The following is a 72089-nucleotide window of genomic DNA, read 5'->3' on the forward strand; positions in this document are numbered from 1 at the left end:
AGTTCTGTGAGCCATGTCCATAAATCTCTCTGGATCAGGTACCCACTGGTTGCCATTTGAAACTTGCTGCCTGTTGTAGTACTAATTTCCACCATTCTCCTGATAATTAAATGCTGCCACCTAACTTCTATTTCTGGATCATATCATCCACAATTATAGAAGGTGTTCTTCTTTAACACTGTCACCTTCAAAGACCCCACCTACAGAGGACAGTCACTGCTAAGCTATTCAGCAATGTTGGTAAATGAAGCAAATCCTTCCAGGAAACACAGTAAACTGGGATTTCATCTTATGTATCATGTTCACTCAGGCATATCCACTTCTCTGTGGTTTTTATTACTTTTTGAATAGTTTATAACACCAGTTATCATATCCCTATTTAATATGGGTCATCAGTCTTCATGTTTCCAAAAACCACCTCATCAGTGTATTAACTGATTCCAAGGGTCCTTCTCAGGGGATTAGGTCTGAGTCATGGAAAAGAGCTGCCATTAAGTCTATTATTATATTTCACTTCCCTGGTCCAGCACCATCAGGATTTACTTCCAGGCATATTCTGCCAGTTCCTACAGTATTTACTAGCTGGGTGCTTCCATTCTTTGTTGACATTAAATCTCTCTCCTCCCTTAGCATGCCCAAGAATTTCTCCAGTGGGGCCTTTTTGAGATTTGACACTCCTTCTAGTGCCTAGGAAGTGAAATGAAGTCAGGTTCTGAGAAGGAAAGCATTATAAGGCACCAGCACCTCCTTCATTTGAAACCTCTGTGTGGTCATCAAGTAAGAGAGTCCCTATCCTCTAACACGTGGAAGTGGCTCTCTTTCACAGTCCCTAGGGATTGAGGGTAATCTGGTATTCAAAATTCTCAGATGCATCAACTCTCATGTCCCCACCTCAGGGCTTGGGGTCCCACTTCTCTTCTCCAACAGGGCCCTGACATTAGCATAGAAGACTTGACTGAGATGAGAAATCAGCCTTCTCCTTAGCTCTGCCACTCTTATAATTAAGTCACATAGCTAATCTTTTTAATTTTTTTTATTGTTTATTTTGAAACAGAGAGCCTGAACACAAGTAAGGGAGGGGCAGAGAGGGACAGAGAATTTCAAGCAGGCTCCCTGCTTTCAGTGCAAAACGTGATGCAGGGCTCAATCTCATGAACCATGAGATCATGATCTGAGCTGAAATCATGAGTCAGATGCTTAACCAATTTAGCCATCCATGCACCCCACATTGCTAATCTTAAATCATATTTGTTCTCTAGTTTTTTTCTTTGCTTTCAGTTGGTATTTAATTGGGGCACCTGGGTGGTTCAATCAGTTCAGCATCCAACTCTTGGTTTCAGCCCAGATCATATGATCTCACAGTTCATGGGTTTAAGATCCACATTGGGCTCCACACTGGCAGTGTGGAGCCTGCTTGGGATTCTGTCTCTCTCTCTCTCTCTCTCTCTCTCTCTCTCTGCCCCTGCCCTGCTCACTACCCCTCTCCTCCCTCCCTCCCCCCTCTCAAAAATAATAAATAAATGTTAAATAAATAAATAAATTGGTACTTAATTGACCTAAGTCTGTCATTCTCTTCAGTAAATCACTGGTGCTCACCAATAACCACCCAGTTCCACAGTCCTAATACTTAACTCTCTTCCTCATTGGTCTGAAATGCCAGAGAAATTACATAGGGTGGTACATTTCTTTTCACCTTTATCACATCACATTCACCATGGGTGAAAGTCTTAACTCCTGCATTACTACAACCTGCTAGACCCTAGGACCTTTCCTAGACTATGCTTCTAACTATCAGTCCTGGTAGCAACTGTCCTAGACAGAGTTCTCAAAAGGCAGAGCCTTTATTGGGCAGAGCCCTCATAACCTGTACAATAGCCCAGTGGGCTATAAATATATAAAAGTGTGTCTATGTTCATTAGGTCTGAAAATTAAAATCCAATGAGATGTCACATGTTTCACATGCATTTGAAAAAAAATGTGTATTCTGCGGTTGTTAGGTATAAGTTTCTAATAGGTCCAGTTGATATTCACATCTATATCCTTTCTCACTTGCTTTTTGCTAATTCTATCAATTACTGAGAAAGGAGTGTCAAAATCCTCAATTATGATTTGGTACTTTTTTATTTCTCTTTATTTCTGTCATTTTTGTTTCATATAATTCGAAGTTTTATTATTAGATGCATACATATTTAAGATTATAATGTAGGGGCGCTTGGGTGGTTCAGGTGGTTAAGCATCTGACTCTTGGTTTCAGCTCAGGTCATGATCTCACTGTTAGTGAGCTGGAGCCCTGCATTGGGATTCTCTTTCTCCCTCTCTCTCTCTCTTCCCCTCCCTTGCTCACTCTCTTAAAATAAATAAATGAAAACTTTAAAAAATGTATTTAAAAAAAAAAGATTGCAATGCATTTTTAGTGAATTGAACCTTTTATCATTATGAAATGTTTTTCTTTGGCAATATTCATTGTCTCAAAATTTACTTTGTGTGATATTAATTGATTAGTCATGTTTCCATAATATACCTTGTTTCATTAAAGCATAGGTTTCAGTAATGCATATTTAGGTGATAAATTTATTAGGAGAAGCAGGTAACTTGGTAACTGAAAACTTAAGGCATTAGCTTTACTTGGGAGAGGTGGGGTGTTAAGCAAGGGTGACAAATTGGAACATAGCACTTAGGATGTTTTTCTGTCACTAGAAGATTCTATTTTTTTCTCCTGGGTAGTGCTAACACAGGTATCTGCTTTGTAATAATTCACTAAGCATGTAACTATGGGGTGCCTGGGTGGCTCAGTTGGTTAAGCATCTGACTCTTGATCTCTGCTCAGGTCATGATCTCACAGTTTGTGAGTTCAAGCCCTGCATCAGGCTCTGTGCTGAGAGTGTGGAGCCTGCTTCAGATTCTCTCTCCCTCCCTCTCTGCTCCTCCCCTGCTCTTTCTGTCTCTCTCTCTGTCTCTCTCTCTCAAAATAAATAAACTTAAAATAACAATAATAATTCACTAAGCATATAATTATAAATGGTACATTTCTATATGCTTTATAATTCACAATGAAAAAATCAAAAGCAAAAAAGAATGTTACGTCATGCATACAAAGAATATTTAAAAAAATTAGCCACATGCTTTGTTACAAAGGAAATTTCAATAAATATCAAAACTGATATTATTCAGATTGTGTTTTCTTACCAACACACAATCATATTCAAAATCAACCATAAAAAGTAATTTTTAAGAACCCACGTGAATAGAACGTATAATTCAAGTAATGGATTACAAACCATAGCATTAAATAAATCTCTTTGAAGCTACACTGTTATAAAAAAATTTAATAATCTGGGGCAAAAGGGCAACTCTTCGTCATAATAAAATTCCAATAAATAAATGTAGAAAGAATCATGGTAACAGAAAATCACTCTTTGGCAAATACTCAAATAATTTTTGCAGGCAATAATTATCCATCCATGGATGCTAAAATTGCTGTATAGAAGTATGACAAGAAAGAGACTATCCTTTACTTATTTCTCTATCCCATCTCAAATTATTCCTTCTGTAAGATATGAATTAATTACAAAGGGGAAAATATAACTTTATTGTGGGGAGTCCTGGCATATCCCACCTTAAGGACTTGTGTTTGTTTGCCTGTTAATACCCAAATTATTTTCCGGGGTATATTTCTCATTTAACTTGTTTTCTTTAGTGTTATTAAGGATGTTGGAGGACAAACCTATTTAATCTGCCGATACTTACGTGCATTGTTGGAACATGGTTTGTATTAAGACTGAATTTAGCCATCCAAAATTTCTTTTTTTGTACTAAACTGAATAATGATATGTTGCCTGCCTAAAACTAAGCAATAATTTATTGTCCTCTTAAAATACAGATAACGTTTACCTAAAACAGATCTTAAATCCATTTGCATTTCCAAAGCATTTTGAGAATTCCGTTTGGCAGCAAAGTTTAAATCAAGGAATAAATATACACGGCTTTTTCTTAATATAGTAAATCACTTTTAACCTCTTCCTTCAGTGATGTGGGATATTGCAGTAAAATGCTGAGATCACCTCGGTGTGTTCCCCAAATACCCAGCTTCCTGGCCAGGCACACTGCCTGAGGGTTCAATAAGTAGGTTAATTCTTCCTTCAGGGTTGGCCTGAGGGTTAAAGTTCCTGATGAACCAAGTAGACCGTGCATACGGAAAGAAGGTGGGTAGATAAAGTGTATGAGAATGCTTGGGGAGAAAACCACTCATGTGCAGCTGAGGTCACAAGATGATCTTTATTCTATTTCACCTATTTCATCTATTTCTGTTTTCTTGTTCACTCTTTGTTTTTGGCTTCTTTTACAGCCCTATTAGAACCAAGTTCTTTCCACATCTGACAAATGATTATTATGAAAACATCTTCCAGTATCTTCACACAGCTGTTACAGTGTAAGTTTTAGATCCTATTCTTTTTGCATTTTCATTTATCCAAATCTGTTTCCTATTTTACATTTTTATCAATTATGAATAAGATGAATTAAGAAGAGAAAATAATGATGTGGAAAAGTTTAGTTTTACTTGATTAATTTTTTCTATGACATTTCTAATAGTAATAGTAATGATGGTCTCCTTATATGCCGGTATTTTATGTACTTTTTTGTGTTAGCCATTTCCCCCATTTTGAACAGACTTTACATTTTCCTAGAGGAAAAAAAGCAGACTCCCTGAATTTAAGTAATTTGCCAAAAGTCATGCAGCCAGTAATCCACAGAGTAAGAGTTAACAGCTACAAAATAGTTTCAACTGAAGTCTCTCTGGCTGCTAAGCCAAAACTTTTTTTCCCCCCCATTCCAATATTTCAGTCTGGGAATCCTAAAAGGTTGGAGTGTCCCCAGATGTCAGCTTATGACAAATGTTTCATTCTTTCAGCACATTGACTGAGTGCTTCTGTGTGGGATGCTATTCTAGGTGTTTGAAATACATTATGGAGGAAGAAAACTGTTGTGGCCCTAATGAGCTTACATTCTCATAGGGACAGAGGATATAGACAATGAACAAAGAAGTAAAATATATATGTTAGAAGGTAAAAGTGCTATGAAAAAAAAAGAAAATTATGACAGTTTTGAATTGTGCTTTCATCTTACTGATTATAAATATTTAATGTAATAATATCATGAATAATCTTAGTGACCTCCTATAACAAAATATTCAGTAATTTCAGAACAGTTATTTAGATTTGTGTTTTCTCTCACATTTTTGGCTAGTGAATGCAAAGAAATGTCATGGTGCAATTCAAAAGTGAGGTTGTCATAATGGTTCAAAAAGAGTGGACTCATAACATAACATGGCAGTAAAGGCACCATGAATCCAAAAGAACATGCATTGCAGCAGTGGGTTCCATGTTGAATTTGTATCACTGTTGTTTGACACAGTCCCTATCTGTGTACCTCCTTGAAATAATTCTAGGGTGTTCAATACCTTGTTCTAAATCCCGTCAGATTACTTGTGTAGGTTTAAATTACATGACTATTTAAATATATTCTCGAATAAAAGATTACAGTGTTAGCAGCTACACCTTACTAAGATAGGCACTCAAAGATTTTTATAAACAAGAGTTTTTAAAGTATAAATCTGATCATACTGTACTATCAAACAAAGCCTTTAAATTGTGAGGAAAATTGGGGCTTCTGGGTGGCTCAGTTGGTTAAGCGTCTGACTTCGGCTCAGGTAATGATCTCAAGGCTTTGAGTTGGACGGGCTCTGTGCTGGCAGCTCTGTGCCTGGAGCCTGCTTTGGAGTCAGTGTCTCCCTCCTTCTGCCTCTTCCCCAGCACTCACACTCACTCACTCTCTCTCTCTCAAAAATAAACATTAAAAAAAAATTTTAATTGTGAAAAAAATTAAGGTTTAGCTTATATATGGTAAAGTACAGATATATTTGGTGTGAGACTCAGTGAGTATTAGGGCCATTTTATACAGCATACTTATGTGAAAAGGCAGTGTCCACATTAGTAACATTAAAATTTAAAAATACAGGGGCGCCTGGGTGGCTCAGTCGGTTAAGCTCAGCTCAGGTTGATCTCGTGGTCTGTGAGTTCGAGCCCCGCATCGGGTTCTGGGCTGATGGCTCAGAGCCTGGAGCCTGCTTTCAATTCTGTGTCTCCCTCTCTTTCTGCCCCTCCCCCTTTCATGCTCTGTCTCTCTCTGTGTCAAAAATAAATAAATGTTAAGAAATAAAAAATTTTAAAAATTTAAAAATACAGAAACACATTAAATATAGAACCAGACCTGAAGAAACATCACCCTATATTAAACCCCAAATTAACAACTTAGTTTTAATGAAACAAAATTATTGTCAAATTGTGTTTGAATAGTATTGGTTTTTTAATTGTTTTTAATTTATAAATTTTAGTTTTATAGTTATAGGAGCTTAAGAAAATGCATTATATCTAATTTTATGATATTATGTTTGTACATATTTAAGTAATATAACCTTAAGATTCTGTGATATTTTATTTTAAAAGGTTTGCACATTTCTTCATTTGAGAAACACTGCACTATGCAGCATTCTCTTAAATAGAACTATTTGATAAACAGTGAGTCTATTTGAGCACCTTTCATGCACCAGCCAAACTCTGTTTCCTTGACTGTGAAGTTACCGTATAATAGGGTGTTATCCTCTATAAAAAATATAATCTATATCCCTCTAGTTCCCATTTGTAATGCTGTCAGCAAGTAGTGGTCATTCAGGTTTGGGATCATATTCAAACTATGTTGTCATTTCAAGAATTACAGTTTGGTTGGGAAATTTTTACATGTGGTAACTCTTCCTATATATATCTTTATAGAAATTCTAATCATTCTATCCTTCACTATGTTTTCATGTTAACATTTTTATAATTCTAAATTCCTGAATTTCTGAATTTAGATTATTAAGAGACTTGATTGAAGTAGAATTAACTTTGTAATCATAAATTATACTCAATAAGTAATCCATGTTTCCCAGGCCAGTTTGAGGGAATATTTGGGGCAGTGAGTTAAACCACATGTTTATATCATGGCAACTTCAATTCAGTATTAGATATGCCTATTAAGAATGTCTTATGCCACTCTACTGTGAATATAATTAAAGCCATTGAAATATATGCTTTAAATGGGTGAGTTCTATGTGAATTAAATCTCAACAAAGCTGTTAAAAAAAAATTACAACCTTTCAACAGTCTATTTTCACTTACCATCTTTTCCTGTGTAATATTATTTTCATGTGTAGTACATCTATATGCATTAACCCAACATTGCATTATTATGTTTACCTTAGTCATATTATTTTAAATATTAAGAAAAGGAAAATGTATTCCCCTTTATATTAACCCAGGTATTTACTATTTCTGGCTCTTATAATTTCTTCCTATAGATATGTTACCATCTAAGTTTCCTTAACCTGAAGAATTTCCTTTAGAATGTTTTTTTTAAGTTTATTTATTTTAAGAGAGAGAAAGTTTGTGTGTGTGTGTGTGTGTGTGTGTGTGTGTGCGCGCGCGCGTGCACGTGAGCAGGGGACGGGCAGAGAGAGAGGGAGAGAATCCCAAGTAGGCTCCACCCTGTCAGCTCACAACCTGACACAGGGCTGTATCTCATGAACCGAGAGGTCATGACCTGAGCCAAAATCCAGGGTCAGCCACCCAGACGTCCCTACAATTTCTTATAGTGCTGCTCTGCTGACAAGAGATTCTCTCAATTTTTGTTTTTCTGAAAAATGTATTTATTTTGCTTTTATTTTTTAAGAAAAATTTTCCCAGATACAGAATTCTAATTTGACAGTTCCCATTCTCTCAGCACTTTAAAGATCCTGTTCCATTCTCTCCTACCTCCCATCATTTCTGATGAGAATTCAGTTGTAATTTATATCATTTCCTCCTTGTTTGTAATGGGTTTTCCCCCACTGGCTGCTTTTCTCTTTTTGTGTTTTCTATCATTTGATGAATATGTGGCTAAGCATGGTTTTCTAAGTATTTATCTTAACAGGTATTCATTGATCTTCTTGGATCTGTAAGTTTACATTTATTTAGCAGTTTAGGAAAAATCTATCCATTATTTTATGAAAGGTATTTTCTGACTCATTTTCTCTCTCTGAGAATACAGCTGAATATAACTTCAATCACTTAAATATGGTCCCACATATCCCTGAGCTTTTGTTCTATTTTTTCAAATATATTTTTCTCATCTTCAGATTGAATATTTTCTATGATCTATCTTCAAATTTACTGTTTTCTTTATTTGACTATCTGTGATCTGTTGTTCTTATCCAGTAAATTTTTAATTTTTGATATTATGTTTCATTTCTAAAATTTCTACTTGTTTCTTTTTTTTGATGGTTTGTATTTTTCTATTGAGATTCTCCAACTATTCATTAATTGTAACCATATTTTTCCTTTAATCCCTTAAACATCTACTTTTTAAATTTTTTTCCTCTTTTTTTCTTAATTTAAATCCACATTACTTAATATACGGTATAATGATGTTTTTAGGAATAGGATTTAGTGATTCATCACTTACATATAACACCCAGTACTCATTCCAGTAAGTGCCCTACTTAATGCCCATCACCCATTTAGCTTACCACCCCCAACACCCCTCCAGCAACCTTCAGCTATCTGTATTTAAGAGTATTTTGTGGTTCCCTCCATCTCTCTTTTTATCTTATTTTTCCTTCCCTTCCCCTATGTTCATCTGTTTTATTTCTTAAACTCCACTTATGAGTGAAATTGTAAGGTAATTATCTTTCTCTGATTGACTTATTTCACTTAGCATAATACATTCTAGTTTCATCCATGTTGTTGGAAATGGCAAGATTTCATTCTTTTTGATTGCTGAGTAATATTCCATTGCGCATATATATATATATATATATATATATATATATCCCATCTTCTTTATCCAGTTGATAGACATTTGGACTTTTACCATAATTTGGCTATTGTTGATAGTGCTGCTGTAAACATTGTGTTGCATGTGCCCCTTTGAATCAGCATTGTTGTATCCTTTGGATAAATACCTAGTAGTGCAATTGCTGGGTCATAGGGTAGTTCTATTTTTAATTTTTTGAGGAACCTCCATACCGTTCCAGAGTGGCTGCACCAGTTTGCATTCCCACCAGCAGTGCAAAAGTGTTCCCTTTTCCCCACATCCTTGCCAACATCTGTTGTTTTCTGAGTTGTTAATTTTAGCCATACTGACAGTTGTGAAGTGGTATTTCATTGTGGTTTTGGTTTGTATTTTCCTGATGATGTGTGATGTTGAGCATCTTTTCATGTGTCTGTTAGCCATCTGAATATCTTCTTTGGAAAAGTGTCTGTTCCTGTCTTCTGCCCATTTTTTCCCTGGATTATTTGTTTTTTGGGAGTTAAGTTGGTTTGTTCTTTATAGATTTGAGTACTAACCCTTTATCCAATATGTCATTTTGCAAATATCGTCTCCAATTCTATTGGTTACTTCTTATTTTTGTTGATGGTTTCCTTCTCTGTGCAAAAGCTTGTTATCTTAATGAGGCCCTTTGCTTTTGTTTCCCTTGCCTCCTGAGACATGTCTAGTAAGAAGTTGCTACAACTGAGGTCAGAGAGGTTGTTGCCTGTTTTCTCCTCTAGGATTTCTCCTCTAGGATTTTGAGGTCAAAGAGGTTGTTGCCTGTTTTCTCCTCTTGTCTTATGTTTAAGTCATTCATCTATTTTGAGTTTATTTTTGTGTATGGTATAAGAAAGTGGTCCAAGTTCATTATTGTGCACGTAGCTGTCCAGTTTTCCCAGCACCATTTGCTGAAGAGACCGTCTTTTTTCCAATGGGTATTCTTTCCTGCTTTGTCAAAGATTAGTTGTCCATATATTTGTGGGTCCATTTCTGGATTCTCTGTTCTGTTACATTGATCTATGTGTCTGTTTTTGTGCCAATACCATACTGTCTTGATGATTACAGCTTTGTAATACAGCTTGAAGTCCAGAATTGTGATGCCACCAGCTTGGGTTTCTTTTTCACCATTACTTTGGCTATTTGGGGTCTTTTCTGGTTTCATACAAATTTTAGAATTGTTTTTTCTAGCTCTGTCAAGATTGCTGGGGTTATTTTGCGAAGGATTGCATTTAAATGTGTAGATTGCTTTGGGAAGTATAGACATTTTAACAATATTTTTTCTTCCAATCCATGAACGTGGAATGTTTTGCCATTTCTTTGTGTCTCCCTCCATTTCTTTCATAAGGTTTCTGTAGTTTTCAGCATACGTATCTTTCACCTCTTTGGTTAGGTTTATTCCTAAGTGTTTTATGATTTTTGGTGCAATTATAAATGGGATCAATTCCTTGATTTTACTTTCTGCTGCTTCATTACTGGTATATATAAGTGCAATGAACTCCTGTACATTGATTTTATATCCTGCAACTTTGCTGAATTCATGGATCAGTTCTAGCAGTTTTTTGGTGGAGTCTTTCAGGTTTGCCACATAAGGTATCATGTCATCTATGAAGAGTGAAAGTTTGACTTCTTCCTTGCTAATTTAGATGCCTTTTATTTCTTTTTGTTTTCTGATTGCTGAGCCTAGGACTTCCAATACTATGTTGAATAGCAGTGGTGGGAGTGGACATCCCTGTCATTTTCCTGACTTTAGAGGGGAAAGCTCTCACTTTTTCACCATTGAGGATATTAATTGTAGGTCTTTCATATATGGCCTTTATGGTGTTGAGGTATGTTCCTTCTATCCCCACTTTCCTGAATATTTTTATCATAAACGGTGCTATATTTTGCCAAATGCTTTTTCTGCATCTATTGAGAGGATCAAGAGGTTCATAGCCTTTCTTTTATTAATATGGTGTATCATGTTGATTGATTTGCGAATATTGAACCACCCCTGCAGCCCAGGAATAAATCCCACTTGATAGTGGTGAATAATTCTTTTGACGTATTGTTGGATTTGATTTGCTAGTATCTTGTTGAGAATTTTTGTATCCATGTTCATCAGGGAAATTGGTCTGAAATTCTCCTTTTTTGTGGTGTCTTTGTCTGGTTTTGGAATGAAGGTAATTCTGGCCTTGTAGAATGAGTTTTGAAGTTTTCCTTTCATTTCTATCTTTTGGAAAAGCTTCAAAAGAATAGCATTACCTCTTCTTTCAATGTCTAGTGGAATTCCCCTGGGAAGCTATCCAGCCCTGGACTCTCATTTGTTGGAGATTTTTGATAACAGATTTCAACTTCTTGACTGGTTATGGGTCTATTCAAATTTTCTGTTTCTTCCTGTTTCAGTTTTGTTGAACGCATTTAGATAAGCGGTTTAAAAATTCTTCTAATTCTATCCTCTGGATCATTTTAGTATCAGTTTTTCTTAACTGTTTTTCTCTTGAGAGTGGGCCACATTTTCCTGTGTCTTTATGTTTAGTAGTTTTTTATTGTACCCTTGTAGAGACTAGGGATAGCTTCATCTAAATAGTGTTGATCATGTTCTAGCAAGCAATTCAAGTGGCTGAGCTCAAACTTTAAGTCTTCACTTCTTTCCACCTTCCAGCCATTGCTTTCTGCCTGGCCCTCTGCACATACGTTAATCAAGATCATCCAAGGATTTGAAGGAGTTTATATGTGGATTTTTCTCCTCCAGCTCCTTAGCTTCCTTTTTTTTCTGAGATTTGTCATTTATTTTCTAGCCATGCCAGTAGTCCCAAACTCTTCCCTCTCAATCCTCAAGTCACTTAGGACTGCAGTTTTCTGTTTGAGTTTCAGCTACTCCATGCAGTGCAAACTGAGAAGTGCTATTCCCTTCTTTTGTGTGTCAACTCCCTTCCAGTTTCTGCCTGCCTTCAGTTGCTCTAAAGTGCATTCAAACAACTGTTTTTATATTTTTCCCATTATTGTTATCTGCTGGCAAGGTTAAGAAGGTTAACTTAATAACAGGTACTGCACCATTATTAATAGTGTAATTTCTGTATCATATTGAAATTTAAAGAATAACTATACACAGAGAATGCTCCTTTTTAATAGCATCTTGTCTCACGAATGCAATCAAGATGTTTTCTTAATTCACTGAGAATATTCATTATAGGTCTTACAAGGTTATGTTTTCCATCCTATTCTCTTTTCCCCCAAACTTCTTTCTTTTTCTTGTTTGGCTTTACATTGTGTCAAAAGAGGACATTTGTTCAAATATCTGGCTCTTGACTTTCCATTCCTATTTGAGTGCAAGATATTAAAAAGATGATTGAAAGTTCCCTGTACATAAATGTGGGTTGCTTTCTTTTGGAGTCACAAAGTTACTTTCATTTGTTGGTGACTACTTCGTTTCATTGACCAATGACTGGCCATTTTATGATGGACCTCTAAAGGTGAGTATGGTTTTTCAAAGATAATATTTCCAAACTCTTGTCTTTAGAATATGAGTTTGTCCTCCAGCATTCTTGGAGTCAGGTTTGGGAAAGAAGCTAGTATGGTCCCCACTTAGTACATAGAGTTTCAATAATTCACCTTTTTTCAAAAGGAAACACAGTTGTCAGCCCAACTATTTGTTCCACTTCAAAGTCCCACTGGTTGTACCTCCTCAAAGAGTAAATCTCTGGTCTTCTTCATAGATGAGGGAGGGCAAGTTGCTCAGATATACGGTTGGCAAAGGCTATATGTAAATCCAGCTGCTTCTTATACAAACTTTTACCCAGTTCACATCATGTTATGTGTTAGTTGTACCCCCACCTTCAGACCTATAATTTCTATGTGTATGAGTGGTAAGAATTTACTTGCTGCTGAGCTCCCTCCCCTACTGATTTAAGTTTCTGTTTTCAAAAATTTGTTGAGCCAGTTTGTCTTTATCCACCTGCTTTCTGGCTTCTAAAATTTTAATGTTTTTTTCTCCTCTTCTGTTACCTTTGGACTTGTGGGTTTATTCCTTTTTTTATCATTCTATCATTTTAGTGGAGTTTTCAAAGTGAGAAATGTAACTTTATATGGGCAAGCTACTATCTTTAACTGTAAGTTGGTCTTCTTTATCCTTGGGACTATTACAATAACTTACTATGTAATCTACTTGTCACTATTCTCCTTATTATAAATTCATTTTGACATTAATTTGCCCCCCCCCCTACTTTAAGCTTCCAGTGGACAAAGATCCAGACTTGGGTGACTTAGGTTACAGTAGAATTTTTTGTATAAATAACTATAACTATAACTATAGCTATAACTATAAGTATAAATACTTTGTCATTAGTCAAATATGACACGAGTTTTCTACTCTTATCCCCCCACAGAATATCAGTTGACAGTCAACCACAGATCAACTTTATGGGAGTCCAGGAGTCCAGCAGGGAAGTTCTAGCACACTGTTTGAGCAAAAAAATCTAAGAATAAATGTAGTGAATAAGGTAAGAACAGTTTCATTTTACTTATGTCACCTTGCCCCCAAAGCAGCACAACTCAGCACCAAGAGACACCCCCTTGGCCAGTGATTTCTCTCAGAAAAAAAAATCTTAACAAGTTTAATAAGAATGAAATCATAGCAATCTTTTCTCCCCACAGTGGTATGAAACTGGAAATAAATAATAGGAGGAAAGCTGTATAATTCACAAATATGTGAAAATTATACAACACTTTTAAACAACAAATGGGTCATAGAAGAAATCAAAAGGGAGATACAAAATATCCTAAAACAAATGAAAATATAAACACAACATACCAAAACTAATGGGATGAAGCAAAACAGTTCTAAGAGGCAGGTTTATAGTAATAAAAGACTACACTAAGGAAAAAGAAAGATCTCAAAAAAGCAACTTAACTTTACACTTTAGGAACTAGAGAAATAAGAACAAACAAAGTTCAAAGTTATAGAAGGGGGAAAATAAAGATTACAGCAAAAATAAATGAAATAGACAATAGAAAAACAGACAAAATCAATGAAACTAAAAGCTAGTTTTTTGAAAAGATAAACCATTAGCTAGACTAAGAATAGAAAACATTTAAATAAATGAAGTCAGAAGTGAAAGAAGAGACATTAAACATACCACAGAAATACAAATGATCATAAGATATTGTTATGACAATGATATGGTAACAAATTGGAGAACCTAGAAGAAATGGACAAATTCCTAGAAAACATGGTCTTTTAAGACTGAATCGTGAAGAAATAGGAAATTTAAACAGGCTAATTAATAATAAGGAGATTGAATCTGTAATCAAAAACTTCCCAACAAAGGAAAGCCCAGGATCAGGTGACTTCACTGGTGAATTCTTCCAAACATTTGAAGAATTAATGCCAATCCTTTTCAAATTCTTCCAAAACACTGGAGAGGAGGGAACACTTCCAAACTCATTTTATAAGCCAGCATTGTTCTAATACCAAAGCCAGTCAAGGACACTGCAAGAAAAGAAAATTATAAGCCAGTATTACTGATGAACATGCTAACTTTTCAGCAAAATCTAGCAGACCAAATTCGAGAGCATGTTAAAATAATCATATAGCATGATCCAGTCAGACTTATCACTGGGATGCAAGGATTCTTCATCATATGCAAGTCAATAAATGTGCTACATCACTTTAACAGAGTATAAAGTATAAAATCATATGATCATCTTAGTAGATACAGAAAAAGCATTTGGAAAAATGTAATATCCTCTCATGATAAAAACTCAATAAATTAGGTATAGAAGGAATGGACCTCAGTATAATAAAGGCTATATCCAAAAACCCCACAGCTAACGTACTCAATGAAGAAAAACTGAAAGCTTTTCCTCTAAGATCAGGAACAAGACAAGGATGCTCACTCTTGCCTCTTCTACTCACCACAGTAGTGGAAACCGTAACCTGAGCAATTAGGCAAGAAAAAGAAATAAAAGATACAAAATTGGAAAGGAAGAAGTAAAATAGTCTCTCTTTGCCAATGACATGATCTTAAAAATAGAAAATCCTAAAGGCCCCAGCTAAATGTTAAAACTAATAAATGTAGTAAAGTTGCAGGATAGAAAAACAGCTTACAAAAATCAGTTCTGTTTCTATACACTAACAAACTATCTGAAAGAAAGAGAACAATCCCATTTAAAATAGCATCAAGGAGTGCCTGAGTGGCTCAGTCAGTTGAGCGTCCATTTTCAGCTTGGGTCATAATCTCCTGGTTCATGAGTTCTAGCCTCACATCAGGCTCTGTGCTGACAGCTCAGAGCCTGGAGCCTGCTTTGGAATCTGTGTCTCCCTCTCTCTCTCTCTTCCCCTCCCCGGCTCACACACTGTCTCTGTCTCAAAAATAAATAAAAACATTTTTTTTTAATTTTAATAAAATAGCATCAGAAAGAATACAATACTTAGGAATAAATTTAGCCAGGAGGTGAAAGACCTATACCCTGAAAAATGTAAGACATTGGTGCAAAAAGTTGAAGAAGCCAAAAATGAAAGGAAAGATAACTCATGTTCAAAAATTGGAAAAATTAATTTGTTACAATGTACATACTGCCCAAAGCAATCTACAGATTCAATGCAATCCCTATCAAAATTCCATTGGAATTTTTCACAGAAGTGTAAAAGACGGTCATAGTTTGTAGAGAAGCACAGAAGACACAGAAGACAGAATAGCCTAAGAGAGCTTGAGAAAGGACAAAGTCTGGAGGAATCAGACTTCTTGATTTCAAACTATATTACAAAGCTATAATTTTAAAAGTATAGTACTGGCTTAAACACACACACACAGATCACTGGAACAGAATGTAGAATACAGAAATACCTTCAACTAATCTCTGTCAAGGGTACCAAGAACACAAGAGGGGAAGGGATAGTGTCTTCAATAACTATTGTTGGGAAAACTAGATAACACGTACAAAATAATGAAATTGGACCCTATCTTACACCATACACAAGAAATTAACGGAAAATGGATTAAAGACTTAAACATAAGACTAGAAAACATAAAACTCCTAGAAGAAAACAGGAAAAAGTCTCCTTGATACTGGTGTTGGCAATAATTGTTTGTCTATGACACCAAAACCACAGACAACAATAGCAAAAATAAACAAGTGGGAATACACCCAGCTAAAAACCTTCTGCACAGCAAAGGAAGTGATTAACAAAATGAAAATGCAACCTATGAAATGGAAGAAAATATTTGCAAAGAAAGGGTGCCTGGGTGGCTCAGTCGGTTAAACGTCCAATTTCAGCTCAGGTCATGATCTCACGGTTGGTGAGTTTAAGCCCCGCGTCAGGCTCTGTGCTGACAGCTTGGAGCCTAGAGCCTGCTTCGGATTCTATGTCTTCCTCTCTCTTCCCCTCCCCTGCTCATTCATTCTCTCTCTCTCCCTCCCTCCCTCTCTCTCTCTCTCTCAAAAATAAATGTTTAAAAAAATTTTAAGAAAATATTTACATACATCTGATAAAGGGTTAATATCTAAGACACATAAGGAACTCCTACAACTGAATAGCAAACACATAACCTGATTAAATAATTGGTAAAATACCTAAACAGATAGTTTTCAAAAAAAAAACTTACAAATGGCCAACAAGTACATGAAAAGATGCTCAACATCACTAATCAGGGAACTGCAAATCAACATCACAATGAGCTCTCACCTCACACCTGTTAAAAGGATTATTATCAAAAAGATGAGAAATAAGAGTTAGCAGGGATGTGAGGTAAAGTGAACCCTTGTACACTGTTGGTAGGAATATAAATTAGTACAACCATTATGGGGATGAGCATGGAAATTTCTCAAAATATTAAAAATAGAACTATGTGATCTAGCAGCCCACTTCTGTATTTAAATTCAAAGGAACAAAATCAGAATGTTTACGAGATATCTGCAGTCCTATGTGCCTTGCAGCATTATTCACAATAGCCAAGGGATAGAAACAACTTAAGTGTCTGTTGAAAGAAGATAAATGGATAAAGAAAATGTGATACACCCAAACCACACACGCGCGCACGCGCAATTGAATAATATTCAGCCATAAAAAAAGTAAATCCTGCCATTTGCTACAACACGGATGAACATGAAGGACATTATATTGGATGAAATGAGCCAGATAGACACTTTGTCTCGCTCACATGTAGAATCTACAAAACAACAACAAGAACAACAAAACCTTGAACTCAGAAACAGAGTAGAATGGTGGTTTCCAGGGGCTGAGGAGTAGGGGACATGAGAGATGTTGGTCAAAGGGTACAAACTTTCAGTTATGAGTAAGTTCTAAGGATCTAATGGACAGCATGGTGACTGTAATAATGCTGTATTGTATACTTGGAAGTTATTGAACAGTAGGTGTTAAATGATCTCACTACAAACAAAAAATGACAACTATGTGAGGTGATGGATGTGTTAACTTGAATGTGGTAATCATTTCACAATGTTTTTTTTTAAGTTTATTTATTTATTTTGAGGGAGAGAGAGGGAGAGTGCGGGGGGAGGGGCAGAGAGAAAGGAGGACAGAGTATCTGAAATGGGCTCTGTGCTGACAGCAGAGAGGCTGTTGCAGGGCTCAAACTGACAAATCATGAGATCATGACCTGAGCTGAAGTCAGTCCCTCAACAGACCAAGCCCCCTGGCACCACATCACAATGTATATTTATTTCAAATTTATCACCTTGCATACCTTAAACATATATAAATTTGTCAGTTAAACCTCAGTAAAGCTGGAAAAAATATTTTGTGATTCGTAATGAGGAATTGAATTTCAGATACGAAGAATGTCATGAGCTGAAAAATGCTTAGAGTCAGAAAGTAAAAGGTATGTTCTAGGAGCAGCAAGCAGCTAGTTCTGTTAGATACAGAGGACTTGGTTGTAAAAAAAATGGCAACGTGTGATGGGGCAAAATAAAGACCTTTAATACCTAGCTGAAGAGGAACAGATGTGTTAATGAAGCTGTTTGTGAATTATACCTTCAGAGACAACTACTAAACTAGAAAAGGAGTTCTGTTTGGATTTGATTCAACTTTTCTTATTTTCTCACACTTTTCTCCAGCATATTCCATGTCGGTTTAAGTAGTCACAACCAATGACAGCCTAGAAAAAAATATTTGATTGTCTTCAGCCTTTTTAGTGGAGCTGGGCAAAGGCTCTTGAGATTAAGGACTTGGTCAACCAAACAGTATGTCTAAAAGTATCTATCACAGTAGAGACTGAGCAAATAAGAGAAAAGAAATTGATTGCCTGAACCCTAACACTAGCTGGATAGAAAGGTTTTTCTTAAAAAGCTTTGTTATTTATCCTGGGGCAGAACATGAGAGTGGTCTTGGCAAACAAGACAGTATACTCCTTTTGCTCTTAATGCTGATATGCAAAAAACCAACGGAAGAGAGTGTTGTATTAGTCACTCTGGTAGCTGAGTGTGGAAATCTCTTCAAATTCATCTACTCGGGTATTACTAGCAGCCTTACAGAAAAAAACTGCATATGTGCCAGCCTCAAAGATCTGAGGCTCATCTATTAGTATGTGAATACCTGGCTGTGAGCCAAAGCCCCAAAAGCAAAGTGGTTAAGCACAGCTGAGCCCCTTCCGTGCCTTGGGGGTTTCTCACAGGCTCATAAGCTAAGCAGACTTTCTCTGGGCAGGGTGACCAGGTTTTCAGCAGAAAGCTATGTCCAATTTATTGTGGCTCATCCAGTACTAAACACAGAGTATGGTAACAGAATATTTTAATAGTTACAGTAAAGACTGTGTTGGGCCTACTGAGGTGTCTTTGTTTCAACAGGTGTATCTTGTGCCAGTGACATTGGTAACAGCTGGAAAGAATTTATTTCCTTGATTGACTAAGTAGAAGATGGTTCCCAGAACTGATCTTTAAGTCTAAATAAGCATCCCCAGAGGTGTTGGAGTTTTCAACAAAGTGAGTATCCTGAGGAGAAAATAAAGGGATAGAGACATTTAATTTGAAAATTAAAGGGAATATGACATTATTTTGTGTCTTAGGCTGATGATAAGAAGTGTATATATAGACATATAACAAACTGAAAAGCATGTACCCAAAAGTATTTACTATAATAATACTATATCAACAACTGCATACAGAAAAATTTTAAATAAAGAGCACAGATACTGAGTATATTTTGTCCATGTACAGTCATCCAGGAAAGATTCCTGAAGTTAAATTTTGAACTGGATTTTGAAGAGGATGAAGCCTATGAATCTCAAAAGATGAAAGAAGGCAGTAGTATAAAGTTAAAATCTAGGCTACCAAGGCAGGAAAAAAATTCAGTTGAATTCCTTTTTTGATTGCAGAACAAATGATCATCTGCAGAAGTTTTTCCCTTCCTTTTGATGATCTCCCACTCTCATCACACTAATGAAGGTGTTCTTTTGGCAGTATTATACCTGTGGCAGACCTCAAAGCATGGAAGGTAAGAAAAGTCAAACTTGGGGATAGCAAGAGTAGCACAGTAGTTGAAACAGCATGTCTTTTGTGGAAGTAAAATTGTGGTTTATAAAATTGTAGTTCCAATCATGATATATCTTTAGTGTTGGACTTACTAATTAAAATTCTATAAAATAAGGAATAGGCAGCCACTGTGGACACTTGAACTGAAGAACAAAATATTGTACGAATATTCTCAAAGATTTGTTGTTGTGGGAAAAGTCATATGATGAGGGGAATTCCTAATAAACCATTGTGATAATCCATAACATGAGTTAGTTAAGGGCAGCTGGGAAGTAGAGGAATGGGGAAGTGAGGTTAGGAAGTGATGCGATTATAATGCTGACAAAAAGTGAAGCGCAAAATTATTACAGAGAAAAGACTAGTAAAATCTATAATTGTTGGTTAAAATGGGGGAGTGGGAGGAAGACACCAAAGGTTATCAGCCTGGAAACACTGAAGGTGTTGTGGATAATTATGGGGAAATGTGCAAAGATAGGTCTCAGGGGTAGGGGAAATGAACTTGTTTTTCTTTTTCTTTTTTTTTTTTTCTTTTTTTCTTTTTTCTTTTTTCTTTTTTCTTTTTTCTTTTTTAATATATGAAATTTACTGTCAAATTGGTTTCCATACAACACCCAGTGCTCATCCCAAAAGGTGCCCTCCTCAATACCCATCACCCACCCTGCCCTCCCTCCCACCCCCCCATCAACCCTCAGTTTGTTCTCAGTTTTTAACAGTCTCTTATGCTTTGGTTTTCTCCCACTCTAACCTCTTTTTTTTTTTTTCCTTCCCCTCCCCCATGGGTTTCTGTTACGTTTCTCAGGATCCACATAAGAGTGAAACCATATGGTACCTGTCTTTCTCTGTATGGCTTATTTCACTTAGCATCACACTCTCCAGGTCCATCCACGTTGCTACAAAAGGCCATATTTCATTTTTTCTCATTGCCACGTAGTATTCCATTGTGTATATAAACCACAATTTCTTTATCCATTCATCAGTTGATGGACATTTAGTCTCTTTCCATAATTTGGCTACTGTTGAGAGTGCTGCTATAAACATTGGGGTACAAGTGCCCCTATGCATCAGTACTCCTGTATCCCTTGGATAAATTCCTAGCAGTGCTATTGCTGGGTCATAGGGTATGTCTATTTTTAATTTTCTGAGGAACCTCCACACTGGTTTCCAGAGCGGCTGCACCAATTTGCATTCCCACCAACAGTGCAAGAGGGTTCCCGTTTCTCCACATCCTCTCCAGCATCTATAGTCTCCTGATTTCTTCATTTTGGCCACTCTGACTGGCGTGAGGTGATATCTGAGTGTGGTTTTGATTTGTATTTCCCTGATGAGGAGCGACGTTGAACATCTTTTCATGTGCCTGTTGGCCATCCGGATGTCTTCTTTAGAGAAGTGTCTATTCATGTTTTCTGCCCATTTCTTCACTGGGTTATTTGTTTTTCGGGTGTGGAGTATTGTTATGGACTGCATGTTTTTGTCTCCACACTGCCCCCCTTGAAAATTCATATGTTGGGGGCACCTGGGTGGCTCAGTTGGTTAAGCATCAGACTTTGGCTCAGGTCATGATCTCACGTTTGGTGAGCTCAAGCTCTGCATCGGGCTCTGTGCTGACAGCTCAGAACCTGGAGCCTGTTTTGGATTCTGTGTCTCCCTCTCTCTCTGCCCCTCCCCCATTCGTGCTCTGTCTCCCTCTGTCTCAAAAATAAATAAACATTAAAAAATTTTAAAGAAAGTTCATATGTTGAAACCCTAGTTCCCAATAGAATGATGACAGGATTAGTGAGTATCCTTCTCAGAAAAAGAAGAGAGCTAGACATCCTGTTCTCAGTCATGTGAGGATACCAGAAGATGGCCATCTCCAAACTAGGAAAGACACTTTCACCATACACCAGCACCTTGATCTTGGACTTTGCAGCCTCTAGAACTGGAGAAATAAATATTTGTTGTTTTAGCCACCCAGTCTATGATAATTTGTTATAGCAATGTGAACTGAATAGGGCAAGTATGAACTCATAGACATTTACTTTATTCTACATGTTGTAGTCCAACACTGTCATCATTTATTTTGATATGCAAATTGTCCCAGATTTGTCAAGTTAGAGTCCTTTTTTTTAATATTTATTTTTTGTGAGAGTGCTAGCAAGGGAGAATCAGAGCGACACAGGTTCTAAAGCGGGCTCTGCGCTGACAGGCTGACAGCAGCAAGCCCCGTGGTGGGGCTCCAACTCATGAATGGTGAGATCATGACCTGAGCCAAAGTTGGATGCTCAGCCAACTGAACTGCCCAGATGCCCCTCAAGTAGGAGTCCTTTTAAACAGTCCTGCCTCTTTTTTTTTTTAATGTCCTCACCATTGTTTTTAATGTTTATTTATTTTTGAGAGAGAGAGAGAGTGTGTGTGTGTGAGCCAGGGAGGGTCAGAGAGAGAGGGAGACACAGAATCTGAAGCAGGCTCCAGGCTCTGAGCTGTCAGCCCAGAGCCTGATGTGGGGCTCAAACTCACAAACTGGGAGATCATGATGCCCAACCAACTGAGCCACCCAGGCGCCCCAATGTCCTCACCATTCTTTGAGCATTTCCTTGCTTTCTGGAACAAAACAGTCCAGGCTCATCTTGTACTTCCCTACTCCAGTCCAAAATTTGGCCTTTTTCCTGTGGAGGCTAATTGCCTTCAATGGACAACAGAATTTTTTAAATATTTATTTATTTATTTTGAGAAAGTGAGAGAGAAAGAGAGCATATGAGCTGGGGAGGGGCATAGAGAGGGAGACAGAATCCCAAGCAGGGTGCAAATAGTTAGCAGAGCCCAGTGTGGGGCTCAGTCCACAAACTGTGAGATCATGACTTGAGCTGAAATGAAGAGTTGAATGCTTAATCACCCAGGTGCCCCAACAGTAGAATTTTGAAACCAAGCTCTGTGCACTGAATGTGCTCATTGATGTTAGTGTATCATTGCCTCTAGCCTCTCAAAACTGATTGAGCTAGGAACTATGTTTTAATATTTCTAAAACATACATATATTTTTATATACATATATGTGTGTGTATATATATATATACCCCTACATCAGTATTTTTCTGTCAAAAAGTGTGTTTATCCTCATAAGAGGATTGAGGATCATAACTCCAATTTCAATTTAACACCATATGTTATATTCTAGTACTCCCCCTTTCCATATTTGTAATCCCCTTCTATAACAGAAATTAGGCTTCCATTATCCTCAACGTATTTGCTCATTTGCTCTAGCCTAGAATTCAAAGAAGTTACTTTCAAATTGGTAACAGATATCATTGCAAAAGTAAGCATACTAACTGGAATTTAATATCTTATAGTTCTTTTTTTAGCTAAAATTCACATATAGTGAAATGTACATGTCTAAAGCATACTATTCAGTTTTTCACTTGTTAATTTTACCTTTTATATGTAGAGAGAGAGACAGAAAAAGAGACAGACAGAGTATGTATAGTCTCTAGATTATATAGTTGTTATCTATAGGAAGTTTTTTCTGATATCATTTACACCATTATTGCCTGAAGTAAAGACCTCATGTTATTGTTTTATACAGCAGTGTTGATTTAAATATACCCATATCTAATGTGCCCCTGTCTAAAGTGTTTTTCGTTGTCATTTCTTATTGTACCACATGACTTTCTTGATCAGTTACCTTCTTCCTAAGGAATAGCCCTGAAGAATTCCTCAGTGAGGGTTAGTTGCTCAAAACTCTCAGTTTTTGTCTGAAATGTTTTTTTTTATGCTCATCCTTTAAAGATGACTTCCTCAGGATACAGGCTTAGGTTGCAAATTATTTACTCTCAGTAATTTAAATATATCCATGTTTTCTAGTTTCCATTGTTGCAGTTGAGAAATCCGATATTAGTGTTTTTTCTTTTATGATAAATTGTCATTCTCTTTGCTTTTAAGATATTTTCATGTTTTGTGTTTTGCATATTCACTTTGATGAGTTAAATGTATGTGAAGGTTTCTTTATATTTATCCTGCTCGGGATCATTATGCTTCTAGATTCTAAATATTCATGTATTCCAACTTTCTGAATAATTCTCAGTAATTATCTCCTTGAATATCTTTTTAAATTTTCTTTACTTTCATACTTAAAAACTATGAATAGATGGTTTTTAGACCTTTAAGTTCTACTCCACATATCATAATTTATTTTATCATATTTTCCACCTCTATGTCAGTGCTTTACTTTAGCTAAGTTCTTTAGTTTTATCTTCTAGTTCACCAATTCTTTCTTCATCAATATCAAATCTGATGTTTTACCTGTCCATTGTTATTTCAATTTTTATTATTTTTACCATAAATAATAAAGTGGAGTCTTTTTCAAAAATATGTTTATATTCTTTTATATCTGACTTATATTTCTATTCTCTCCTTTATTTCTTTATACATAAACATACTTATATTATGAATTATGTAATTCCAGCATTTGAAGTACAGTATTTCTTCACCAGGTTTTTCTCTCTGTTATTTCTGTTGGTTCATACTATCTTGTTTCCTCATGGGTTTTGTGATTTTTTTATGTATTTTCCATTATGAAATCATGCAAACTGGGACTCTTTCTGAGCAACTTCTCTGAGGTCAGGGTTAAGGATAAACACTCCTAGAATGGATTTGCATTTTTTTTGTCTTAGGTGCTTGGAAAGAACTATTGACCAAGTATTACTTTAATTTTTCAGCTTGGATATTTTTCATCACATATAAGTAGTATGATTTCAATCCAGTACCCAGGATTGACATGACAACTAACCTGTGGTTCTGAATTAGGGTGTTCATACATCCAAATTTTCCCAGTTAAAGTGCCCTTTATTTTGGTATAATTATTAATAATGCCTTCTTCCACTTTCACAAGATTTTCCATTTGGATTATAAATTATATGCTACCCTTGTATAAGAATACAGGAGAAACTTTTTGTCCCTTCCAACCTTAGCAAAGACCGAAAAGATATGTTATTATTTCTTATTTGCAGGGCAGAATTTCTAGTTCACCCTTTCACTGAAAGTGTATCTCCCAGAATCCTGATTTTAAGTTGGGGTTTCCATTCCAGCTTCTCAAATAAGAAGCTCTAGGTTTGTGGGGATTGGCAGATGCCCTCAGGGCAGCTTCTGGCTTTAGCATGTTTACCTGTTTGGATTCATGCTTCTCCTTAGTTCTTTGCCTCTAAGGATTTTCCTTACTTTATTGTGAGCTCAGCTATATATTTAAGAGGATGTTGTAAATCTTTTATTCAGAATATTTAGTTGTTTAGTTGCAGGAAGTTATCCCCCCCAGAAAAAGTCCCTGGGCTCCTCATAAATACTGCTTTAACTGTGTGTGGTTTTGGAAGAGCCATTTTTTCTGGTATTGAGGTAGCCCAGAAACTTCAAAGGGCAGGTTTCCTACTTGAGAGGTTTCACTTGTCCCACTTTGTCGAAAATACGAGGACAATTTACCTGAAGAAAAAGTGTCAAAAATTTATCTTTTAATGTTCTATGTTCTCCAGATACAAACTAAGAGCATAAAGTAAAATCACTTTTATTTTTCTAACAAAAGAAGTAGACAAGTACCAGCCTGTAAGATAAAATATACTATTATTATATTCACTTTATAGATGAAGAAAGTGAGGCACAAGGAAGCTAAATAACTTACCCATGGCCCACTATTCATAAGAGCTTATATTAGAACCCATAGCCAGCTGTCTATAATATGCATGCCCTTAACCACTAGCTCATATGCTCCTTGGCCCAAATATATGCATTTTCCTATTTCATCATCATAAAATGTATACTAATGAGGGAAAGTATTGCTACATTGATACCATTCAGTAACAGATACAAAAGGATGAAGAAAAAAAGAATACAAGCTTTGTTACAGATTATAAGAATTATGAGGAAACAGAGTTTTTAATCCTAAATCATAAATGCTTTCCATTTCTCCATCCCTTCTCTTCTTCCATTCTTTCTCTCTGGAAGTTTCTTTCCCGTTTGCTTACCTGAAAATTTCTTGCTTTTTTTTTTTTTTAATACAATTTATTGTCAGGTTACCTAATATACAGTGTAAACAGTGTGCTTTTGCTTTCAGGGGTAGATTCCCGTAATTCATGACTTGTATACAATACCCAGTGCTCATCCCAACAAGTACCCTCCTCAATGCCCATCACCCATTTCTCCTCTCCCGCCCTCACATCAACCCTGTTTGTTCTCTGTATTTAAGAGTCTCTTATGAGTTTGCCTCCCTCTCTGTTTGAAACTATTTTCCGGGCGCCTGGGTGGCTTAGTCGGTTAAGCATCTGACTTCAGCTCAGGTCATGATCTCGCGGTCTGTGAGTTCAAGCCCCGCATCAGGCTCTGTGCTGACAGCTCAGAGCCTGGAGCCTGTTTCAGATTTTGTGTTTCCCTCTCTCTCTGACCCTCCCCCGTTCATGCTCTGTCTCTCTCTGTCTCAAAAATAAATAAATGTTAAAAAATAAAAAAGAAACTATTTTCCCCCTTCTCTTCCCCCATGGTCTTGTTAAGTTTCTCAAGTTCCACATATGAGTGAAAACATATGATAGCTGTCTTTCTCTGCCTGACTTATTTCACTTAGCATAACACCCTCTAGTTCCATCCACGTTGTTGCAAATGGCCAGATTTCATTCTTTCTCATTGCCAAATAGTATTCCATTGTATATATAAACCACATCTTCTTTATCCATTTATCTGTTGATGGACATTTGGGTCTTTCCATGATGTGGCTATTGTTGAAAGTGCTACTATAAACATTGGGATACAAGTGCCCCTGTGTATCAGCACTCCTGTATCCCTTGGATAAATTCCTAGTAGTGCTAGTGCTAGGTTGTAGGGTAGTTATATTTTTAATTTTTTGAGGAGCCTCCATACTGTTTTCCAGAGTGGCTGTACCAGTTTGCATTCCAGTTTGCGTTTTAATACAATTTAAATATCTCCATTAAAAAAAAAAAAAAACCAAAGCTATCATGAATACAATTGTCCCCATAGGCTTTCTCAGAGAAAATTAATGATTTCCTCATCTTTTTTCTCATAGCATTTTTACGTATCTTTATGATAGCACTTAGCAGTTGTAGTATGCTGAACCACATTAAATCATTGTTTTTACAAGTCAGGAATGATTGAATGTCAACAACATATGGTTCAACCTTATTTATTGTATATATGTATACTCCACTAGATTTAGAAGTAGAGACCATGTGTCATTTGCCATTTTTTTAAGGCCTGAGCATGTGCTCAAAATATGATTGTTGAGTTGGTTGGATGCTAATACTCTGGGAAGAATATTCAAAAATATTAATCACTGACATATATTGGTCATTGACCAACCAGAAACGATACTGGTATTAAACAGCTGCTAAAACTGTGCCCATTTTTTAGCTGCACATTAGCCCAGCCTGTGCCAAGGATACATGCAGAATAAGACTTTTGGGGTTATAGTGAACCCCCAAATGTGGCTCTAACCAGCTACATTCAATGCTTGAAACTTCTCTATAATAGTGTCAGCAAATCTCACTTCAACATCTAGTAACAGACAACTAAGAACTTTTTGTTGTAACCAGTTCTATCTTTGAGCATCTCTCACCCCTAGGAAATTCTTTCTCCCATTAGACACTACAGTCTGTCTTCCTTTAACTTCCATTCATAGGGCTTAATTATATCTCTAAGGGCTTCAGCACTAGTCTCATTCCCCTTCTACATGACAGCTCTTAAGATATTTGAATATGGCCATATCTGCCTCTAATTCATTTCATCTAAAAACAAAGTATCCTTGGTTTCTTAAACCAGTTATTATTTTACATGGCTCATATTTCCCAATAATAGTATTATTCCTTGACTTTTTTTGTCTACCTATGATGCCCAGAACTGAGCCTTGTATTCTGATTGAGATACACCCAGAACAGAGGACAGCAGAACTACTCCATCCTGTAACCCATTTAGTACATGGTTTGATAGACCATGGCATATAACAGTGTGATACACCAAGGCATTTCCTGTGATATAAAACAAGAGTATAGCCCCGTCCTGGGGAGCCATGTTATAGGAAGGACAGGCTAGATAACTGAACTAGATCTGTGGTTCTTCATCCTGGCTGTGCGTCACAACTGTCTGTGAGCTTTTAAACAACAAAGATGCCTGAGCACCATGCCAGATTTACTGAATATAGCAATCTCGATGTGGAATCTTTGGAAAGGGTATACAAGGCAGTATAAAGTGGTCGAGAATGCATGCTCTGGAGCAAGACTGCCTGGATTCAAATCTGGACTCATGTAAATTAATTTACTTCTGTAAATTGCTTTAATTCTCTGTGCTTTCTCATCTCTAAAAAGAAGTGTAGACTCAAAGAACTGTTGTGAGGATTAAATGAGTTACTATAAGTAAAGAATCAAGAACAGGCCCTCTCACTTAGTATGTGCTAAGTGAATATTGTCCATTATTATGATCTGAGTATGTGTAAATCTGTGCTGCTGGTTTTCGTGCACACGCTGAGAAAGCGCTGGTATAGGATACAATCTGACATGATAGGCATCTCTGTGAGGAGAGGTGATCCTCCTATATTTCTCAAGCAAGAATGGCTAATTTTTAATTCCCTCCTTTCTGGTGAACTTTATCACCACAGTGACCCAACTGAAACTTTAGCTTGCACATTATCACCAGGACATAACTTCTGCTGCTGAAACAGTGCCTCTCCCTTCCCTTCATGACCCTGAATACTCTGCATCGTGGTCCACACACAGTTGGATCTTACAGTAGACTTTAAAAAGTAGGAACATGGATTTGCCAACCTTTTATATTACCAAGCAAGAACATTCAAAGATTATAATTACATCTACCGTTGTAATAAAAGAAAAGACATTGAAACCCTAAAGAACTAGGAAGTTGTAATCTCAGGATAAATTGATAAGGCTACCATAATTAAGTTAAACCTACGACCTGTCTATGACTGCAGTTTGTTTAATTGCGTATCTTTATTACAGATGGCGAAAATTTATCATTAGTAAACATCATCGCTTTCTTTACCTAAACCCTCACTTTCAATTATAATTATAGCATATGCAGTAAAAGTCTTTAAATTTGGTAAATGCTGCCTGAATAGAAAAGAGACATGCCATTTTGATTTACATCTAACTTTTGGCATATTTATGTTTCTGTGGCTTTTATTTACTAAATTGGGTTTGTTTTGATAATCTATTTTAGTAGAATATTTATGTAGCTGTATTTTAGAATAAGAAATAACATATATTTTCCTATACAAGTTTTTCTCATTTTAGCTAATGAAAATTCTGCCGATTAGGCCCTGGGAAAGTGTCTGCCAGTAGTTAATGCTAATAGAGACACCAGAGCATTCTTTCCACTATTAATCTGTGGATAATGGAAGGCCCATTTCTTAAGTACACACAGAAGAAAGAATAGGAAAAATACTGGCTATGACACCTAATGAATTGCCTTCCTCCCACACTACTGTGCCCTTGTAACCTAGGGCATGTAGAGCAGGCTGGCAGCCATCGCATTACAAATTTAAAAGTGCTAGAATCTCTTGGTTCTGTAGCATGTTGCCTGATGGATTGGTGAGTAATGTACTTGAAGAGTGCATTACTGAGCTCTAGACTAATGGCCACCTCTTGCCCATGGCCTTTATGGTAGATCATTCATTGTGCTGCCTCATCAGCTTCCTGCCAGCCTGTATCTGGCATAAGCATTGGCTGTTCCAAAGCTGATTAATCCCCCTAGGAATTAGTCTCACTGCAGCTCTCCGTGTGGATTACACAAAAATGGGAATGCTCTGGTGCTATGGAGACAACACAACTTTTCTTTAAATTCATATACTCACTCTAGAAGATGAAATTTCCTCACCAATGTATGTATTGACATATATGGCAAATCTTATACAATTTTAAGAAATTTCCCATAAAATTAATGCAATGATTGATAATTTCAAGGTTTTGAATTTTATAGGAAGAAAAAATTTTAAAGGGAATATCCACGATGTAAACTTTAACATGTCAATCTAAGGAGACATCACATCACAACGTAACTGTATATTGCATTTTTATTTCATTTTTCTCAGATGTTTTACTGATTCCAGAATTTTTTTTTTAACGTTTATTTATTTTTGAGACAGAGAGAGAGCATGAACGGGGGAGGGTCAGAGAGAGGGAGACACAGAATCTGAAACAGGCTCCAGGCTCTGAGCTATCAGCACAGAGCCCGACGCGGGGCTTGAACTCACAGACCGTGAGATCATGACCTGAGCCGAAGTCGGCCACTTAACCGACTGAGCCACCCAGGCACCCCAAGATTCCAGAATTTTTTTAAAGTTGCAAGTTCTGTACTCTCTACTTATAAAGTAACATAAAATTTCCTCTGAAAGACTTACAATATAACATTTACTATAGGGAGTTACAAATGGAATTTGATGGTAGAATTTTATTCAATGGAAATGCATGGCATAACATTTGCTTTTGATTTAGTACAGAAAATTATCTTGATTTTTAACAGAAAAAAATCTTAATTTTTGTATTGTCACAGTTGAGGTCTACACAAATTATTGATTTTCTATGTGGTTATTAATTATAATTAGCACATTAAAGGAATAAAAACACATATTAAATATCTTAGGTCTTTTTGGTGCTTTATTCAGCACAAGGATATCATATGTCTTCAAATTCAGTTTCCTAAAATTGAGAATGTGAAATAAGACAAAAGAAACAAAACCAAATAATAGAAAACCATGCATAAGCCAAGACTAAGTACAGACTATTATTCTAGGAGAATTTGGAGGAAAGGGAAGTCAATGATGACTGGAGAAATAAGAAAATCATGGAAGAGATGAAGGTTAAGCTGACTCTTAAAAACTAGAATTAGGGTAGACAATGTGGAGGCCAGGTATTTTGAGTCAGTAAAATCACATTAGCAAAAGTACAGAAGTATTAACATGATATATTAATAGGTTAGAATGAAGAGGGGTGCCTGGGTGGCTCAGTCATTTAAGTCCGACTCTTGATTTTAGTTCAGGTCATGATCTCACAGTTTGTGGGTTTGAGCCCCACATTGGGCTCTGTGCTGATAGCTTGGAGCCTGCTTGGGATTCTCTCTCTCCCTCTCACTCTACCTCTTTCTCTCTTTCTCTCTCTCTCTCTCAAAAATAAATAAACCTTTTAAAAAATAGACTAGAAAGAAGAAAATCCTGACCAGAGTGGAGGGTATGGGTTTTGAAGTAGTAGAAAATAAAGTACAGTGTGACTTCTCATTCTGCCAGTAGGTAGACTAGACCACCTGGAAACTATCTTGCTATAATCACCTGGAAATCTAAATAAAATAGAATGAATTTCCTTTGGAAATTCAGAAATGAACTAGAACTTATAACCAGAGTGGTAAACATGTGCACTGAGGCTGTGACTTCCCTAAGAAATTGAATCTGGTGGGAGATGAAGTTTTTTGGTCTTGGAAATCTAGAATCTTGAATAAACAATCCTGAGTCGATTGAAGGTGAGGCCCTGAGCCCACATAATCCAAAGGGCTAGAACTAAAATATCACTTGCTTCACACTTCCTCCTTTAAAAATCAGCATTCTGAAGTCCTTAAATAATACATAATTTTTCAAAGGATAGAATAGGGGGTAAATGTACCTACTGAACAGGGAAATAATAAGGAAGCTTATCAGTCCTGGGCTGGACTGAATGTAAAAAAAATAAAATAAACAATAATTTTTATTAATAATAGCAATGACCTGCATATATGAGTCTAGGGACTCATATATGTACCTGCATGGTACTTATAGTACCTGCATGGTTTGGTAACTACCAAAGCCAGGAATTAACATAGAAATTTGCTCTGGAACAGTAAAACCCCTGGAAAGAACTAACATAAAACTCTGTGGAAGTACCTTTTACAGATAAAAGCCTTTGAGACTAGATGTCGATTCAATGTTATGTAACACCAAGCTGTCGATTTAATGTTATATAACACCAAAATAAACTCTATGTAGTAAGTGACAGTCATTAAACACAATAAATAGCAGAATTAAGCTCCCCAAGCTGTCAATAAGTTGTTTAGGGAGAAGGAGAATCAGATTAATAAATATACAGAACAAACTGATGGTTGCCAGAGGGAAAGGGAAGAGGAGGATGGACAAAATAAGTAAAGGGGAGTAGGAGATATAGGTTTCTAGTTATGGAATGAATAAATCACAGGAATAAAAGGCACAGCACAGGGAATATAGTCAATGAAATTGTAATAGCATACTTCGGTGACAGATGGTAAGTACACCTGTGAACATAGCATAGTGCGTAGAGACATTGAATCACTATGTGGTGCATCAGAAACTAATGTGGCATTGTGTGCCAACTATACTGAAATAAAAAAATATATTTTAAACAAAACAAGTTTGAAGGTGATATGAGAACCAATGGAGAGAGGCACTAATTAAAAAAGATAATGACTGGGAATTTTCTAGAACAGATGAAAGGCATGAGTCTTTAGATTCAAGGAGCATGACAAAATCTAATCTTGGTAAACCATTTCAAGAAATTCTTTAGTGAAACTTCAGAATACAAAAAGCAAAGAGAAAAAATTTTAATCCTTTAGAGAATCCTTTTTAATCTTTTAGAGAATAAAAAAGGTCATTGAAAATAGAAAAATAATAATAGCTACAGCAGACTTCTCACTAGTAACAAAAGACAATAGAAGGCAATGGAGTAATTTTTTTAAGTGTATTTATTTATTTTGAGAGAAAGAAAGAGCAGGAGAGGGCCAGAGATAGAGGGTGAGAGAGAATCCCAAGCACTGAGAGTGCAGAGCCCGAGGCGGGGCTCAAAATCATGAACCATGAGATATGACCTGAACCAAAATCAAGAGTTGGATGCTCAACTGACAGCAACCCAGGTGCCCCTGGAGTAATATTTCTTAATGCTGCAGGGAAAACAACTCCCAGTCTGGAATTCTATACCCTGATAAATTTTCATTCAAGAGTGACAATTTAAAAAATGACATTTTCAGACAAATGAAAACTTTTAGAGGTTATCATTGACATGCTTTCACTGGAAAAAATACTTTAAAATGTTCTTCACAAGGAAGGAAGTTGAACCCAGAAACAAGGTGGAGAAGGGACAAAGCAGTGCTGAACAAAAAAATGACAAATATGTAGGTATATCTAAATCATCATTAACTATAAGACAATAAAAAAAAATAACATGTATTTTGGAGTGGTACAAAAAAGAGGAACTGAAATACTAAAAAGCAATAACATGAAAAAAAGGAGGCTTAGTTCTTTTATTTTTGTTTTTTACACTAAGATATAATTAACATATTAGTTTCAAGATGCAGACTCCATTTATAGTTACAATTAGTTACCCACTATTAATTCATATGTGTGTGTTCAAAAATAAGACAAGCAAACAAGTGAAGGATATGGATTAGAAATAAAAAAGTGAATGATATAATTGTTTACATAGAGGGGCACCTACTTGAGTGGCTTAGTTGGTTAAGCATCTGACTTCAGATCAAGTCATGATCTCATGGCTGGTGAGTCTGAGCCCCACATTAAGCTCTCTGCTGTCAGCACAGAGCCTACTTGGATACTCTGTCCCTTCTCTCTCTCTCTCTCTGTCCTTCCCCAGTTCATTCTCTCCCTCTCAAAATAAATAAACGTCAAAAAAAAAAATAATTGTTTACATAGAAACGCAAGAAAATCTAACAAAGCATTAAAGCTAACAAAAGAATGCAGTCAGATTACTGGATACACATTTAATAAACAAAATGTCATTTACATTCTACACATCAGCAACAAGCCATATAAAATGTAATTTTAGAAAAATGTCAATTTACAATAGCAAAAATTGTAGACACCTAGGAATAAATCTAACAAAATATTTAGAGAAACTTCAGGGAGAACATTGTAAAACCTTATTGAAAAAACATTTTTTAAAAAAGATTTAAATGATGCATAGGTATATACCATGTTTTTAAATGGAAAGGATTAATATTGTAAATATTTAGATTCTCCTCAAATTAACCTATAAATTCAATCCAATTCAATTAAAAATCCAAATCATGGAAGTAGGCAAACATCATTGTAGTAGGCTTTAATACCTATAAGAGTAGTCCTCTCATAGTTTTTCACTTTCAGTGTTTTCAGAGCTATTCTTACATGTTTCTTTCCTATGTGAAATTTAGTATCAACTTGTCTGGCCCCACAAAGTAGCTTCGTGATATTTTATTATAATTGTATTTAATTTAAAAATTAGGGAAAACTGAGATCTTTATCATGTCAAGTTGTGCTCTCCAAGAACACGTGATGTCTTTCCAATGGATAGTCTACTTTGGGGGCTTTAAGGGTGTTAGTAATATTTTTCCCATAAAAATTGACACATTTATTGTTGAACTTATTTATAGGTGTTTACATTTTTTGATACCATAAATTTGATTTTCTCTACTATTATTTATTTGTGTATATAAAGGCTTATGATTTTTATATATTAATTTCAGATCTTACTATCTCACTGAATTATTGTTTCATTTAGTCTTATCATCTGTTTTTCTGGAATTATGCAGGTTTACTATCATATTTTTAAATAGAGGCAGTTTTACTTCTTGATCTATTCCTGTGCCTGTAATTGATTTTTCTTGTCTAATTGCATTGGTTAATACCTCTAGTACAATGTCAAATAGTGGTGAAGATAGTGGCCATCTTACTTTGTTTCTAATATTAGTGGAAATGTCTCTAGTGTTTCCCATTATAAGAAACTGACTGTAAGATTAGGTATAAAAATTTTATTATGGTAACAAAGTATTCCACAGTTTCTATTTTCTTACACATTTTTGTCATGAATTGATAATGAATTTTGTCAAAGACTTTTTCAGTATTTATAGAGGTATTAATATGATTCTTTCCTTACATTTATTAATATGGTGTATGATATTGATGGATTTTAAAATATTGGACCAAACTTGCATTCCTGAAATAAATTCCACTTGGTCATAGTGTATTATTTTTTAATGTAGTATTGGATTCTTTTAGATATTATTTAGTTTAGAATTTTTGCATCATTATTCATTGGATGTAGACATAGAACCATAATTCTCTTCTTTTGAATTATGTTTATCTAGTTTAGCTATCAATGTTATATTTCTTTCACAAGAGAGATTAGAAGGGTTTTTTTCTCAGTACTGTGGAATCATTTACAGAGCATTGGGACTATCTGGTCTTTGGAAGATTTGTTGAATTTCTTTGTGAAAACAACTAAGCCTGCTGCATTTTTGTACGGTAGTTTCTTAATAACTCACACCATTTCTTCTACAGTACTTGATCTGTTTAAGAGGTTGATTTTCTTTTTTTAAGTTTTATTTATTTAAGTAATTTCTGTACCCTATGTGGGGCTCAAACAACCCCAAGATCGAGTTGCATGCTCCTCCTACTGAGCCAGGCAGCAGCCCCTGTTTAAGAGTTCTAATGCTACTGGAATTAATTTTGGCAATCTGTATCTGAGAATTTATCCACTTGATATATGTTTTCAAATTTGTTTGTATAAAGGTCTGCAAAATGGTCACTTGAGTTTTAAATTTCTTCTGTTTTAATGGTCATTTACTCCTGTCATTTGATTTTGCATACTTGTGCTTTCTCTCTTTTTTTTTCCTTTGATGAGTTAGCTAGTGATCTTCTCAGTATTGTCGGTTTTTTCAAAAAAATACAAAATTTTTATTAATTAATTCATTATACTGTTTTTAATTCAATTCTTCATTAATTTCTGCTTTTGTCTTTATTATTTCCTTCCAGGTATTTTTATTTTGCTTGACTCTGTTCTTTATTTTCTAATTTTGCTGAGTGGGGAACTTGATTAATTTTTATGTTTTCATTTTTTAGATTGTTTTTAAAGTTTGTTTAATGAGAGAGAGAGAGAGAGAGGGAGAGAGAAAGAGAGAGCAAGCAGGGAAGGGGAAGAGACAGAGGGAGAGAGAGAGAATCCCAAACATGTTTTGCACTGTCAGCTCAGAGCCAGACTCACAAACTGTGAGATCGTAACCCAAGCTGAAATCAAGACTCGGATGATTAACTGACTGAGACACCCAGGCACCCCCATTTTTTTTTAGATTTTGAAATAGTTTTAAAAGTATTACTGCCATTCTTGTAGTAACATTTTTCTAGATATGTTTCCTTGAGGGAAGGGAAATAAAAGCAGAAATAAATTACTGGGACTTCATCAAATAAAAAACTTATGCACAGTGAAGGAAACAACCAACAAAACTAAAAGGCAACCTACTAAATGGGAGAAGATATTTGCAAATGACATATCTAATAAAGGGTTAATGTCCAAAACATTTAAAGTAATTATACAACCCAACACCCAAAAAACAAATAATATGATTAAAAATGGGCAGAAGACATGTATAGACGTGTCTCCAAAGAAGACATACAGATGGCCAACAGACACACAAAAACATGCTCAGCATTACTCATCATCAGGGAAATGCAAATCAATGACAATGCGATGGCACCTCACACCTGTTGGAATTTCTAAAATAAAAAACACAAGAAACAACAAATGTTGATGAGGATATGGAGAACAAAGAGCTTCATACACTCTTGGTGGGATTGCAAACTGGTACATCCACTGGGGGAAAAGTATGGGGGTTCTTCAAAATTAAAAATAGAACTGCCCTACAATCCAGTAATTGTATTACTGGGTTTTTACCCAAAAAATACAAAAGCACTAATTCAGAGGGATACATGCACCCCTGTGTTTATTGCAGCATTATTTACAATAGCCAAATTATGGAAGCAGCCCAAGTGTCTATTGTTAGATGAATGGATAAAGAAAGCATAGGAGATATATATATATATATATATATATATATATATATATATATATACACATATACATATATATGTGTATGTATATACACATACATAAATGTATGTATATGTGTATAGTATATGTATACATATACATAGTGGAGTGTTTAGCAATAAATTTGATAATTTCGATAAAATTCTATTTATAATTTTTTTTCTCTTATGGTTTATGATTTTTGTGTCTTATGAAGATACCTGTGCCTAGCCCAAGAATACAAATAGTTTTTCTCCTTTCTTTCATAAATTTTAGTGTGCTAGAATTTACATTTCATTCTATAATGTTTTATAGATTATGGAATGTATATTGAAGTTAATTTGTATTGAAGTTCATGTGAAGTGCATTTCCAGTCCTAGCATTATTTGTTAAAGAAGACTAGACTTTCTCTATCAGACTGCATTCATACCTTTGTTGAAAATCAGTAGTCCATATAAATGTAGATCTATTTCTGGTCTCTCTATCCTGTTCCTTTGATTTACTTGACTTTATCAAGAACAATACTATACCATCTTAATTACTATAGCTTTATTATGTGTCTTGAAACCATGCAGTTTAGTCTTCCACGTTTGTTCTTTTTCAAAGTTCTTTTCTATCCAAAAGTTTGACTTCTGTCCAAAATAAAATATCTTCTGGGATTTTGAGTGAGGTTGCATTCATTGATTCTTTTAATTGATTTGGAAGGAATTGACATGTTAACAATGTTGAGTCTTCTGATCTATAAAAATGTCATATCTTTCCATTTATTTAGGCCTTCTTTAACTTCTCAGCAATGTTTTGTAGTTTGCACTGTACAGGTTTTGTACATGTTTTGTCAGATTCAGTACTCTTGTAGGCAGTTGTATTTTTAATTTCAAATCTGACTGTTGCTTGTACATAACACAGAATGAGTTGAAAGTATTCTCTTCAGTTTTATGGGTATTTTATATAGAGTTGATATTTATTCCTTAAATGTTTGACAGAATTCTCTCATGAAGTACTTTGAGCCTAGAATTTCCTTTGTGGGAAGATTTTAAAATCAGATGAAATTCTTTAATAAATATAGGGCTTTTGAGTTCTCTTTCTTCCTTAGTGAACTTTGCTAGTTTGTATTTTTCAAGGATTTTTTTACACTTGTTGAATTAATTGTTACAAAGCTTTAAAAATAAAGTTCCTTAATATTCCTTTAATATATGTAGAATGTGTAGTACCATCACCTTTTAATTCTTCGTTTTGGTAGTTTGGGTGTTTTTTCCTTTCTTCCTGATCAGGATGACTGCAGGTTTATTAATTTTATTGATCTCTCCAAAGAACCAGCTTTTGGTCTTTTTAATATTTTTCTATTCTTTTTCTTTTTTCTATTTTATTGAATTGTGCTCTGACTCTTATTAGCCCTTTACTATTCAATGTGTTGGGTCACATTTACTGTTCTTTTCTTATTTCTTAATACAGAGTCTAAGATCCTTGGCCTGAGCCATTTATTCTTTTCTAAAACAGGCATTTCATATTCTCTCCTCCTCAGCAATACATTAGAGATATTTGACAAATTTTGATATGTTGTGTTTTCATTTTCATTAAGCTCAAAATAATTTCAAATTTCCTTTTGGATTTCTTCTTTAACCTGTGGTAGTTGTTGTTGTTACTGTTTTATAAGCGTGCTGGTTTCCGAATATTTGTCGATTTTCTAGTATCTTTGTGATATGAATTTCTTAATTTAAATCCATTGTGATCATAGAGCATACCTTGGATCACTTGAATCCTCTTAAATTTATTGAGACTTGTTTTATGTCTAGTAGTACAGTCTATTGGTAAATGTTCTGTGTATACATGTAAAGAATGTGTATTCTGCTGCTGTTGGGTCGTTTGTTCTCTAAGTGCCAGTTAGATCAAGTTGGTTAAAAGTGTTCACATCTTCTACATCCTTACTAATTTATTGTTTACATGTTCTATCCATCATTGAGAAAAGGATATTTAAATTTCTGACTATAATTGTGAATTTGTTTATTGCAGTTCAATCAGTTTTTGCCTCCTGTATTTTGAATTAGTTTAATGCATTTTAAAACTCTGTTATTACGTGCATAAATGCGTAGGATTATTATATTCTCTTGATGATTTGACCCTTTATCACTATGAAATGACCTTATTTATCCCTGGTAATCTTATTGTCTCTGAAATGTACTTTGATATATTAGATATAGTTACTCCAACTTTTTTTTGCTTAGTGTTAGCATGGTATATATTTTTGTATTCTTTTTGTGAAACTACTTTGCACCTTTACATATAAAGTGACTTTCTGTAGGCAGCAAGTAGTTGGGCTTATTTTTTATCCAACATGACAATCATTGCCATTTAATTAGGGTGCTGAGCCATTTAAATTTTGTGTAATTGGGGTGCCTGTGTGACTCGGTTGAGCACCCAACTCTTGATTTCTGCTCAGGTCATAATCCAGTGTCATGGGATCAAAGCCCCATGTTGGACTCCACAGTGAGCATGGAGCCTGCTTGGAATTCTCTCTCTCTGCTCCTCTCCCCCGCTCACACTCTATCTCTTTCTCAAATTAAAAGAAAAAAATCATGTGATTGTTGATGCCTAACTTATTTCATACAACCAATTTTTTTGAAGTATAGTTGACACACAATGGTACATTAGTTTCAAGTGTACAACATAGGGATTCAACAACACTCTATGTTATGCTATGCTCACCTTGGTGCCTATTTTTTTTTTCATATAAAATGTTTTAACGTTTATTTATTTTTGAGAGAGAGAGAGAGAGCCAGAGTGTGAGAGGTAGCAGGGCAGAGAGAGATGGAGACACAGAATCTGAAGCAGGCTCCAGGCTCTGAGCTGTCAACACAGAGCCCAAAGCAGGGCTCGAACTTATGAACTGTGAGATTATGACCTGAGACGAAGTCAAATGCTTAACCGACTGAGTCACTCAGGTGCCCTACATTGGTGCCCAGTTTAAATCTATCATCATTCTATTTGTTTCATTTTTTCAAGCTGTTCTTTGTTACTTTATTCCTCCTTTTTTTTTTTACCTTCTTTTAAATTGAATATTTTTATTATTCCATTTTATCTCTTTCCTTAGTTAACTAGTTATATTTCTTTGTTTTTTATATTAATGAGATTTTTAAGGACTTATAGTATACATCTTTAACTTATCATGGACTACATTCAAGTGATACTGTACTGCTTTGTGTATACTATAAGAACCTTCAATGGAATACTTCCATTTCTCCCTTTATAGCCTTTATGATATCATCATATATTTTCCTTTTATTTATCTTTTAAATACCACACCACATTATAATTATTTTTACTTAAACAGTCCACTATAGTTGTGAATTTATTTTATATCATTTGAGGGATGTGGAATTTGGAGTTGATTACTTTATAGTCTTCAAATACCTGGATATCCACCATAATATGTCTTAATAAAATGGCAATATTTTGGAAAGATAAACATACTTAATCTCTTTAAGGTAAGATTGTTTACAATGTGCTAGAAAGTAACTTTATATTGAAAGATACTCATTTTATAGAAAACATTTTGAAAATACTTTAAAATATTCATTTCATGATATGATTTTATAGCTATACAATCAGTAAATATAAACTGGAATGATGTCAGTATAGTACAGAAGGTATGTTAGTTATAAGTGATTGTTCCCACAATGTAAATATTTTATGCCACCAACTAAAAGCAGCTAAATGCAATGTATCTAACACAATTGAACATAACATGCTTCAATATTGAACATGGTGTCCATTCATTCCATGTTTTTCTCCTTGGTTCAGTTTGACGTAAGCTCTTGTAAACATAACTCATAACCTGAATGGGGGATGAAAACAAGAAAAATGTATCTTAGGAGACACATATACAATTACTTACAGTTCATTGTAGTAAGCACCAAAATTGACATAAAATTCTAAGGGATCATCATACACAAAACAACACCTGTCTGGAAAATTCAGAAAAGTTTCAAACTAGAGGTATTAGTCTTAAATGCTGAAAAGGAATTTTCCAGAGCATAGAGATGTATAATAAATCATGCCATGCAGAGGAAATAGCAGGTGTAAAAGCAAGTTTCAGAATGAGTAGGTCAAGCGGTAAAACTAGAAGGAATTGATGGGAATAGTGTGCAGTGTAATTTGGGGGGAATGGCTATAAAAGAAGCCAAATAGATAGGCTAGGTCAAAAGTGAAAAAAATATTTGCTGTCATGAAAAGGAATTTTCACTTCATTTTTAAGGGCAGAGATTCTTACTCTGATACCCAGTGCCACCACCTGCCCCACAGTTTTCATAGATGGACTTTAGGGAAATAAGCAAATGCAGAAATTGAATGGGAAAAAATTGTATGTTCTGTTCACAGAATTTGTTAGTCTGTTTTGTTGAATTTATTTGCATAAAGTTGTTAGTGATATTTCCTTTTTATTCTTTAATATCTTAGAATCTATAGTGATGTTCCTTTTTTCATTACTGACATTGGTAATTTATGTTTTCTCTCTTTTTTTTTACTTTTGTTAGGGATTTTGAAACTTTTTCAAGTAACCAACTTTCTTGGCTTTGTTGATTTTCTCTATTGTTTGTCCCTTTTCTATTTCATTGATTTTCACTCTTTATAATTTTATTCTACTTACTTTGCACTTCTTTTCTTTGCTTCTTGTGGTGGAAGCTTGGATCATTGATTTTAAGTCTTCCTCTTTTCTAAAATAAGCGTTAAATCAATTATTTTTTTTCCAAGCATTGCTTAACTCTCTCCCACTACTCTTGATGTTTTGTTTTATATTATTATTCACTTCAAAATATCTCATAATTCTCTTGTGATTTCTTCTCTGACCCATGTGTTATTTAGAAGTTGGTCATTTAAGTTCTACATATCCAGGAGATTTTTCTATATAGTTTTTATTATTGATTTCTAATTTATATCTGTAATCATAGAATTATAGAATACTCTGTATGATTTAATCTTTTGACATCTACTGAGATTCATGTAATGCTCTACCATATGATATATGTAGTCAAATATTCCATGTGCCCCCAAAAAGTATGTGTATATTTAAAATCTCTATTATTATTCTCTCTTTAGTATTGCCAATTTTTCCTTCATATACTTTAATGTTCTGTTATTAGGCATATACATACTTAACACTGTTATGTATTCTTTGTTAATTGACCTTTTTTTTAAATTTTTGTTTTAATGTTTTTATTTATTTTTGAGACAGAGACAGAGCATGAGCAGGGAAGGGGCAGAGAGAGAGGGAGACACAGAATCTGAAGCAGGCTCCAGGCTCTGAGTTGTCAGCACAGAGCCTGATGCGGGGCTCAAACTCACGGACCGTGAGATCATGACCTGAGCTGAAGTCGGACGCCCAACTGACTGAGCCACCCAGGCGCCCCAGACCATTTTATTATTTTAAAATGTCCTTCTCGGGGTGCCTGGCTGGTGGCTTAGTGGGTTGGGCATCTGACTTCAGCTCAGGTCATGATCTCCCAGTTTGTGGGTTCGAGCCCCACTTTGGGCTCTGTGCTGACAGCTCAGAGCCTGGAGCCTGCTTTGGATTCTGTGTCTCATTCTCTTTCTGCCCCTCCCCAACTTGTGCTCTGTCTCTCTATACCTCTCAAAAATAAATAAATGTAAAAAAATTTTTTTAATAAAAATAAAAAATGAATAAAGTGTCCTTCTCTACCTATGACAATATTACTTGTTTTGAAGTCTACTTTGTCTGATATTAATATAGTCACATTAGCTTTCTTATGATTAATTTTTGCATGACATTTTCTTTTCCATTCTCCTATCTTCAGCATATCAGTGTCCTTATATTTGTGTACATTTCTTGTAAATACTGTATAGGTGTATCTTTTATAAAAATTTCATTCTTACCATCTCTTCCTTTTAACTAGAACATTTATGCCATTTACATTTAATGTGAATATTGATATGGTTGAGTTTATGTCTGTCATCTTGCTATTGGTTTTGTATTTATCTGTTATTTGTTCCTTGGATCCTCCTTTCCTGAATTACTTTAGATTGAGTATGTTTAGGTATACTGTTTTATCTTTTAAACTATATCACTTCTTTTATTTTTTAAGTAAAATATGTTTTTATTGAGATTTTGGTGTTTTTCTTCCAAATTTTTATTTAAATTCTAGTTAACATATAATGTAATGTTGGTTTCAGAACTAGAATTTAGTGACTCATCACTTACACAAGAACACCCAGTGCTCATCATATCAGGTACCTTCCTTCATACCCATCACCCATTTAACCTGTCACCCATCCGTGTCCCTCCATTAACCCTCAATTTGTTCTCTATCATTAAGAGTCTTTTAAAGTTTGCTTCCATCTCTTTTTTGTTTTCCCTTCCCATATGTTCATCTGTTTTGTTTCCTAAGTTCCTCATATGAGTGAAATTATATGGTGTTTGTCTTTGTCCAACTGACTTATTTTGCTTAGCATAATACACTCTAGCTCCATCCACATCATTGCAAATGGGAAGATTCCATTCTTTTTGATGGCTGAGTAATATTCCATTGTGTATATATGCCACATTTTCTTTCTCTATTAATCAGTGGATAGGCACAGGCTTTTTCCATAGTTTGGCTATTATTGATAATGCTTCTGTAAACATTGGGATGCATGTATGCCTTCAAATCTATATTTTTGTATCCTTTGAATAAATACCCAACAGTGCAGTTGTTAGATCATAGGGTAGTTCTGTTTTTAACTTTTTGACAAAACTCCATACTATTTTTCACAGTGGCTTCACCAGTTTGCATTCCTACCAATAGAGTAAGTGGGTTCCCCTTCTCTGCATCCTTGCCAACACTTGTTTCCTGCGTTGTTAATTTTAGCCATTCTGACAGATTTGACGTGATACCTCATCATAGTATGAATTTTTGTTAATATCGCTTTATCATATATGTCATTTGCAAATATCTTCTCCCATTCCATAGGCTGCATTTTTGTTTCGTTGATTGTTTCCTTTGCTGTGCAGAAGGTTTATCTTGATGAAGTCCTAATAGTTCATGTTTCCATTTGTTTCCCTTGCCTACAGCAACATGTCTAGAAAGAAGTTGCTGCAGCCAAGGTCAAAGAGGTTGCTGCCTGTGTTCTCCTCTAGGATTGTGATGTCTCCTGTCTCACATTTAGGTCTTTCATCCATTTTGAATTTATTTTTGTGTATGGTGTAAGAAATTGGTCCAGTTTCATTCTTCTATATGTTGCTGTTCAGTTTTCCCAACACCATTTGTTGAAGAGGCTGTCTTTCGCCATTGGGTATTCTTTCCTGCTTTGTCAAAGATTAGGTGACCATATAGTTGTCACTCCATTTCTAAGTTTTCTATTGTATTCCATTGATCTCTGTGTCTGTTTTTGTACCAGTACCATACTGTCTTGATGACTACAGCTTTGTAATTTAACACTTCTTTTCCCCCCAATGGTTACATTAAGGACTACAGTATGCTTTCTTAATTTACCATAGTCTATCTTGACTTATTATATTCACTCACATATAAACTAAGAACCATCAACATTATAATTCCATTTATCCCCTTCTATACTTTGTGCTATTCTGTCACATATTTTACTATTACATATTTTATAAACTCTTCATTAAATATTGTTAATTTTGTTTTCAACAATCATCAAAGGAATTAGAAAAAAATTTATTTATCTACTCTTTCTTTTTAAGATCTATTTCCAGTGCTCTTTATTTCCTCCTACAGAGTGGAGTTTCTATAACAGATTATCTAAGTTTTTGTATATCTGAAAATATCTTTATTTTGCCTCCATTTTGAGAGATAATTTCACTAGTTGTAGAATTTTAGATTGTTAATTTTCTTTATTCATCACTTTAAAAATGTCATTCAATTATCTCCTGATTTCCATTGTTTTTTTTTTTTTATGAGAAGTCAGCCATAATTCTTACCATTGTTTCCCTTCTGGGACTTCACTTACATATGTGTTAGACTACTTGATATTGTTGCATGAATCACTGCTACTCTGTTCAATATTTTTTCAATCCTTTGTGTCTCAGTTCACATCATTTCTTTTGATTTGTTTTCATATTTCCTTAGCCTTTCCTTTGCATTTAGTCCTCTTTTAAGGTTTTAATTTCTCACATGAAATTATCCTTCTGTTCACCAATTATGTTCATCTTATTCTGTAAGTTTTTGAACATATTTACATTAGTTTAAAAGTCCTGGTCTGCTAATGCACTATCTGGAGCATCTGTGGACCTGCTTATTATTGTTTTTTTCTCTTGATTAGGCATCATATTTTCTTGCTTCTTTACTTGTATTATAATATTTTCTTATATGCCAGACATTGTGTATAGAAGGATATAGACTGTAATATATTTTTGTTTTTGTTTTATTTGGTTTTTTTCTGCAATAGAATTTATTCTTTCTATGTCTGACTTCTAAGAGGAAGAGGTGATAATTCAAACTTCACTAGAGGTCAGTTTAATCTGTGGCTGAACTACAGTTTTAATAAAGATTAATCTCATCTTGAATAGCCCAATATTCAGTCTCCCAGGTGCCTCTATTGAGAAATTAATCCCTTTTATTTTATTAGTATTGGACTTAGAAGGTCCTGCATTTTCAGCTAATTTTCATTCATCTTTGTATTTAGCTACGCTAGGGTCCTAGGTTCCAGGCACCTGAAGAATGTAAAATATTAATCAAATTCTTTATTCTTTTAAGCCCTACTTTCACTGTTGCTCTCTCAGCAAAATTCATAGTGGAGGAAGAATTATTATGCCAAGTAAAGTAGTGGTGGGTGTGGAGCTCCTCCAGACTCCAATCTGCCCTCATCACTATTTCTAGTAACTTGATTGATTTCCTCATCAGCCCACAAAATCTCTCCTTTTTTCATATACTTTTTTTTTTTTTTGCTGCTGCTGCTGCTGCTGCTGCTTACCTTTGAGATGAGTTTATCACTATGACCTTATATCCACCACTCTTTTAAAAAAATTTTTTTAATGTTTTATTTATTTTTGACAGAGAGAGAGAGAGCGAGACAGAGCATGAGTGGGGGAGGGGCAGAGAGAGAGGGAGACACAGAATCCGAAGCAGGCTCCAGGCTCTGAGCTGTCAGCACACAGCCCGTTTTTTTTTTATTTTTTTAATGTTTATTTAATTTTGAGAGACAGACAGAGCGTAAATGGGGGAGGAGCAGAGTGAGAGGGAGACACAGAATCCAAAGCAGGCGTGAGCTGTCAGCACAGAGTCCAACGTGGAACTCCAACCCATGAACCGTGAGATCATGACCTGAGCCGAAGACGGACACTTAAGCGACTGAGCCACCCAGGCACCCCTATCCACCACTCTTTACTAGCCTTCTACACGTATTTTTATTTTATGTTATTTTTTTCTTCTTACCATGGGGAAAAACAGAACAAGTTTGATTTTAGAAAATTTTCTATCATTTATATGGCTCTTGAATTAAAGTGGTAAGTGAATGGAGACTGTGAAGCTTGTTATAAGGTGATTGTCATAGTCTGGACTAAAGACAATACCCTAAACCAAATCTATTATAGAGAAATGTAGAACAGTGAACTGCTCTAAGAAATCAGGGCCTGTAACTATGGCAATGTGGGAATGGTTCTAGAATGGAAATTAATAATGAGAAATAAGATTATAAGATTGTCTAGGGCCACTTTCTGAACCTAAGAGGATTTTTAATATTTAGCAAGTCTCAAGGATTTTTGAGCAAAGAAGTTTAGAGAGTAGTGTTTTTAAAATATTAGTCTAGAAAGGGCAAGGAAAATAGATTGGAGAGGAAAATTAAGAAAAAGTCATATGGAAAGGATATTGGTATAATATGCAAGACTTACTAAGGTTTTAAACTAGGGTCGTATAGCAGGAATGGTGATGGAAGAATAATAATGATAAGTAATAATAATCTTAATAAGTTTATTATTTCCATATTTTGAAGGGATACATCATTACCACTCAAAAGACTAATTCAAATCTATGTCATTTCATCATATTCAAAGCCACTATGAGCTTCCAGGATTTGATACCATATTATTAAGTGAGTACTCAATGTGCAATTGGAGAATAAGAGAAAAATAAACCAATTTAAATGATTAAAACTTTGGTAACATCTGGCTACAATTAGAATCCAAGCTCATAAATGAAGCCTCATAAATTCTAAAGAATGTTCCCTATAAAATATATTTTAAATAGGAACAGAATAATGGTTTCAATAATGTAAGAGAATAGTGCAGTTAAATACATGATTATCAAAGGTAGGGTAATCCTGATTTTTAACTACTATCATGAGAATATTTTTCTAGATATAGTCAAACTTTCTATATACAAAGGCTTTATCTAGTCTGACTAGATAAATAGATTCTGGACTATCCAGAAAAAGAAAACAAAGAGGCCTTTTCATCTTCCCTCTAAAGCAAAGTTTTTCTGTAAAGACACAGATAATAAAAGTTTCAGGCTTTATGCTATAAGTCTCTGTCACTAGTACTCAGCCCTGTCATTGTAGCATGAAAGTAACCATGGGAGATTTAAAAGAATGAATATGGCTGAATTCCATTACACTTTGATTTACAAAAGTAGGCAGTGGTCCACATTTGGCTCATGGGTCATAGTTTGTCAGCCCCTGCTCTACAGAGTCTGTGTGTATGGGAACATCCTAAAGACTTTACTCTCCCAGTATTGTCCAGAGTAGTACTCTCTAAAAGAAATGTAATGGTAGCCACATATAAATGCTTAATTTTCTAATAGCTATATTAAAAAAGCAAAGAGGTGAAATTAATTTTAACAATGTTTTATTTAACCCAATATACCCAGAATTTTGTCATTTTAACATGCTACCGTCATTAGAAATTGGTTAATGAGATATCTTACTTTCTTTTTATCCTACTAAGTCTTCAAAACCTGGCCCATATCTTTGGATTACAGTACATCTTAATTTGGAGTAGCCACATTTCAAGTGTGGCTGTCAGCTACTCTATCAGTGCATATCTAGAGACTTCATAGTTATCTAACTGCTTCGCTTCCAGCCTGGAAATTACCCACTGGTAAGACCATTTCTCATTCAGAAAGATGTTCCCAGTACTCTCCTTCTTCCCCAGCCTCAACTTTATCCATCTCATCACTAGAAACAACCTCAAGCAATGCATCTCAAACTTTAATATACATAAAAGACCCACCTGGGAATATTGTTAAGTTGTAGATTCTGATTCAGTAGGTATGGGACAGACTGAGAGTTTGCATTTCTTTTTCTTTCTTTTCTTTTCTTTTCTTTTTTATTTCTTTCTTGTTTTTTGAGAGACAGAGAAAGAGAGAGCCGGGCAGAGGGAAAGAATCTTAAGCAGGCTCTACGCCCAGCAGGGCTTGCTGTCATGACATGAAATCATGACCTGAGCTAAAGATCAAGAATTGGACACTTAACTGACTGAGCCACCCAGGTGCCCTGAGATTTTGCATTTCTAGCAAGCTCCCAGGTGGTACCAGTGCTGCTGGTCCAAGGACCATACTCTGAGTAGCAAAAACAGAAAAGACCACTCCCAAAGGGATAGCCATAACAAACTGATTGCCTACTTTCCCTTAAAAAGCTAATCAGACCTAATCCCAGCATGCCTAACATCCTTCTTCAGGTCATCACCAGAAATGAAAGGTTCTAAAATAGCACCATCTAACAGGAATGTAATTTGAGTTATATATGTAATTTTAGATATTTTTTTAGTGGCCAAATTTGTTTTTAAAAATTGAAATTATTTTAATAACATATTTTTTAACCTGTTATGTCCAAAAGATTACGTTAATGTTTAATCAGTATGAAATATTTGCTACTTTTTTTTATGTTTATTTTTGAGAGAAAGAAAGAAACAAAGCGTGAGTGGGGGAGGGGCAAAGAGAGGGAGACACAGAATCTGAAGCAGGCTCCAGGCTCTGAGCTATCAGCACCTGAGGGCTGAGGGCTCAAACTCACGAACTGCAGGGTCATGACCCAAGCCAAAGTCAGCTGCTTAACTGACTGAGCCACCCAAGCGCCCCAAAATAGATATTTTAAATTCTTTGTGAGTGTCTGCACACACACGCACCCTAAGTCTTCAAAATCCAGTATGTGTTTTACACATACAGCATATCTTAATTCTGAACAGGCACATTTCAAGTTCTCACTAGACACCTAAGGTGAGTGGTTACTGCATTTGAATAGTGCAGCTCAAAGGTCATCATCATGACTTGTATGCTTATCCCTATGTGTCTCTGTATATCCCCAAGCCTGATCCAATTTCCTATACCTTCCTATTCCCACCAAACCCTCCAACTAGATTTTCTGGAACTCATGGCCTGTCATCAGAAAAAAAAAATTCCCTGTGTTATTAACTTCACATCAAAAATGTTTCTTTCAATTTCTCAAACTAAAACCTGGTTATCCCTTAGGGCTCTGCTTTTCCTCCTGCCCTGTCAAGTGATGGCTGCTTTTCTTCACATATCCTCAGAGACTTGAGGGGGGATAGACATCCTCCTTCCTCCTCATTGCTCCATTTAGGTCCTTCCACTTCCTCCTCTCAAAAACCAGTCTTTTGAGTCAAATGCCAATAGATTATATTACCTGCTATCTTTCCTTTTTGTGGTCATTTGCTTAATTTCCTGCCAATTTATGTAGTCAGCATCTGGCTCAGTATATTCCTCTGCACCATCACACATGTCAACATTTTTGGTGATTTCACCAACCACATCTTTGATTTCCTCATTTCTACTACTCTTTTCCTCTATCCATTTTCACATACCCACCACACCACTTCCAAAACCTAAATTTAAGAATTCCATTTTAAAATATGTTTGTAGCTCACTCTACCAACACTTCTTCAACCCATTATATTTACATGTCAACTGATTCAGCCTCACATTCACCCTCATACCATCAGTTGTCACATCATCAATATTATATTCCACGGTCCATTATTGTAATCATTCTGCTGTACACCTTCTTCCCCCTCTTTCCCTTCTTATGCTTGTTGCTAAACCCAATGTTGGTAAATCTAACACACCACCTATTTTCACCTTTATCTAAACAGCTAAAGGTGGTTGGGAGAAAACAACAGTCATGCTGACTTGTCTCATTTAAAATTTTTTACTACAAATCTCAAATCATCCTTTGTATTACTCTCAGTTGATAATTTCATGTCTTGTTTCATTGAGAAAGTAGAAACTATCAGAACAGAACTGGTTTATCTCACTACCAAATCTAACACCTGTAACCTCTACTTTCCCTCCTATTATAATGAATGTCCTGTCCCTGCTCCGGTCTAAGGCCAGTGACTTGACTTGGGAATTGGATCCCATCCCTTCTTTAGTCAAAGCCATTGTTCTTGTCATTATACGCTCTCTTACACATCATTCTTTTCCTTTTCTGTTAAGATCATTCTTGATGGTGTACAAACATGCTGTAGTTGTGCCCAACTTAAAACCTTACTTCATCCCAGTTTAACTCCAGATACCACTTAATTTCCCTGCTCCCCTTTCTGAGAAAACTCAGAAGTAGAGTCTACTCTTGCTGGCTCATGTTTTTAAGCACCATACTCCATTTTGTCTTAGTTCACTTCAGTCAAGTTTTTGTACTTATCACTCCTATCACTTATGGAACTATTTGTCAAGGTGACCAATGACTTCATCTCACCCTCAAGTAACCATCAAATACCAATACTCAGATCTCATTTACTTAAACTCTTGGTGGCATTTTAAACAGTTGATTACTCCCTCTTTCTTCACGTGTCTTTTTTGGTTTTTGTGGTGGTTATTCTCGTGTAACCCTGGTTACTCCTTTTCAGTCTCCTTTGATGCGTCTTTTTCTCTTCCTGACCTTCATTTTTTAGAATACCCCAAAGCCATCTTTGGGCCTTTTAAAAACCAATACTCACTCCTACAATAGTTTCATCCATCCTGAAATAATTTTTTAAGTTTGCAATTACAAATACATATCTGTCTTATTTCTAGACTCCTCCTATGAGCTCTACCATACCTACTATTGTAAAACTATCAGTCACCTCAAATTTAACCTGGCCAAAACGAAGCTTTTTAATTCTATCTTTAATCTGTTCCCACTTCAGTCTTCTGGACTCAGTTAAAGCTGTCACTGTTCACTCACTCATCCATTTCCTTAACAATAGCTCTATCTTCAAAATATACCCTGAATCTTCACCCCTCACCACCTCCACTGTTACCACCTTAAGTCCAAGATACCATAATAATTTCTTGTTTAGACTTCTGGTATAATCTCCTATCTGGTTTCCTTGCTTTTATTCTGCTCTCCTGTCCCCACTCTTGAGCATGTTTTCCCCCCAAAACCATGGAAGTTAACTCAAGGCATAAATATGTACTCATTGATTGCTTTCATCATGGTCAGGATAAAATTTAGATTCGTTATTATGGTCTTTAAGTGTCTACTTCTCCTGACTACTGCCTATTTCTCCTATCACTTTCTTCCCCATTATTCCACTCCAGCCACATTTGCTATATTTACATTTTTAAGATGCTAAGCTTATTTTAGTCTCAAGGCCTTTATATTCTGTCTGGAATACTCATCTCTGAGATCTTCATAGGACGTGCTCTTTTGCATCATTAATGCCCCAGCTTGAATGTCAGCTTCTAAGTAATAGATCACCCTGTTTCAAATAATTCACCTTAACACTCTCTATTCCTCTACGTGGCTTCATTTTCCCTCATACTGCTTATAGCTACCTAAAGTTATATTTTTGTCTCCTTAGTTTCTATTTTTTCACTCCTTCACTAGAAAGTAAATTCTGCAAATGAAGGGATATTGTCCTACCCCCTGTTGTATCTCCTGCATCTAGAACAGTACATGACAAACAGTGAATACTGAGTAAATGAGTCTGAAAGATTTCAGGAGATAGGTCAGGTGTCTGACCAAATCAGAATTAGTTGCTTGGGTTGTCTTCTAATGCTGACCTAGCCTATATTAAACTCTCTTGTCTTCTAAGAATAAAAGGTTCTAGTATAGTATCATTGTTATAACCTTTTCCATACCAGGGAGCTTGTTAGTACTCGTATACAGAAATTCTCACTGATCCCTGCTAATCAGCTAATTTGCCTGTTTCTATCAATAGTTACTAGCTATTAGTTTCTCCTGCCCAGTCTCCACCTAACTCGCCATACAAGAGCTTGCTTTTAAACCAGGAATTTTCTTTGCTTGCTTTGCCATCTCTTTGCTTGGCTTTTCTTTCTTTAACAAGCACAACAGCATGCTGCAGCATCTTCAAAGAGTAAATTAATTCCGTCCGCAAAAGGGTCAAGTGCTAGAAAGTGCATAGCCATGCAGTTTGCATGGCAGGATACAGAAGATATGATGCTAATAAGATTCTAAGATGAGAACAGCAGACTGTCTCTGGGGATTCAGATGAAGGGGTCTGTAAATTTTAAAAGAAATGGTCTCCGAAAACTAATGATGTCTGCTTTCCAATTCATTAATAATGTGGAGTGGGGAGATGGGAGTGAGATCCAGGCCATGCTTTGAAATATCAAAATGTAACGAGGAAGAAAACAGTAAGAGTGATCTCAATGGGGTCATAAAGCTGGGAGAAGGAGGCAAACTTTAAGAAGATGTGGTGGTGCCGTATGTAGGGGAGGGAATCAATCCACCCCATGTGTGTATATTTATGTGCATATAGTACCTTTATCTATACACGAGTAGAGAAAAAGTTCTTCTGCTAGGAAAAAAACTCCTGCAACATTGATAAGGCTTTTGCCATTTTCATATTTAAGGTGACTCAGAGAGAATATTTCAAGTATTGTAAAAACATGTCTAAGCTGTCTGCCTTTCCATATTTACAAACCCTGCCCTTCACCTCTTTGCATTGCATATACGGGACTGAGTAACAAGAACCTCAACCTTGTTTGTAGTTAATAGTGGAAGAAAAAAAACCCTCAGGCAAAGCCTAATGAACCAAGAGCAATTCTGAGCTCTCCTCTGTAATATCTGCCGAGGTAGTGTCTTTCCAAGGACTGCCTGGACATATCGTGTGACCTTGCTGCTTTACATCATTAAAATTTCCCATTACTGGAATGGTGTTTGCATGGAGGGGCCGTTGTGCAGATATTATGGCTGAGTTTCTCCCTGCTGCATTCAGAGTTTGTGCTAATAGAAAATGCCTCTCTGCTTGAACAGTTCCCTCAAGCTGGGAGGTGGACAGCAGCGGGAGAGTTTAGCTTTGGCTTTTATTTTGACAAAGCTATTACATTTTGCAGATTGAGGTTATGGTCTTTCCTCCTATCTCAGTATTTTATCTGCATGATATTTTCTGATCTCCCTTTTAAACCCCCATTAGTTACGATTGAGGCTCTGGGGTGGCAGCCTGCCTTGGAGCCGTGATATCGTCAGCTTTTCTTACAAGCTACTAAATAGACTGACTGATTCAGTAGTGTTCAGTCATGTGGAACCTTTCCACAGGGGCTAGCATTAGAAAGAAGACCCTTGTGTGTGTGTGTGTGTGTGTGTGTGTGTGTGTGTGTGTGTGTGTACACCGCAGCCTATAACAGACCAACAATCTCAAACACGAAAGTGCAGCCTCATTTTCCTGTTGGCCACATCCTCCTTTAGTGCTTTCTTCTTCCGCAGGTGGCCGGTTGCACCAGGAAGCTGTGAAAGTTGACAGCATTGGTGGCATTTCCAAACCCCAGGCCTACCTGCAGCCCGTTTTACTACCATCCTTAAAAGCTACTGTCTGGTTATGCCGTTCTAAACATTGTTTCATCCATAGTCACCCTGTCACATGTTCATGGAACTCTAATCTTGGGATTTCAGCAGCAAGTTTCACAGTAATGAACGTTTTTACCTAGAGGGATTGGAAATATTTCAAAGTACTGGTTATATAGCCATAACTGTTTAGAACCAACTGAAAAATGAGAGATTGCTTGGCTAGTCCTTCCAAGTCTAAGTAAACCACAGCTGATTGAGAAATTTTGGACCCAAAGTTGGTGCTCTAATTTCTAAAGCAAGATAGTGTGACATTTTTTTCTCAGTGGCTTTCCTAATTTTAAGTAAGTACAGTGAATTCTTCCTGATAAACCCTTCTGAAGCTGGGAGTGTCACATAGCCACGAGCCTCAAGCACTTTGCTTTGTCCACCTTCTCTTGAATGTGTGGGACGCGTCAGTCTAGAGGAGGGAGTGTCACGGAAGGGGGGTGTAGAGGTGAGGAATTTATTTCCCCAGGAAATCTCATTAGTGATGCAGCGCCTGTTTTTCATTGAGGTTTCTGCTCCTTTGCTTTGTTTTCGGCTGAGTAACTGAGCCTGAAAGCCGTCTGGTGACTCACAAAAGGTCATTCTGAGAGTCAGGGGCATGGACCAGAGCACGCTGCCTACCTGTGATTGATGTGTATTAAAGCTGTCTTGAGCTACTCATAAACACAGCAAGAATCCTGTTCTCTTTTCATCAGTGCTCTTGACCAAGACTTGATTTACTATTTTGAAATCAGCTGCTCCTTCAGTCCTCTACAATAGCTTGTCATAACAGTTGATGACAATTTGGAAAAGCTCACATATTCAATATATTTTTAAAATTGACTTTGCACTATTCCAGGTACCAAAGCTTTATAAACAGTCTAATTGTTCCCTGAGTGTTTGCTGACCTAAAGGAAAGTGTTGATGAATCAGATCCTCCTTTTCTATCTACAGGGTATTGAATGTGTATTCAATATTGTAGCAAATCACTGCTGAAAATTGGTTCCATGTCCCTGAGGCTACTTACCTCAAAAGGTGAAACAGCAGAAGTACCTGCTAGAGAAGACTGGCCAGCTCTGCTATTTCCTGATGAGATTGCTTTAAAGTTTGTATTGGTAGAATGAATTGAAATTGGATCTGAGTGTTATAAGTGACAGTACAGGTCTCATTCTGGGAAAGAATAATAAGCATCATCTATGCCCATTGAGTGTGTTTGTTGGTTTGATACATATGGCCATATGATAATGAAGTTTAAGACTGATGTCAATATGACTAAGAGATTAGTCGTATAACCTTAGAAGAAGTGTGTGCAAAAACTTAACTGAAACACAGCAACAATTAAAGACAGATCTCTATTTCTGCTCACTTTAATTTTTGCCTTTGAAGGCCCAATAAGTTGAACTACTCCCTGACCACATAGTCACTGCCACATTTGTGTCCTGAAATGCCTGCTGGGATAATCTTCACAATATCCAATAACCCATTTGGCAGGAACAGCAACCATTCAGAATGAATTCTCCAGTCACACAAAATAGATGCCAGTGCCACTGTACTGGAACATCCAACTGAACAGTAGCTCTGCTCCTTTTTCTTCTCCACATGTACAAATTCTGTCCTTCAAGTCTTGGCTTAAGTTTCTTTAATAAAGCCTTCTTGTTCTTTACAGTTCTATTTCTTGATTCTAAATTCCTGCAATACTTAACAGCTTATGTTTCCAAATTGTCCCTATATCATGCACCATCTTGTATTGTTATTCTTTTTTATGTTCCCTATAGCACAGTATTGTGTGCATATAGATATTTCAAAAATATTTTTTGGACATAGAATACTGTGGTGAAAATACCCAGAGGTGATGTTGAAAGTGCTATGTTTGGTGTGATGCTAATTTGAATTTCCTTTGTGGACTTGAGCTTGGTATCCAAGTAGCCCATTTTCTTTTAGACAAACCACCTGAAAAACTTACATTTCAGCAAAGAACTGTAGCATCAAGACACTGTCACCAGTACCTTTTCCACTGTAAGTTTTCTTTTCTCATATACTCTGCCTGTTTTCCAGATAGTGAGACACTTTGCTCCATTCTCTATAATTTGGAGTAGAGTTGTGATCTGCTATAGCAATGAAAAAGCTCAGTTTTCACCAGAACCTACTGAGAGTTGTGTATAGTATACTTGATCCTATATTTGTAAGGTCATAGTTTCAGATCTGCGCAGCATATATAATTTCTCTTCAGAACAGGAGAAAACCTACATACACAGATAAATTTATAGGAAGTTCCCAAGTATTTGGCTTTTTGTTGAAAGTTTAGTTTGATTATTTGGAACTGGGAAAATATTCCCTCCCCCCCCCCCCAGGAATGATATCAAGAAAGTAAAGGTTTCAAGCTAGCCCTACAGTGAGTCATTATCAGAGCCTCCAGCAAAGAATGAGGCCTGCACTCTGCCAAAAATGTTTTTCAAAGAAAGGTGGAGATGAACTCTCTGAGAAAAACTGTGAGGGCAGCACCTTCAAGGCCATGGTTGTCATCCACAAGTGATGGCTAATATATTTTTTTTGTAAAGCTAGAGTAGAGTGGTGCAAGGGATCTTGTAAAGCAAGTGTGAATTAAGAGAGGAATTGCCAGTTGTTTCCTGGAAACAACTAGGACAAGTCTTGTAGAACAGTAAAATGAATATCAGAACAGAATTACGGTTTTAGTCCTGGCTCTGCTGCAAACTCTCTGGTTGACCTTGAGGCTGTCATTGCACCTGTCTGGACCTGTTTTCTCATCTACAAATCAAGGACTTCAAAATACAATGCTTCTTTTATATAAAGCAAAACATGCCAATCATCTTTTAATAATGCCATCTCTACCCAAATCTCTGTTCTGTCCTGTTCATGGTGCCTCTGTATCTTCTAGCCTTTATTTCATTCTGCTGAATACAGCCACTCCTTCCACTTCATCAACTTCCTTTCCCTTCTCCACAGGCTAACAATAAGAAACAGAGAGAAGAAAAAATGCTTAAGCACCTACTGGTTATCATGGACCATATTGTGTTAACTATAAATATGTCCATATTTATTCTCTGTCTTAATCTGAAAGCCCCTTGAGAATAAACACTATGCCTTTCTTTTATTTATTGCATATTTTGAGCATCTGATGGATTTGGAAAGTATTTAATGAAGATAGTCATGCTAACATGTTGAATTAAAAGTAGTATCCCTCCAAAACTTTTCTTAAAGTATATTTGCAAAGCAAAGGGAACAATGCACTGCTAAAATCATTTAGACCAATGGGGCACTTGAGAAGAACAACTGGGATTTCAGGGTAGGTAGGGGTGGGGGAGAAAAACAAAGATAAGCTAGTTGGCTTATTCACATTTGATTTCTGCATGGTATTCTCCCAGTTGAAAAACCAGGCTTACCAGCTGGGATACCTCAGCTATAATTTTGGTTCACCTCTAAAATGCTTTACTCGGGGGTTACACAGGGATATGAGGAAACTTTTGGGGAGATGACGGAGTTGTGGAAACATTTGATACCTTGATTCCGGTAGCAGCTATTCAACTGTACTCATTTGCTAAAATTCATAGAACTATACACCTGAAAAAAGAATGAATCTTATTGAATGTAAGTTATTTTTTTAAAACCTGACTTAAAATAAAAAGATTATAAAAGATACCTGCATCTATGCTAGAAAAAAGATTAGTAAAGTGGTTTGTAGGCCTTTTAATTCAACAATTTTAAACTCATAAGAGCAAACTATAAGAAAATATAAAAGACAGTATTTTAAAAAATTTTTAAAATGACTCAGAAAGTAATGTCATTTTTTCTATTCTTTTAATATTTTTGAATGTACAGCAGAATAGTGCTACATGTGTATACAATTGTCATTAACTCCACTAGTTCTAGTCGGTACAAACCAATGCTAATTGCTTTTATGACAGTGCCAGTTAAACCACCTGTGACTATTAATTTAGGTTGAATTGTGTCTGACTTCATAGTGAGTTGAGAAGCCAGTCAGTTGTATGCCAGTGTGTATGTGCGGTCCCCCCCTTACAGAATTATGGATAGGCTTTCCTCCCTTACAGAAATATTATTGCTTCAAATGGACTGTTCAGGCTTTATGTCATTGCTTACTTGAATCTGATTTTTGTAACTCAAGTTTTGGTATTTTTGTCAGGTAAAAGTGCTGGTTGGATCCCCTAATATTTGGATGAATATTTTCAAAGTTCAACTTTTTTCCATATAGGCCCCATAAGGATTATTGAACAACTTCCAAGCTTGTGCATTCATGAGTAATAACTTATATATATCTTTTTTTTTTATTTTTTATTTTTTAAAATTTACATCAAAATTAGCATATAGTGCAACAATGATTTCAGGAGTAGATTCCTTAGTGCCCCTCACCCATTTAGCCCATCCCCCCTCCCACAACCCCTCCAATAACCCTCAGTTTGTTCTCTGTATTTATGAGTCTCTTCTGTTTTGTCCCCCTCCCTGTTTTTATATTATTTTTGTTTCCCTTCCCTTCTGTTCACCTGTTTTGTCTCTTAAAGTCCTCATATGAGTGAAGTCATATGATTTTTGTCTTTCTCTGACTGACCTATTTCACTTAGCATAATACTCTCCAGTTCTAACCACGTAGTTGCAAATGGCAAGATTTCATTCTTTTTGTTGCCAAGTAATACTCCATTGTATATATATACCACATTTTCTTTATCCATTCATCCATCGATGGACATTTGGGCTCTTTCCATACTTTGGCTATTGTGGATAGTGCTGCTATAAACATTGGGGTGCATGTGTCCCTTCAAAACAGCATTCCTGTATCCTGTGGATAAATGCCTAGTAGTGCAATTGCTGGGTCGTAGGGTAGTTCTATTTTTAGTTTTTTGAGGAACCTCCATACTGTTTTCCAGAGTGGCTGCACCAGCTTGCATTTTCAAGCAATAACTTATATTTTTTAACTGTTGTATAATTGGATGTGGGAAGAGTTGCAAGTAATAGGCTAAAAACCTATTTTCCAAATCTTTTCTTTGCTTCCACAGTGATAGGGTTGTGGCTACCAACATGGCTAGTCGTTTCCCAGCTTCCCTTACAAATAGTTCTGACTAAATAAATAAGTTCTGTCCAATGGTATGTGACAGGGCATAGATATATACAATTTCTGGCTGGTTCTTTTAAGAAATCAGGTGTGTCTGGGGTGCCTGAGTGGCTCAACTGGTTGAGGGTCCAACTTCAATTCAGGTCACGATCTCACAGTTTGTGAATTCCAGCCCCGCATCAGGCTCACTGCTGTCAGCACAGAGCCCACTTCAGATCCTCTGTCCCTCTCTCTCTCTTGCGCCTCTCCTGCTCATGCTCTCTCTCTCAAAATTGAATAAACATTTATAAAAAGAAAAAAGAAATCAGGTGTGTCTTCTCCATACACTGTTTTCCTTCTACTCACTGGAGAAAAAAAAGAGTTGGTGTATGTTTCTTTGCTTTAGTGAGCAGTAAAAACAAACAAAAAATCCAAATATGCCCCCTAGAAGTCTTCCTTTTATATCAGGAGGACATGGTCATACCTAGTTCCAAGAACATCTGGGAAAATGTGTATCCTACTATTTCAGCCTCTATAGTTGGAAGTGGACAAGGGCCAAGGGGATAGGAATGGATAGCCAATAAACAATGTCTGCTATAAGGACTTCCATACACAATGTAAGAAATTAGAAGAAAAAAAAAAGTAAATCCTATATGGATAGAGAACATTTAAAGCAGAAAATAATGAAGCAAAACCCTAGTGAAAGGACCACTAAATAAAACCACTAAGTTGTTCTTGAAAAGCCCAACATAATTGTGAAATCTCTAACAATTCTGATCAAGAAAATAAAGAGGAGACATAAATACAGATGCAGAAATTTTTTAAGTATAAAAGAAAGCTATATATGAATTAATGCTAACAAATTTGGAAATTTTAATTTTAATTTTAATTAAATTAAAAGTAACTTATCTAGAAAATATATATCATAAAAATTGACTCAACAAGAGATAGAAAAGTATCATAGAAGAAATTTTAAAAGTAGTCAGAGATCTAGTCCTTAAAAATACCCTATACGAAATGGTATTATGGGGAAATTATTTTAAAATTTAAAGAGATAATTTCTAGGTTAAATAAATTTTCTAGAATATAAAAAAGATGGGAAACTTGCCCATTAACTCTATATGGCTAGCATAATCTTTATAAATCCATACCAATAATAAATGACAGAATAAGCCAATTTAATCTGTAAACATATGTTTAAATCCTAAATAAATCAAACTGTACTGTTTTAAAAGAAAATATATTTCTAACAAAAGATTCACATTATTGATTGTTTAAACTTATTTCTGGAATGCAAGGACAGTTGAACAATAGAAAACCTATAATTTAATATATTATCAGATGAAAGTAGAAAACTCCTATAATCATCTTAAAAGATGCCAAAGAACATTTTAACACTTATTTCTAATTAAAAGCAATGTTAAATCCTTTAGTAATCTGAGAAAAAAACAAATACCTTAATCTAATTAAAGTATACATCAGAAATCTACAATAAATATTATAATTTATAGTGTTTGGCAGAGATGGCTAGCTATATATACCCTACTGCCAGTTCCCCTCTTTTCCCTAAGTAATATGTATCTTGATTTTTGACAAGGTTCATGATTGCCTGGACGAAAAACTACATTTCTCAGTTTTCCCGGCTCTTAGGGGTAGCTAAGATTGGCTAAATCTGACTGATGGGATAGAAACAAAAGTATCATGAGCAACTTTAGAGACCTGTCCTTGTCAACAAGGATGAATTTCAGAAGCCCACAATATCAAGTTACAAAAGGCTACACATGTTATACCAACAATGTAAATGCTAAGAACCCACATAATAAATCACATAATAAATAGAGGTGCACAGAAAAACCATAAAAATATTCAACATGTGTCTAAGAGTGAAACACACCAATATCAGAGTGAATGAGAAGGAAGGGGGTGGTGTTTTCAGGTGTATTTGTAATATTTTCTTCAAACTAATTTTTAAAAAAGCACAATAGTTCCAAATCAAATATGGCAAGCAGTTAAGAGCTACTAATTTTGGGTCATATTAAATGACTCAGCTGTTAAATTAAGGTCATATTAATTTATGTGCTTTTCTATGTGCATAAAATATTGCATGATTTAAAAGTTTTTAGTTGTATAAAATAAAGACTTGAAACAAAAGGAAGTCCAAATTCACAGCAGGGGTGAATATAGAAAGAAGGAGGAGAAATTCCAGCTGTGGTTGCTTTGTTTTCAGATTCCAGGATGACTAAACACGTATGAGCCTTAGGGCTTGGCCTAATTGCCTCCTCCCCATGTAAATAAATGTCCCAAACAAAGGCTAAAGGTAAACTCTTTGATTTGTCATATCCCAGAGATTTTTCTGATGATGGAATCAATTCAGATCCTCTATTCCTAGCAATTGATTATTAAATGACTGCACTCAAAGTAAAAGTACCCTTGTATCTTTATTTGCTACAGGGTTTTCTGGTATTTTTCCCCTGGAATGTATCTTATAAAGTTAAATCAAGATAGTAAAGAATAAAATTTAATACAACACATTTATAAAAAACAACACAAAGCACAAATTGTCTAGGAACAAACCTAACAAAAATATGCAAGACCTATATGGACCAAAACTGTAAAAATTTACTGAAAATTATGAAAGGAAATCTAAATAAATGAAAAGATACTATTTTCTAGATGAAAACACTCAATATTTTACAGATATTAATTTTCCCTGAATTAATCTATAAAATTAAATAATATCCAAATAAAATAGACCTAGATAAGCTAATTCTCAGATTCATTTATAATAGAATCTTCAGGAATATTTTAAAAAGACAGTGAGGACAAGCGATCCATATCAGATATCTAAATACCTTATAAAGCTTAAATAATTGAAACAGTGTGATATCAACAGGGAAATAAGATATAATAGAAGAGAGGGTACAGAAACTTTAATATATGTGAAATTTTAATATATTAATGTTATATTTCAAGTTAGAAAAGGAAGTAAAAAATAACATATGCATATATTATATTATATGATTATGCCTTCACTGTGACATTCACAGATATAAATCTCAAGTGGATTAAGGATTAAACATAATAGGGGCACCTGGGTGCCTCAGTTGGTTGGGCATCCAACTCTTGATTTCAGCTCAGGTCATGATTTCATGGTTTGTCAGTTTGAGCCCCACATTGGGGCTTCCTCTCTCTGCCCTTCCCCTGCTCACTCACTTGCTCTCTCTCTCTCTCTCTAAAAAATAAATGAGCTTTAAAGATTAAACTATCGGAAGAAAATATAGGAAAATATTTCTCTATCTTTTAAGCTAAAAATCATACCCCGGAGTCATAAATAAAATGTACAGGTGGGATTTCATAAAAATTGGGACAAACTGGGAGAAAATACTGGCAACATATAATCGAAAAAGGATTAATAACCAGAACAAATAGATTCTAAAAATCAGTAAGAAAAATCAAAAATGAGAAAAAGGTATGAAAAGACAAATGTAGAATGATAACTAAAATGGCCAAGACTTCTATGAAAATGTTCATCTCATTAGTAATCAAGCAGAATACAACTTTAAAAAAGGGAGTGGATTTGTCAGTGGATTTGCCAACACTTTAAAAATGAATAATTCTTGGGGCACCTGGGTGGCTCAGTCGGTTGAGCGTCCGACTTCAGCTCAGGTCACGATCTCACGTTCCGTGAGTTCGAGCCCTGTGTCAGGCTCTGGGCTGATGGCTCAGAGCCTGGAGCCTGCTTCTGATTCTGTGTCTCCCTCTCTCTCTGCCCCTCCCCCGTTCATGCTCTGTCTCTCTCTGTCTCAAAATAAATAAACGTTAAAAAAAAATTTTTTTTTTAAATTAAAAAAATAAAATAAAAATGAATAATTCTTCGTATCAGAAATAGCTGAGGAGATGGACACTCTCATATACCTGTTACCTCTCTCCTACTTTTCCCCTGCTCACTTCAATCCTGCCACACTGGCCTTCTTGCTTTTCCTACTACACACCAGTTATCTATCCACCTATCTGTCCACCTCAGATACTTTCACTTCCCTCTACTTCAGATCCTCCTCTCTCAGATGTCTGGGTGGCTTGTTCCAATGCTTCCATCAGGCTTTTCTCAGAGATTACCTATTTATAGCAAGCTACAAGTATCACCTCATTTAAATATGTAACCTGTGCCTAACCTGTCATTCCTGATACCTCTTGGTCTGCTTTCTTTTCCTCCACATGTTAGATAAGAGAGAGAAGGAGGGAGGGAGGTAAGAAGCCACTGTGTAAGCCTTTTTTGAATGAATGACAAAATATGCCACTGGAGAAAGTGGTACAGATTTCTAGGACATTTTGCGTTTAATTGAATGCTAACATAAAATGCAGTTATTCTCTGACCCAGCAATTCTGCTTCTAGGTTCTTAATGAATACATTTGTGCACAAAGAAGCATATACTAGGATGAGCAAGTATGCTCAGTCCAACATCGTTTTTAATAATAAAATAACATAAGTATCCACCAACTGGGGAGAGGTTATATAAAATATGGTATGTGTATGCAACACAATATGATGTTAAGTGGAAAAAAGCAAATCACTGAGAAATATCTAAAATATAATCTTATTTATGGAAAAATAACCCACTGTGAATGCAGGTTATCGATATAGATAAACACATGCACACATATAACTGTGTACAAATGCAAATTTAATATGTAAAGGATATGTACCAAACTTAATAATTTATTAACTTCTGTCTGTGGAGAAGAGGAGTATGGATGTGAGAGAGCAGGTACAGGAATATATTCTATCTATTTCCATATTATTTTAGTCTTTTATAATAAGAATATATTCATGTATTACATTTTTAATTTAAAAATAGAATATCTTCAAGGTTATCCTCTTCCAATGTCAGTCTCACTCATTTGTATCTTGAAATGCTCTCTTGGGTGGCAGTGAATGAGATGAAGTAATGGCCACTGTACTGGGAATTGCATTTAGAAAAGCGCTGTGTGGGGAACATTAGTCAGCCACGTGTGCCCCAGTAGGGGGGGGTGGTGGAAATGGTTGAGAACCTGTTCATGCCCCATTGTTACATTTATTCCAGCAGCATCTAGAAACAAAAGAAACCTCATGTTGCCTTTACTGTGGTCACAATGTGTCAAAAGTGCAGGAAGGGGATTTTATTGCAGTTTAGACGCATTTCATACCAAAGAATAGCTCTTTGTGCTGTATTCTGAGTAATTTTAAATAAATAAATGCTTCCCCGCTAACATCAAATGTGGTGAAATAAATTGCAGGGCTCAGGGTGTGTAAATGAGTATACTGGCAGTCCCTTCTTTTAACTCCCATGTGTAGATCAGAAACCGTAAGGTTATATAGCGTTCTGACCTCACCTTTGTGGTATTTAAAAAGTTTTTTTAGGGCATTCATTTACAGTTGTTGTATTGGTTCCTTCCAATGTATACCCAAGCATGTTTATGTTAACAACATGAGAATATTCACACACGCATGTGTGCGTGCACACTCACTCACACAGCCAGAGCTGCCTGAGTCAATCCCAGGCGTTTTTCTGGATAAGCATTGCTTGACCTTGTGTCTTCTCTCCATCGACATCCTTTTAATGACTACCCAGGGTTACAACTCACTGACCCATGGGCCAGTGACAACCTTCTGGGGCAGCTCTATTTAAATCAGATCCTCTTCTCTTCTTCCTTTTCTCCTTGATTTGACAGGATAGAATGAGTTGATAGGGTATGAGAACGAGGAAAGTGATTTGCATTCAGATGTATTAATAATGATAGAAATAACAACAAAATAATGATAAAGACCACGACTAATATTATTCAGCACTTGCTATTTGCCGAGCACTATTTTAGGTACTTTATGGCTCTCATTTAATCTTCATGATAAGTCTACAATCCAGATATTATCACTACTATTACTATGTCCATTTTACAAATAAGGAAAATAAGGTGTATACATATTAAATAGCTTGCTCACAGGTCACACAGCTAGTAAGTCATCTATATCTATATCCCCAAACTTACTGGGCTATTTTCACATAAATAAGATTATGTATATATTTTTTTAACGTTTATTTATTTTTGAGATGGAGAGAGACAGAGCATGAATGGGGGAGGGTCAGAGAGAGGGAGACACAGAATCGGAAGCAGGCTCCAGGCTCTGAGCTGTCAGCACAGAGCCCGACGCGGGGCTCGAACTCACGGACCGCAAGATCATGACCTGAGCCGAAGTCGGACGCTCAACCGACTGAGCCACCCAGGCGCCCCAAGATTATATTTTAGATATTTTCTGGTGTCTTGCTTTTTTCTACTCAGCATCATAACATTAGCATATCTTTCCCTATGGGTGCACACAGACCCACCTTGTTCTTTACAGCAGCTGCATGGCATTGTGTTGCAAAAATATAGCATGTTTTATTTCACCTCTGGCCACATCCCTCCACTACCATCTCCCCAAGGAACTAGGATTAAGAAGGCTGGGGTGTATCTTCCCATGCCTTTCTCCTTACTTATACCAACATAGGGCTGGTGGTGGTGGTGGTGGTGGTGGTGGTGGTGGTGGTGGTGGTGGTGGTGGTGTGTGTGTGTGTTTTTTCAATGACTACATTTACCAGGATTCCTTTCCCTAGAAATCCCTTCCTTGTATGGTTGTAGGCTGAAAGTGGCCACAGAGAAATTTGCATGGTATTTGGAAAGCAAAATTGAAGCAGCAGGAACAATTAGATGGAGAAGATTGCTACAGGATCAGGTGTTACAGCAGCCTGTACACACTTGTATGAGTCTGCCGGTTCACCTTGTTGGTGTCAGGTGGCAGCTGTGCCACACATTCTCCAGCTTCCACAGGATCTCCTCCTTCAGGTTCTATTCCTGGGTCAGCTGCCTTTTCCACAACATTACCAAGGGCATCAGCTTCTTCAGCAAGAGTCACCCACATCATCAAAGTTGTATGTTTGGAGGAAATGAGAGGGCCACTTGGGTTCCAGCTTGTCTTCTTAGACTCCAGTTTACCTTTGGAATTGCATGCCACCTCATGTTCACCTTTCCAACTGCCTGCCATGAAGACTTCAGGCCCCCAAACTGGACACAGAAGCAACAGCCATATATAAAGTGTTTCACCAGCTCCCACTTTGACCTTGCATCAAATTATAGTCAAATATCTGTGATAAATTCCTTATTCTGTATGACTCCCAGAAGTTCTCCTTCTCTCACTAAACCCTGATTAATACAGGGCATCTGTTTGTTTTTTTCTAAACAGAATGAAGTTATACATGTTAATCTTCAACTTGCTTCCTTCACTGATACACCATACAAATTCTTACAAGTCAGTATCTCTCTCTCTCTCTCTCTCTCTCTCTCATCCATTTTCCATATATATTTGCACACAGTCACACTAAAATATAATTATATATGCATGGTATAAATCATATGTTCTAAGTTTGCTTAGTGATTTATTTTCTTTTTTTCACTTTGTTCTCCCCAACTCCTGCCTTTTGTCCCACATCCACCCTATAGACAACTTGTATTAACAACATTCTGTATCCTTCTCAAACTTTCAATACTCATAGATCAATATATGAACTAGTGTAAACACCATTGCTTAAGTATAGTGTACCCCACCAAACTGAGTTACAGATTTTTCATGTTAAATTCTTATATATATTATGATCTATTTCTGATCTTCTCATTTGTCAACTGATCTATTCTCATGCGGAGACCATACTGATTTAATTGCAAAAGCTGTATAATATGTTCTCGTATATAGTAAAGGGCCCCCTACCACATACACTTCTTTTTAATATCTTTCTAGGTTATTGTAGGGTATTTATTCTTACATATGAATTTTCAAATAATAATAACCATTTTTGTTAAATTCTGTTAGGATCCTAATTAGATTAATTTAGATTAATTTGAGAGAATTACCATTTTGTCATCTTTGGTTTCCCACCCAAGATCATGAAAGGCCTTTCTAATTGCTTGCATCTTGATCTATGTCATTCAATAAGATTTTCTAGTTTTCTTCATATAATGCTGTACTTCTGTGATTTTTATTCCAAGTTATTTTATAGTTTTTGTCACTATTGTGAAAAAATACTCATTTTTCCATTTTTATTTCTAGGTCCATATTGCTAAAACACATTTATTTTTAGCATTTATCTGTATCCAGACCCTTAACAGATTATTAATTCTGTCAGTCAGAATTTAGTCAGAGAAGCAAAGCAAAAGGTGTCATGAAATGAGGTTTAATTATAGGAACAAGGCCTTACATAATTGTAGGAGCTGTTAGGAAGTAAAGACCAAAAAGGGAAGTTGAAAGATCAAAGAAAAGTTACTACCCAACCTTCTTAAAAGTGTTTTAATGAAAATCTGAAAAGCTAGAGACATCCAGGTGCAAGAGAGGGAACATTAAAGGGAACTGGCAGAAACGTTTCTGGAAAACCAGCACCTCTGTGCAGTTCCCACATATGAGGTCTTCAGTCAAGCATCTGGTGGAGGGCCTGGGGCTACTTTTGGTCAGGAGGTCTACCAGTCAGGAAGTAGAATTGGATGTGGCCTAGGGGAAAATATGACAAACTGGAATTCATTAGGCAATCCTGCATCTGTCCTTCATCATATCTGAATCAAAGATCTTCAGAGATAGTGGTTACTGCTATATGTCTACCTCCCAAGTCTCAGGTGACTTTCAATTTCAACTAACTCTTACACAAAATCACAGGGAAGGGCTTCTGAGAAACAGTTCTTTTTGTCATCTAGTTAAGAGTAGAACAGTTCAGCACACCTGTCTTAGTGGCTTCTTTTCCAATGCCTGTTTTTATGATTTACTCTTCCTCATTTATGGCAATAACTAGAATCTCCAAGGCAGTGGTAAAATAGGAATTATGATGAGTGGATCTTCCTAAATAGTTCCTTATTTTAATTGAAATGTTTTAGAGTTTTGTTATTTAGACTGACATTTTCTGTTGGTTTCTAGAAAATTGCCTTTATTGTAGTTAAGTAGAGTCTTATTACTTATTAGGATGGACGTCTGAACTGTATTAAATGCCTTTTCAACAGGTACTGGTATCACAGTTTTGTTTTTCCTTTTGGATTTGGTGATGTAATCAATTGTGTTGATTTTCTAGTATCGCAATACTCTTTTATTCCTGGAATAAATCCTTCTTGGTCATGCCATATTATTATTGTGAAACATTGCTAAATTCTTTTTGTTACTATCATAACTTTTGCATATAGTTATAAATGAGACTACCCTTTTTAGATTCATCTGTGTGAATCATGGATTATTTTTCTGGGATGCTTCAAAATGAAGACTTAATAATTTGAATAGATCACACAAGGCATTATAAATGACCAGCAAAATAGGGAAAGAAGAGGAGATTCAGTGTTTACCCTCATGGCATCTTTCCCGTTGGTTGACCTCTGGGTCCTGAGATAAATGACTTACTGCACAACTGGTCTGCAATCTCTCATGTCTTTCTCTTCACATTTGTTATTTCATTACGTAGTCATTAATGGGAAAGACCATCTGCTATGATGTTTTTATATAACAGATTTAGTCATTCATTTGTACTGAGAAGATAGAGGAAGATATTCAGTACAAAATGCTCTTTTATTTTCTCTGAATTCAGTAGAACATAAATATTATTTTCTGGTCACCCCCTTAACAAAATTAATATTTACACAATGTTAAAAACATAACTTTGATTCTATAAAGACCTTACTAGAAATGCAAGTTTTTTATAATGTCAACCACAGTAATTTCAATAAATTTGTATCAAGTTCATTCCATGAGCCTGATAATGTCATTCAACAAAAAAAATCCACTTTATACATCTTCAAAATATATACATTTCCTACTTGAATTACTAAAAGAAAACAAGGATCTGTATACATTTATAACTTGTACAGTCTTTTTGCTATGAGGGAAAAGGTACAGGTTGCCTTAGTTTTTGCTTGCCTTTGTGGAGGACAAGTAGATATAGGCTTATGGGGCTAAGGCCTGACTTCTGTTGGAAGGGCTCAGAAACAGAGCAAGGACATTTAGGGGTCAAAGAATCCATAAAGGCAAATTGGTTTGTGCCTGCCTCAAGCTGTGGTGTTAATATTAGTAGAGAGGATGTTGTAGAAATGTGAGGAAGAAAACGATAAAAGTGATATTTAAATTGCTATGAAGCTTGAATCTGAGCTCTTTTCCATTATTCCAGAATCATTACTAATATGAGAGAAGCAGAGAGACCCAAGCCCAATGAAAAACCATAGGAAGTTATTGGAACACATGAAAATCCCAGCTAGTGGATAAAATCTATCACACTGGCAAAACAGTGTGAGTGAAAATCTTTTAAACATGCACCACCTGCAGGGCCTGAATGTGGAGGAATACAAGATTAAGATGATGCTGGGGAGAACTGGGGGTCAGTCAAACTCACCTCCCTAAGAAAAGCCTGTCTATGATGTATTGAGTCACAGACCATTAGGGTGATAAGACAAGCTCAGCTGCTCAAGACTCATCTCTCCTATAATGTATATATCAGAACACATGGCAGAGATGTTAAGGCTCAGCTTCCTAAATCTAGTCATCTCTAAAATGAGGATTAGATCTTAAATAGTTCTATTGCTTTATTATTAGAGTTATAACAAGTATAAGTGCTAAATTATTTTATATTGCCCTTCATACCAAACTGGCAATACCATAAAGATAATAACTGAGATAGAATATTGAATATTTATTGATCACCTACTATGTGCAAAACTTCAAAGATAAATCAGACATTGTCCTGGACTTCAGGAGTAAAATGTAGTAAAAATCTAGAGGTGCCTGGATGGCTCAGTCAGTTAAGCATCCAACTTTGGCTCAGGTCATGATCATCTCTTGGTCCTTGGGTTTGAGCCCTGTGTCAGGCTCTGTGCTGACAGCCTGCTTCGGATTCTGTGTCTCCCTCTCTCTCTGCCCCTCCCCCGCTTGCACTCTGTCTCTCTTTGTGTCTCAAAAATAAACATTAAAAAAGAAGTTCAGGGGCACCTGGGTGGCTTAGTCGGTAGGGCATCCAACTTCAGCTCAGGTCATGATCTCGCAGTTCATGGGTTCGAGCCCTGCATCAGGCTCTGTACTGACAGCTCAGAGCCTGGAACCTGCTTCAGATTTTGTGTCTCCCTCTCTCTCTCTGTCCCTCCCCCACTCACGCTCTGCCTTTCTCTCTCAAAAATAAACATTAAAAAATTTTTTTAAAAAAGAAGTTCATGCTCTAGAGACAGAAATAGGCATACATAAATAACTTTAAGTTCATTGTAACAAGAATAATAATAGAGGAGAATTTTTTCAGTGTGTTGGGGAATGGAGATGTGGGGAAGGATGAATAAAGCTAATAGTTGGGAAAAGACAGTTTATATAACATTCCAGTGTGGTCTAGGAGTTCTCGTCCCCGCTGGATTACTAATAAGTTGCATGACCCTCAACAGGTGTCTGAGCTTTTGTTTTCTCATCTGTAAAATTAAAGAGCTATTCTAAAATGATTTCTCAGGTTCCCCCTACAGAACAAAGTCTCTACCTCATACATACATATCTCAATTTATACAATGAGTATTATTCTTAAAATTCTAGAGTAACTCAAATTTTGTAAATTTAATTTTCAATTTTATTCTCATAGTGATTTAGATTTACTTAAGCTTCTGTTGATGATGGCCCCCAATATGTTAGTTTCAGTTTAACTTGTTATATAATTAATGTTCTATATAAACAAATTGGAAAATATTGGCAATTTAAAGAAAACTTCTGATGCTTTTTTATAATACATAGGGTTATTTTGCAGTTTTTATGGTGAAATCTGTGTGTTGCATCAGGTTTTCACATAAGAGTTACAAAATTAAAATACACAAAGCAATGTGAAGGAAAATCATTTTGAAGCAAGAATCATGTAACCAAGAAAACAAAAATTAACATGAGTGGGCAAAATAGGGTCCTTTTTTCAGATGTTGAAAGAGATTTTATTAACCAAAACCCTCTGTAAAATAATTGTTCAAGGACATACAGCAGCAAAACGAAAGGAATATAAGAATGAGGAAGACATGAAATACAAGAGAAAAAAGTGTTCAGACTCAACCATAAGTGTAATTTATTTCTCAGTTCACAAGAAATTGACAAATCTTGGGTCATTTGTGTGGCTAACTCAGTTGGGCTTCTAACTCCTGATTTCAGCTCAGGTCATGATCTCACAGTCGTTAAGCTTGAGACATGCAGTCAGGTTGCTCACTGGCCATGGACCTGTTTAGTATTCATTCTCTCCCTCTGCCCCTCCCCCAATGCACGTGGGGACCCTCTCTCTCTCCCTCCAATACATTTTAAAAGTTAAAAATAAAAGAAATTAACAAATCTTTTATCAGAGTGGGAGATTTTTAAAACACTTTTCCCAGAAATCTATAGACAAAAGCAAGTAAAAATACAGAGGCTTGAATTAAACCTGATCCACTAGAATTCTCAAGATGACTGATAGCTTTGAGGCAATTAGTCCAGATTGGAGCAAGAAGGTCAGAGGGTTCCAAGACAAATGGAACAGATCGGTCAGTTGACATATTTGACCTATTTTAGAGGAAAATTACAGCTCTGTCCAAGTTTGAGAGCAGAACATTATTGAAACTAAGCAGAGAAAAAAATCCTGTGATTATGGACTTCAGAGAAAGCAAGAAGTTTTAGAAATATAATCATAGTATACTATATGACTCAGCTGTGAATAAATATTCCATAGTCATAATAAGGTATCACTGAATAATGTTTTAATAAGAAATTGTTGTATAGCCATTTTGGGAGGATTGGGTGAAGGAATGTATATGTATATGTGAGTCTGTGTGCATACACAGCATGTAGGAGAAGGGTAAGAGAGCTAAATCCTCATTTCCCAACTTTACAAATTCAGGATGCCATGCCTAAGCCAGAAAAACATCAAGATGTTGCAAATATCAATGTATCTTATTTGGAACTATGGATAGAAATACCACAGAAAACAGCTAAAATTTGAAAGTAGTTAACTCTGAAGAGTGCAACTTAGATTGAGGAGAGATGGAACAGGGTGGGGGCTGCTGTTTTCTATTTATAGAATATTTTGACTTTCAAAAAAAATCTACTTAAAAATGTTGATAAGAACAGGAGCACCTGGGTGGCTCAGTCAATTAAGCATCTCACTTCAGCTCAGGTCATGATCTCATGGCTCATGAGTATCAAGCCCCACATCCAGCTCGCTATTGTCAGCAAGAGCCTGCTTCGGATCCTCTGTCCCCATCTCTCTCTGCCTCTCCCTCACTCATTCTCTCTCTCTCTCAAAAGAAATAAACTTTTAAAAATGTTGATAACAAAATTTAAATAGTCAAAATCACATTGAATCTGAAAAAGCAATTGACTAGTGATACCTGATCATGGAAGTGATATGTGATCAGATTAACTCAAGATCAAAGATGTACAATGGCTCAGCACACAAAAATGTAGTGAGGAGATACACAACCATAGAACAACAGGTTTTGTCTAACTTGACCTGCCCAGGATTTTCTTCTGTTACAACAAATATTTTTTAAACATCTTTTTGTGACTTAAAAATTATAGAATTTGTCAATGAAGTGCTATTGCCAATTTCTGTATTCTGGTTGTCATTTTAACTTTTCTAAGTGTTAGTTTCTTATAACAGGAAAATAATGATTTTACCTTTCTTATAAGGTTGTGAAGATTAAGTAAGATATTTGTGCATTCTATTACTCTGCTTGACACTCAGTAAGGGCTTGATGAATATTAACTATTATCATTTTTAATAATAATATAGCACTAAGATATTAAACAGTGCTTTCAACAGGAAATGTATTTTTATATTTTCAACAAACAAATAATTTCGTGAATTTGTATCAGGTTACTTTGGACAATGTCTGAAATTGTTGACTTCATTTGCAATGATTAACAAGTATAATTAAATTATTATGAGTGATGTTGACACCAAAGTAGTAATTGAGGTGTTGTTACTGTTAGGTGTTGATATAATCATGTGACTGACACTGATAGTAACCTATCATCATGAGTGCTGAATGGATCTTTTAACCTGTACTTAATTATGGGCAAATAATTCCTGATTCCCTTTTGCATATGACGCATCTTCTTTATGCTTTCTAGGTTCT

At 35.8% G+C, this 72089-nt stretch overlaps 1 long non-coding RNA gene across 1 annotated transcript; it reads left to right on the forward strand.

Annotated features, from left to right (window-relative positions):
• The first annotated feature begins 4328 nt into the window (after nucleotides 1-4328).
• On the forward strand, nucleotides 4329-18795 carry LOC122234195. The gene is made up of 3 exons (XR_006211971.1): nucleotides 4329-4429; nucleotides 13248-13361; nucleotides 18667-18795. It is a non-coding gene; the product is annotated as an uncharacterized LOC122234195 (long non-coding RNA).
• Nucleotides 18796-72089: the final 53294 nt, after the last annotated feature.

The sequence above is a fragment of the Panthera tigris genome, chromosome E2, assembly GCF_018350195.1.
Source record: "Panthera tigris isolate Pti1 chromosome E2, P.tigris_Pti1_mat1.1, whole genome shotgun sequence".
Classification (NCBI taxonomy): Eukaryota; Metazoa; Chordata; class Mammalia; order Carnivora; family Felidae; genus Panthera; species Panthera tigris.